A 58,929-nucleotide genomic window follows, 5' to 3' on the forward strand; every position below is an offset into this window, starting at 1 on the left:
CATACAACAACCTAGATAACCCATCCTAGTCACACCCCGACCTAACCAACATAGAGAATAAAAGGCTCTCTATGGTCAGGGCGTGACATACAGACAGATTATTTCCCTTATAATTCACTGTATCACAATTCCAATGGGTCAGAAGTTTACATACACTAAGTTGACAGTGCCTTTAAACAGCTTATACAATTCCAGAAAATGATCTCATAGCTTTAGAAGCTTCTGATAGGCTAATTAACATAATTTGAGTCAATTGGAGGTGTACCTGTGGATGTATTTCAAGGCCTACCTTCAAACTCAGTGCATCTTTTCTTGACATCATGGGAAAATCAAAAGAAATTAGCCAATATCCCAGAAAAAATATCGTAGACCTCCACAAGTCTGGTTCATCCTTGGGAGCAATTTTCAAATGCCTGAAGGTACCATCTGTACAAACAATAGTATGCAAGTCTAAACACCAAGGGACCACGCAGGTATCATACCACTCAGGAAGGAGACGCCTTCTGGTTCCTAGAGATGAAAGTACTTTCGTGCGAAAAGTGCAAATCAATCCCAGAACAACAGCAAAGGACCTTGTGATGATGCTGGAGGATTCCGGTACAAAAGTATCTATATCCACAGTAAAACAGTATATCAACATAACCTGAAAGGCCGCTCAGCAAGGAAGAAGCCACTGCTCCAAAACCGCCATAAAAAAGCCAGACTATGGTTTGCAACTGCACATGGGGACAAAGATCGTACTTTCTGGAGAAATGTCCTCTAGTCTGATAAAACAAGGGTGGAGGTTTGCAAGCCGAAGAACACCATCCCAACCGTGAAGCATGGGGGTGGCAGCATCATGTTGTGGGGGTGTTTTGCTGCAGGGGGGACAGGTGCACTTCACAAAATAGATGGCATATGTATATATTGAAGCAACATTTTAAGACATCAGTCAGGAAGTTAAAGCTTGGGCGCAAATGGGTCTTCCAAATGGACAATGACCCCAAGCATACTTCCAAAGTTGTGGCAAAATGGCTTAAGGACAACAAAGTCAAGATATTGGAATGGCCATCACAAAGCCCTGACCACAATCCTGTAGAAAATTGGTGGGCAGAACTGAAAAAGTGTGTTCGAGCAAGGAGGCCTACCAACCTGACTCAGTTACACCAGCTCTGTCAGGAGGAATGGGCCAAAATTCACCCAACTTATTGTGGGAAGCTTGTGGAAGGCCACCCAAAACGTCTGACCCACTGGGGATGTGGTGAAAGAAATAAAAGCTGAAATAAATAATTCTCTCAACTGTTATTCTGACATTACACATTCTTAAAATAAAGTGGTGATCCTAACTGACCTAGGACAGGGAATTCTTAGGATTAAATGTCAGGAATTTTAGGATTAAATGTCAGGAATTGTGAAAACTGAGTTCAAATGTATTTGGCTACGGTGTATGTAAACTTCCGACTTCAACTGTAGCTAAGTCTGACTGTCCTTTAGCCATGTCTTTATGTTTTTTTGTGAGTGTGCGATAGGTGGTGCAGTTATTTGTCTGATGGCAGTGTTTTCCAGACACGGGAAGCTCCCACAGTGTAAGCAGTCTGACTAAATGTGTTTTTCCTTAATTACGGGAATTATTCATTCACTTCTCATGCCAGTCTAGTCAATCAGTATTTTAAGTAAGGGTATCATAGCATTTAAGTACAGTTTTGCTGCCTCTGTAGTCAAACAATTTCATATGTATCGGAAATTAGCTTGGTTCAATTTGGATATTTTAGTTACCTTCTTCACCTGCTTTTGTTTCTGGGGGTACTTTTACCACCTTTTTCTCCCCAATTGGTAGTTACAGTCTTGTCCCATTGTCCCAGAGCCATGCGTCCACCCGAAACACGACCCCGCCAAGCCGCACTGCTTCTTGACACACTGCTCGCTTAACCCGGAAGCCAGCCGCACCAATGTGTCGAGGGAGACACCGTACTGTACAGCTGTTGACCAAAGTCAGCATGCATGCACCCGGCCACCACAAGGAGTTGCTAGAGTGGGACAAGGACATCCCTGTCAGCCAAGCTCTCCCCTAACCCGGATGACACTGGGTCAATTGTGCGTCGCCTCATGGGTCTCCCGGTTGGCTACGTCACAACTCAGGATCGAACCCGGATCTGTAGTGACGCCTCCAGCACCGCCACGCCAATCGGGAGGCCCTTTCACCTCCTTTTTGAAAGAGAGGTTGGAATCAAGTATGATGTCAAGGTACTTAAAAACGGATACCCCCTGGAGCTTCTCCCTTGACACAGACCTCTGGCTCAGTAGCATAATTTGGCCTCTTTGTGAATAACATGCTAACTGTTGTTTTATTTCTCACATTTAAATGCAAACTTGAGTCACTGAGCCACTTTGTAACATGGACCATTGAAGTGGTGAGTTCTTCTGCAGCCTGTTGTTTGCTCTTTGCATGCACATCATTTTATGATTGACAGGGGGGTCATTTCAAACTGTAACCCATTGAGCAACAGGTTATTACTTTGGGATATCAGGGGATATTGGACAAGAGAAGGCTACTCGTAGGTAAACATACATTCATTGTCCGAGATATGAAACAGAAACAAATCTTTGTATCTCAGCAAAAATCTTTCTCAAGTTTGTTGAATGCCACAACCATATGAACTACTGCATTGATGTCCATGTTTCAGTAGACACTCCAAAGAACAAACACACAGACATAAGATCAAATAATGTTTGCCACCTCATAAAAAGGAATGAGTTCTGACTGGTGGAACACTGACTATGTCCCAAATGGCACCCCATTCCATATATAGTGCACTACATTTGGGATGCAGCCTCTACCTTCTGGTTATTGGTGGGCAATTCAGTTGAGCAGAGACAAGGAATGAGTATAGAGAGGGTTATGGAGGTTCTTATGAGATGAGAAAACGAGAGGTCAACTAGGGGTTAGTGGTTAAGGCCTCGGTGTTTCAGAACAAACTGTATAAAGGTCAATGATATGACTGAAGAGGCTCATGCTGAAGATTTTCATTTGCAATCTCACCATCCCCAAATATAAATAATTTATTGTACATCTGGTGTTTTTGTATTATTTATTCTTGTAGGCCTGGAATAAATCCGTATAGTCAATGAAAGAAAAATAATATTGAGGTAGTTTAAAACATGGTTTGATATGTGATTTATCAGTTATCCTCCCTTCAACACATTACATTTGTGGAACAATTATGTTTTCACAGCTGAATGTCTTTGGAACGTTGCAGTTTCCTCTATTAAGATTAGAAGTAGTGTTGACATTGGGGGAAAAGAAAGATACAGAGAAAGAGATGATGATGGTTGAGTAGCTTGCAGTTGAAAGGTCAATCAATAGTCTAAATGAAAGCATATAGAGCTACAAATAATATTTGTCTTTAAAATTTAGATTTTTCTTGGCACTTAAAAATTGAAAGAGGGAAAGAAAGAGGGGCAGACGACATGTGAAGCATGAGCCTTCCTTCCTGACTTATTTCCTCCCTCATTTCCTTCCTTCCTTATTTATTTATTTATTTATTTATTTCCTTCCTTCCTTCCTTCCTTCCTTCCTTCCTTCCTAGATAGAAATAGACATACCGGTACTGTAGACACTGGTAGTTCAAGGGAGGACAGTCAATGTCTTAGAGTCAATAAAACCTGGGTCAGATGTGTCCGTTAATGGCATGGAGTTGGAAGAAGGAGAACACCCTTGACATGATTACATAACAGTCTGTGGAGTCTCTTTCAATCCTGGACCCCTAGGCGGTAATGCACTCCAGATGTGCTTGTGTAACACGTGTACACCAATCTGAAAGCAACTTCCGCTCTCACAGCAATGGCAATGACAGTTCATCCAAAAACTTGCGGAAGGTAAATAAAGATAAAAAATAAAAATAATAGGCCTATTCATTCTCACTGTGTAGTGCAGGTAGACCGTTGTGCCAACATGGTTATGCTGTATCTGCACCAACAGGGATGGTAAGAAAGTGTAAAAGACCCATTTCACATGCCTGTATAAATGTCTGTGTCTATTGTAATTGCCTTAAAAAATGACAATCATAAATGTGGTCTACGTTTCAGTGAGTCAGACATTCCAGTTAAAAACAGTAGTCCCAAGGGAACATGGAACAAAATCTGTCTGATTCAGCTAACAAAAACCATTGGGCCCCATAAATAGTCAAACATATATTGTCTCTGCTAAAAGTTAATGTCTGTGTGCGTGCGTGCGTGTGTGTGTGTGTGTACGTGCCTGCCTGCCTGCACATGGGCATGTGTGTGTTACTGTCCCCCCCCGAAGGTTTCTGCCACCAATTTCTCCCCAGCTCCATGTTCCTCCCTTCCAATCCTTTCCTTCCCTCAAGCTAGCCTACCTCTCCCCTCTGCCCCCCTCACCTCCCGTCTCCACCCCAACAATAACACTACCCCACCCTGTCTGTCCCTGACTCCATGTGTAAAACCCTGTGCCCCCTTTCTCCTCAGAGTGCTAGCTCCCCTCCAGGCCCTCCACATACTAACATCTGCCTCCTCCTCTCCTTTGTGGCTTGAGCTTTCACAGATGTGAAGCAGCAGAAAAAAGAGCAGGGGGAAGGAATTCACCACAGCAGAAATACAGGACTGGACTGGAAGGATGGCAGATAGTACTTACAAAGGCAATGGGGTTTGTTCTCTTGAGTCTCCCACAACTATTATACAGATGTAGTGCAATGTAGTGTGGGGTTTGGGTAGGGTAGTGTGTGTGTGCGAGTGTGTGTGCGTGTGTGTGTGTGTGTGTGTGCGTGCGTGTGCGTGCGTGTGCTTGTGTGTCCACTGTTTGATTGGTTTTTGGGTATCAATAAAAGGTTCCTATATCTGTTCTAATTCATTTCTTTAACAGAATGTAATAAATTAGTGTTCTTAACCAAACAAAGATGTTCGATAATGAATCCTGCAAATGAGGGTCTGGTATAAATAGTGGAACTTAACAAAGAGAAAGAAAAATGATCCGACAACACTTAGCCTATTTGTTTGAATTTAATGTGATGCTAATAAAACTATTATTACTGCTCTTGATTGAGAAATACAAAAATTGTGTTCTGTTTATATATATATATATATACACACAAAATTGAATGTCATCCTGAATGTCTAAAGATTTGTTAGGCTTTATCATATGTTCAAACAGAACCTCCAGACATAGACAATACATTCCATCCGCTCTACATTGTCAGAGCCCTTAAACATTCCCATCCTTTTTCATGAGTTATCGACTTCGAATGATCACGGTCATGTCATAGCCTTACTTCTCACAAGCTATACATGTCATTTTACATTGCATGGAAAGACATTCATGGAGAAACAGCAGCCATTCAGTCAGAGTAAACAACATGCATGTGGGCAAAGTAGCCTTCTTACTGGAACTGTTGAGAGTCAATGTTGCTATTGTGTCCAAAAGAGAGAGAGAGAGAGAGACCTTCCATAACAAAGGCATCCCCTACAGAGAGATGAACCTGGAGAAGAGTCCCCTAAGCAAGCTGGTCCTGGGGCTCTGTTCACAAACACAGACCCCACAGAGCCCCAGGACAGCAACACAATTAGACCCAATTGTAACAATAATTACTTGACACATTGGAAAGAATTAACAAAACAAACAGAGCAAACTAGTATGCTATTTGCCCCTAAACAGAGAGGACACAGTGGCAGAATACCTGACCACTGTGATTGACCAAAACTTAAGGAAAGCTTTGACTACTGTATGTACAGACTCAATGAGCATAGCCTTGCTATTAAGCCGTAGGCAGACCTGGCTCTCAAGAGAAGACAGGCACACTGCCCACAAAATGAGGTGGAAACTTGTTGCACTTCATAACCTCCTGCCAAATGTATGACCATATTAGAGACACATATTTCTCTCAGATTACACAGACCTACAAAGAATTTAAAAACAAACCCAATTTTGATAAACTCCCATATGTATTTGGTGAAATACCACAGTGTGCCATCACAGCAGCAAGATTTGTGACCTGTTGCTACAAGAAAAGGGCAACCAGTGAAGAACAAACACCAATGGAAATACAGCCCATATTTATGTTTATTAATTTTCCTTCTTGTACTTTAACTATTTGCACAACATGACATTTGAAATGTCTTTTTTCTTTTGGAGCTTTTGTGAGTGTAATGTTTAATGTTCATTTTTAAAAATGGTTTATTTCACTTTTGTTTATTATCTATTTCACTTGCTTTGGCAATGTAAAAATATGTTTCCCATGCCAATAAAGCCCCTTAAATTGAATTTAATTCAATTGAATTGAGAGAGTGAGAGAGAGAGAGAGAGTCATTCAATTTTCTTTGTGGAATTAGATTCTGGATATTTATTTGTTTTATTTGTTATACTGTACATCATAGGATCTTAGTTTGATTACTCTTTTGTTTCTGAGAATATGCAAACTTGAAGTGTATTTGAGTTTTAAAAAGGCTTCTAAAGTTTGTAATTTCCACTTTGAAATGTAAGACTTGATTTGCAACAACTAGAAATTCATCAGCCCCTACATAAATGTCCATTCATTACAATCCACATAATAATTCACATTTCCAGTTTCTGCATGATTATTTTCGTGCTGGCTCAAATTAAGATCGGTTTACCAGTTTTTGATTAGTACTTGTAGCTATTCTTATTGTTGTCGATGTTGTTTTCATTGTTTTATGTGTATCACTTTGCTGTGGCAACATTGCATTTGAATTTTAGAGAGAGAGAGGCTGACTCAGGATTCTCCCCCTCCCCTTTCCTCCCCTCTCTCTCTCCTTTCTCTCTCCTCTCTCTCCTCAGCTGATCAACACCACTTGAAGAGACTTCTACAAGAGGTAAGTTACTGCATGCTTTACTATCAATCACATTATCTGTCATTCTGCGGTAGCTTCTGCACAATGCCAAGAGTGCACGTCTCACGCAGTTCCGCATCTTTAATTTGGCTACATTAAATGTAATGTCTAACTGATGGGCGTCGTCAGAACTTGCAGAGAGGAGGATAGAGCAGCACCAGAGGGCTGGTGAAGTTGCATATCAGCAGCCGCAGCTAGTTTCAATAGTTGGCTGCCTCTCAACAGGACCGTACAGGCATGGCCGTAATTACACATGAGGACACGGAGTAGCTGACTGTTTTTTAGGAACTCAGTCAGGATCTCAAATTCTGGTGAGAGTTAGAATAGTGAATAGACAAGGTGCAATTTCGAAACTTGGTTGTGCATCAGCAGTTTTCCTCTTGCTATATGTCACTCACTGACAGTCACTCAATTAGCCCGTCATAAAACATTTTTGGATTAGTCTAGGGTATAATTACAATCTCAATTGCATACTCCTTGCGTCCTCTCTCCTTGCCTCCTTCTCAAAACCCATTGGAGGAGAAGGTCAGAGAGGAGGGATCTCTGCCTTTCTCAGTCAATCGGTTTCGGGAAGGAGAGAGGACGCGAGGAGTGCGCAATTGAGAATCTACCAAGTTAGTCTAGCTAGCTATCTAATTTTGTAGTGATCGGGCCGAATTACTGACAGGTAACGCTGGGCACGAGCCCAGCGGCCCTGACCTCCAATTGGCCCCCATTGATTTTGTGTGTCACTCTCACTCAGATATCATATTAACATGACATAAGTCATGGCAAAATAGGTAGAATTGCAAGGAATTAGCTTTAAAAAGGCAAAAATGTATTCCAACCCCATGGTAAAACATGTAGAATACCTCCGTCTGTATGTATTAAACTATAGTTTGTTATCCAGGTGCTGAGTTAATGTGTAGCGGCTAATTGTATAGCTAATAGGCTATGTGTTTGTTGGTCAACTGAGGTACATGAAGCTACAGCTACAGTCCTTTTTGCTTGTTTTTGCTGTTTTCTAAAGAGCATTTTAGACTTTTTAAATAGTATAGAAATGCAGTAAATGAGCTTCAACGGCTTAATATTTTCAAAATTTCACAGTATTTTTCCAACATCATTATATATATAAAAACCAAAAAAATGCACTATGCAGAAACCGCTCCGCCATTTCCTGGTTGCTAAAATTTGAATAGTTCGCCTAATTTCAGTTTATGTGACAAAACAAGCAAGTATAGAGTAGAGAATTATTGTACCATTTAAACCACTGTGAAATACACTATATACACACAAAAGTATGTGGACATCCCTTCAAATTAGTGGTTTCGGCTATTTCAGCCACACCCGTTAATGACAGGTGTATAAAATTGAGCACACAGCCATGCAATCTTCATAGACAAACATTTGCAGTAGGATGGCTTTACTGAAGAGCTCAGTGACTTTCAACATGGCACCGTCATAGGATGCCACCTTTCCAAACAAGTTCCAAACTGCATCTGGAAGCAATGTCAGCACAAGAACTGTTCGACGGGAGCTTCATGAAATGGGTTTCCATGTCCTAGCAGTATCACACAAGCCTAAGATCACCACGCGTAATGCCATGCATCAGCTGGAGTGATGTAAAGATCGCCGCCATTGGACTCTGGAGCAGCGGAAACGCGTTCTCTGGAGTGCCGAATCTTGCTTCACCATCTGGCAGTCCGACAGACGAATCTGGGTTTGGCGGATGCCAGGAAAAGTCTTCCTACCCCAATGCATGGTGCCAACTGTAAAGTTTGGTGGATGAGGAATAATGGTCTGGGGCTGTTGTTCATGGTTCAGGCTACGCTCTTTCGCTCCAATGAAGGGAACTATTAACGCTACAGCATACAATGACATTCTAGACGATTCTGTGCTTCCAACTTTGTGGCAACAGTTTGGAGAAGGCCCTTTCCTGTTTCAGCCTGACAATGCCCCCGTGCACTAAGCGAAGTCCATACAGAAATGGTTTGTCGAGATTGGTGTGGAAGAACTTGACAGGCCTGCAAAGAACCCTGAACTCAACCCCATTGACCACCTTTGGGATGAATTGGAACTCCAACTGCGAGCCAGGCCTAATCGCCCAACATCAGTGCCCGATCTCACTAATGCTCTTGTGGCTGAATGGAAGCAAGTCCCTGCAGCAATGTTCCAACATCTAGTGGAAAGCCTTCCCAGAAGAGTGGCTGTTATAGCAGCAAAGGGGATACCAACTCCATATTAATGCCAATGATTTTGGAATGAGATGTTCGACGAGCAGGTATCCAATTAATTTTGGTAATGTAAGGTAAGGCCATATATGGCCATATTACTTTTCCGTTTGGGGCATCTTGCTCCGAGATGCTAATGTACATGATTTATCTAATGCAGATTAGTCTACTGATGCATTCCACTGGCTTTATTAACATGTTCTCAAGTCTAGCACACCACCAGATAATATAGCTTTAAACTATCAAACTATCCTTACTATCAAATTAATGTAGTTATTTCTTACCCTTCGGTAGTAACAAAACATTTGGCACATAGCTAGCCTGTACAATCCAAAAATGATCAAGATACAGTGCCTTGCGAAAGTATTCGGCCCCCTTGAACTTTGCGACCTTTTGCCACATTTCAATGCTCTCCATCCAACCTCACTGAGCTCGAGCTGTTTTGCAAGGAGGAATGGGAAAAAATTTCAGTCTCTCGATGTGCAAAACTGATAGATACATACCCCAAGCGACTTACAGCTGTAATAGCAGCAAAAGGTGGCGCTACAAAGTATTAACTTAAGGGGGCTGTATAATTTTGCACGCCCAATTTTTCAGTTTTTGATTTGTTAAAAAAGTTTGAAATATCCAATAAATGTCGTTCCACTTCATGATTGTGTCCCACTTGTTGTTGATTCTTCACAAAAAAATACAGTTTTATATCTTTATGTTTGAAGCCTGAAATGTGGCAAAAGGTTGCAAAGTTCAAGGGGGCCGAATACTTTCGCAAGGCACTGTACTTGTAACGCTTGTCGTCTGGGGAAGGAGAGGAGGACCAAGGTGCAGCGTGGTAAGTGTTCATATTTTAAATATTTTAATGAACACTGAAAAGAAAACAATAAACAACCAACGAACAGTCCTGTAAGGTGCACCGCACCACAACACTAAACAGAAAATAACCACCCACAAAACACAATGGAAAACAGGCTACCTAAATATGGTTCTCAATCAGGGACAACGATTGACAGCTGCCTCTGATTGAGAACCATACCAGGCCAAACACAGAAATAGAAAATCATAGACAAACTAACATAGACAACCCACCCAACTCACGCCCTGACCATACTAAAACAAAAGACAAAACAAAGGAACTAAGGTCAGAACGTGACATTACTGTACCTCGGTACACTTCACAAGTTTACATGGTTCACATATTTTGCGGAGTTGAAGCATTCCTTTCTACAGACAACTATGCTGTATCCCGTGCATATGACACTCAACTTTGATTCGATTTTGAATTGACAATCCCAGAAAAAGACCTTCAAGATCACTCAGATGTCTGCAGATCATGGACATTTATTCCAGGGACATTATGGAAGAAGCTATAGCATTGCTATACTTTTGGTTTGTGGATGAGAGCCACACTAGTGTTTCTTCTGTGGATTTTCATTGGACCAATGTTTTGTCACTGCAATGAGCTATGGATCTAAAATGGCACCTTAGTATAACAGCTGTGTTGCACTGTCTGTCTGAGACTAAAGGGCTGGCATCATTGAAAATGACCAATAATGGTCATGGTTTGAATCGAAGCTCCTGACAACAACAGTGGTTGCTGTCTCATGGATAGTTCATAGCTGGCTCGTGTTCACCATTCCTAAACTTTCCCCGCTCCCCTGCTCCCCTGCTCCCCCCTGCTTTCCCTGCTTTCCCTGCTCCCCTATGCAAATATATGGTATGTTTTCTCTGGATCCAAAATCCTCTTTTTCCCACTCTCCTGGAACAGCAGTGGGACACGTAATAATTCAGTTACTAAGCAGACTGATATTTCAGGAATGTTTTTTTCCCATCTTATTTATGTGGATATTCATTAAACCACTATAGCAGGGTGTTTCCCAAACTTTTTTTGGCCCACGACCACATTTTGATAGCTGATAATGATTGCGACCCCAACCATGTGAAACAAAATGCATGTAATTAACAGCCGATGATTACTTTGTTTATTGGGGATATGGCAGTCCATTGTAAAACATTCTAACTGTATTTCTGATTGTGTTCTCAAATCACAATCACATACTTTTAATGTGGGGCTATGAAAGTCAATTGCAAATTAGTCTGACATAATTACTCTTATCTCACCACCCCTAATTAGATGGGTGTGCTTGATCCATGTCGTGTCGGAGCCTCTCAAAGTCAGGGGGTGTGGTGTACTGTGCGCACTTCATCTCTCCTGTCACATCCAACCTGGATCAAATGTATTTTCTTCTAATACAGAGGAGAGCACTGAATCAGCGTACCGTGAGTTTTAATATTCGGAGGGAGACGGCACAGTATTCCCTTTGAGTCATAAACCAAAACTCCTCCATAGTGACCCGTGAATGCCTTGTCTTCAGCTCGATCAGCTGCTCAATTCCACTTACCGGCATGTCAACTGAGCCAGGGTCACAGTCAAATCAGCTAAATCTGATTGGTCACTCATCTGTAGAAATGTTTTGTATTTCCCCTTCATGCTTGCGTTCAGTTCGTTCAGTTTCACAAATATGTCTGTTACATAGGCAAGGAGAGAAATGTTATTTTCATTACACAGAAAGATTTACTTCCATTGCGAATGACAACAGTTCCTCTCTCAATTCCAATAATCTTTCCAACACTCCCCCTCGATAACCAACAAGCCTCGGTGTGAAATAGAACATTGTCAGGCTCTGATCCCATATCTCCACAAAGTTTTGCAAACAGGCGTGTGCAACGTAGTTTGCACTTGAAGTTACCTGCTGCTTAAATCTCAGAGTTCTGCGCTCAGCTCTTTTGCCACAAGTTGCTCTTGGTGTACCCATTATGGCCCAGTGGGTGTATCATACAATGCATCCATATGGCAGAGGGAGAAACATGTATAACTAGAGTGCAGAGGCCTGCCCACCATCCCGTGATAGATGGAGCCCCATCTGTGCAAAAATCCCACTATTCAATCGCATGGAATCTCTTTTTCGTCAATATAGCCACGCAGCACACTCATCATCCCCTCTGCCGTTTCATGCTCGGGAATACTGAGACAGAACAATATGTCCTCATGAAAAGCATCCGAGGACATGTAGCGAACAAAAGTCAACGAATGGGCATCTCGGCCCTCACAGTTAACATCCATTTGGAGAGGATAAAGTTGTTCAGTCAGTTTGCTTTTGATTGCTAGCTATAGCGTCAATTCTTAGTTTCACTGTGTTATCTGACAAAGGTATTGTGTTCACCATATCAATTGAGGCCGGCAATATCAAAGTCTCTGCAATAGTGTGTGGTTTCACAGGTTAGCAGGCTTAGCCAATGATTCAAGTGCAATGGTCAAGTGCGGCCTTTTCCCAGGATCTAAGGGCGCTCTCTGGTTTTAAGGTTAACCCCATTACAATGATTTTGAGAGACAAAAACTATATAATATATTTACAGTACCAGTCAAAAGTTTGGACACACCTACTCATTCAAGGGTTTTTCTATATTTGACTATTTTCTCCATTGTAAAATAATAGTGAAGACATCAAAACTATTCAATAACACATATGGCATCATGTAGTAACCAAAAAAGTGTTAAATAAATTAAAATATTTTTAATATTTGAGATTCTTCAAAGTAGCCACCCTTTGCCTTGATGACAGCTTTGCACACTCTTGGCATTCAACCAGCTTCATGAGGTAGTCACCTGGAATGCATTTCAACTAAAAGGTGTGCGTTGTTAAAAGTTAATTTGTGGAATTTATTTTCTTCTTAATGTGTTTGAGCCAATCAGTGATGTTGTGACAAGGTAGGGGTGGTATACAGAATATAGCCCTATTTGGTAACAGACCAAGTCCATATTATGGCAAGAACAGCTCAAATAAGCAAAGCGAAATGACAGTCCATCATTACTTTAAGACATGAAGGTCAGTCAATGCGGAACATTTCAAGACCTTTGAAACTTTCTTCAAGTGCAGTCGCAAAAACCATCAAGCGCTATGATGAAACTAGCTCTCATGAGGACCGCCACAGGAACGGAAGACCCAGAGTTACCTCTGCTGCAGAGGATAAGTTCATTAGAGTTACCAGCCTCAGAAATTGCAGCCCAAAATAAACACTTCACAGAGTTCAAGTAGCAGACACATCTCAAAATCAACTGTTCAGAGGAGACTGCGTGAATCAGGCCTTCATGGTCAAATTGCTGCAAAGAAACCACTACTAAAGGACACCAATAAGAAGAAGAGACTTGTTTGAGCCAAGAAATACGAGCAACGGACATTAGACCTGTGGAAATCTGTCCTTTGGTCTGATGAGTCCATAGTTGAGATTTGGAGTTCCAACCGCCGTGTCTTTGTGAGACACAGTTTAGGTGAATGGATCATCTCTGCATGTGTGGTTCCCACCATGAAGCATGGAGGAAGAGGTGTGATGGTATGGGGGTGCTTTGCTGGTGACACTGTCAGTGATTTGTTGAGAATTCAAGGCACACTTACCCAGAATGGCTACAACAGCATTCTGCAGTGAAACGCCATTCCGTCAGTTATGCGCTTAGTGGGACAATCACTTGTTTTTCAACAGGACAATGATTCAACACACCTCCAGGCTATGTAAGGGCTATTCGACCAAGAAGGAGAGTGATGGAGTGCTGCATCAGATGACCTGGCCTCCACAATCCCCCGACCTCAACCCAGTTGAGATGGTTTGGGATGAGTCGGACAACAGAGTGAAGGAAAAGTAGCCAACAAGTGCTCAGCATATGTGGGAACTCCTTCAGGACTGTTGGAAAAGCATTCCAGGTGAAGCTGGTTGAGATAATGCCAAGGGTGTGCAAAGCTATCATCAAAGCAGCATGTGGCTACTTCGAAGAATCTCAATTCTAAGGTATATTTTGATTTGCATAACATTTTTTGGGGACTACATGATTCAACATGTGTTATTTCATAATTATGCTGTCTTCATTATACAATGTAGAAAATTTTAAAAATATATAAAAACCCTTGAATAAGTAGGTGTGTCCAAACTTTGACTGTTACTGTGTATATATTTACAGTGGAAGTCAGAAGTTTACACTTAGGTTGGAGTCAAGGTTGGAGTTAAAGAATAAGTTACAGGTCTGTGAGAGCCAGAAATCTTGCTTGTTTGTAGGTGACCAAATACTTATTTTCCACCATAATTTGCAAATAAATTCATTAAACATTTTCTGGATTTTTTTTCTCATTTTGTCTGTCATAGTTGAAGTGTACCAATGATGAAAATGACAGGCCTCTCTCATCTTTTTAAGTGGGAGAACCTGCACAATTGGTGGCTGACTAAATACTTTTTTGCCCCACTGTATATCTACATAACCAGAAAGTCCGCTCAGCAAGGAAGAAGCCACTGCTCCAAAACCGCCATAAAAAAGCCAGACAATGGTTTGCAACTGCACATGAGGACAAATATCGTACTTTTTGGAGAAATGTCTTCTGGTCTGATGAAACAAAAATAGAACTGTTTGGCCATAATGACCATTGTCATGTTTGGAGGAAAAAGGGGGAGGCTTGCAAGCCGAAGAACACCATCCCAACCGTGAAGCACGGAGGTGGCAGCATCATGTTGTGGGGGTGCCTTGCTGCAGGAGGGACTGGTGCACTTCACAAAACAGATGGCATCATGAGGAAATAAAATTATGTGTATATATTGAAGCAAAATCTCACGACATCAGTCAGGAAGTTGTAAATGGGTCTTCCAAATGACAATGACCCCAAGCATACTTCCAAAGTTGTGGCAAAATGGCTCGAGGACAACCAAGTCAAGGTAATGGAGTGGCTGTCATAAAGCCCTGACCACAATCCTATAGAAAATTTGTGAGCAGAACTGAAAAAGAGTGTGCGTGTAAGAAGGCCTACAAACCTGATTCAGTTACACCAGCTCTATCAAGATGAATAGGACAAAATTCACCCAACTTACCGTAGGAAGCTTGTGGAAGCCCCCCCGAAACGTTTGACCTAAGTTAAACAATTTAAAGGCAACGCTACCAAATACTAATTGAGTGTATGTATACTTCTGACCCACTTGGAATGTGATGAAAGTAAATGCTGAAATAAATCATTCTCTCTGCTATTATTCTGACATTTCACATTCTTAAACTGAAGTGGTGATCCTATCTGACCTAAAACAGGGATTATTTTACTAGGATTAAATGTCAGGAATTGTGAAAAACTTAGTTTAAATGTATTTGGCTAAGGTGTATGTAAACGTCCGACTTCAACCATATATATATATATATATATATATATATAAAATATATATTTTTTACCTGATTTTGGAGATTCTCCCTTGACCGCATGTTCATATTAGGCGACCACACAATATGTCGTTACCCCTAGTTTGGGAACAGCTGCATATATAGTATAATTTACCCTACTCATAGGATAACATAAATACCTCTTTGTCTTACTTGTTTTTTCTTCATGCTCGAGTCAATCTGTATCGCCAAAGTTCAGCACTATAGCCTGAATTACATTTAAAAGTCATTTCCGATTGAGCCTACATATGCAGAGTTTACGTGCTGCAGTCTCCACTCATGTGGGAACATTGCTTTTAAGTTTCTATTGCGTTACGCATTGAATCGAGCCTTTACTATTTGAGTTACGTAATAGACAACGATGTAGAATCTCATATGATACTGGAATTAAATGGTATTTCTCTCCACTACGAGTGCTTTATTTATTCTGTCAGCAGGACCAATTTACAACTGTACCTTCATGTTTATAATAGCAAACACCACTGTCAATTGGACTTCGGTATAAGCCCATCTTGGATATAATACCCTCAAATAACTCTCCTTGTTCAAAGATGTACAGCATTTACAGCACAAAGGTTGTGTCTAAATCTGCCTGTTGTCCTTCCTTGTCCTCTCAGGTGCAGCAACCATGTTTGACCACCTCCTCCTCCTGAGCCCCATCCTCCTGTTCCTCCCTCTGGTCATCACTGTCCCGTCCCCCGGAGGTGCCCCTCCTACCCCCTGCCGCCGCTGCTGTGACGACCTGGAGCTACAGAAGGGCCCCCCAGCCCCTCAGACGGGGGACCAAAAGAGTGGCCTGAACCAGATGCCTGAAGTCCGCACCTACATCAACATGACTATCCTCAAAGGTGCGCCTGGATTGTGCCTTTACACCTGCAATACACATAGCTTGATCCCAGGTCTCTTTGTGTTGTTTTGCCAACTCCTACGGTGGTTGTCATTCCAAAGATTAAACAGTTTGCCAAACATCACAAAAAGATCCGGGACCAGGCTATACTGTACCCACTGACTGAATTTGATTTGATTTGATTGGATTATGATTATGTGTATTCCAATCCAAGGCTTCCTTTCATTGCTGTAAGAAATGTTCTCCAGTCAGTGGACTAGAGGCTAAAATGTCTGCTGCTATTTCAGAACATTAACCTGGCACTGAACTTGCTTATGTGGCTGAAAACATGTCCAAAAACGTAACAGTTTGTGCGTGTGTGTGTGTGTGTGTGTGTGTGTGTGTGTGCTCACCAGAGAGTATGACCTGGCTTGGAAAAACATGCTGTGGCCTTCCAAAAAGTAGCAGAAAAAAAGTAGCAGAAAAGTAGCAGAAAAAAATATCCTGTGAAAGATAAGCATAACTCCGGAACCCTAAATTCTCATATACTGAATGGGCTACAATTATGAGAAGTCTGGAGTGACTCTAAGTTTACGTAACATTCCTATCTGGAGAAAATCATAAACCATATATCTACACATAGTCTTCTATGATCCATGTTGTACTGACTTTAATCTCAACATTACCCCATTTGGACCTTTAGTCTACATTACTGTGTCATAGCTCTCTAAGGACTCATGTGCTGTATATTCTCCATCTTGCCTCACAGGGGACAAGGGAAACCGCGGGGACAGGGGTACGCCTGGGAAATCTGGTGAGGAAGGCGCTACTGGATCCCGAGGGCCAATTGGCCCCAAAGGAACCAAGGGCCAGGTGGGCCCCCCAGGGGACCCCTGCAAGACCCAGGAAGCAGCCTTCTCAGTGGGGCGTCGCAAGTCCCTCCACAGCGTGGACTACTACCAGGCCCTGGTGTTCGACACAGAGTTCGTCAACCTCCATGGCCACTTCGACATGTTCAAAGGAAAGTTCAACTGCTATGTCCCTGGGATCTACTTCTTCAATGTCAACATCCACACCTGGAACTTTAAGGAGACCTACCTGCACATAATGAGGAATGACAAGGAGCAGGCCATCGTGTACGCCCAGCCCAGCGAGAGGTCCATCATGCAGAGCCAGAGCCTTATGTTGCCCCTTGAGCTCAATGACGAGGTGTGGGTCCGGCTGTACAAGAGGGAGAGGGAGAACGCTGTGTATAGTGACGATGTGGATGTCTACATCACCTTCAACGGATACCTCATTAAGCCCACCCTGGAGTGAGATGACCTGCTGGGACGTGTTCAGTAGGCACTAAAACAGGAAGAAAACGCTCTAAGCAGTGCCAAACGGGAAGGTATTATATGGACTTGTCCAGGAAGAAATGCTTGTTTTCTTTTTCCGTTGCAAAATGTTTAAAATGTTTTGATACGGTGTGCCCTAATGAACACCATCCCCAACTGACATGAAGGGAGGGGGCTAGAGGTCAGAGTTCAGGAGGTTCCGATTGGAAGAGGGGCCTCTTTATGCAGGGTTACTCATTGATGCACACACCTACTTTTAAGTGCCTTTATACGCTGCAAAGGGATACTGGGGGCTTGTAAGGTAATGACTCCATGTACATATCCATAGACTCCTTGTCCCCTGTATTGAAAAATATATATTATTAGATGTATATGCTCACAAGGATGCTGGGAGGGAAAGACCTATGACACACGGAAAGAGATGTCCCCTTAAAGACACAAACCCCTTTATAAACATCTGGCTGTAATGGATTTCAATGTTGGTTGTTAGCTTTATTCGGAGTTGTCACAGTGAACTGACACACATTGAAGTGCTTTGAAACCATGAGTGATGCAAGAAAGCCTGGTTGTCTTCCCAAACTCCCAGATTGGTGCTATGCCTTAATACTGTCATTTGTCTCAGATGTTTTGTCTGGACACTAGTCTAGTTTGTATGCTGTTTTTTTTGTCTGGTAAATCTGTTCATAAGGTCCTGATATTTTCCAGCTGGATATCAGTTGCACAGTGGGTATAAATGAAAAAGACTACAGTAGTCATTACAGTAGGCACATTTGATCTCACAAGTCCAAATAAGAATAATATGATAATAGTTCAACAGGGATCCCTTGGTAACAGGATACAGAAATGTTATTTACAGTTTGGTGCTGTTTTTGTTTGGTCTTATCTAATCAGAACCTAATGTGGCAAACTAACAGTGCCAGCTGGAATAGGGTACCATTGCACCATTCAATTAGGGTTGACATGGATCAAGTATTCAATTGCACAAAGAAGTCCTCTGAAGTAGAAAGATGAATTGATTGATTCCAACAGTTCTCTTGGCAGTATTTCCTTCAATGACAGCAGCTGGGATAAGTCTTGTGAGATTTGGCGCCTTGCCAAATTCGCCTTGCTGAATTTGAATTTTTATGGAAATATCAGAGTTTCCTTGTGTGATACTATTTTGCCAGGTACTCTGAAAAGTGATGGCGGGAAACACAGTAAGACTCCAACAGTAACATTACTTCAGGAAATAGAGCATTTCTGAGGCTAAAGTCAACACAAGTCCTGTTGCCAGGAGTAGCCTTCAGCCTTTTGCTGAAATGACCTACATAATAGATGGTGCTAAAACATCCTTCAATCGTTTTAAAATCACACTGTAATGTGTGGTTTTACTGCAGGTTTATCAATGTCTGTGTGAGAGTTAGAGATGGGCTTTACAGGTATGTAAAAAGGAGGGGGGCTGTTTTTGTAAAGATTCAAAACAGGATGTCAGAGGGTGCAGGTGAGTTTCCTCTAGTCAGTCATCCAGACACAGCTCAACCCTCATATCACATGCAGAAGGGAGTCCAGAGATCAAACAAAGATAAACTGTTGATCAAAGGGCTGATTAAGTGCAAAGACACAGAGAGTGAATGAAGGACTAAGCAAGACTTTTATATTTGGAACTGAATTGCAAATATAATTCTATATGTGTTTAATGGTGTGACAGACGGTTGCTTTTCAATGGAATGGAAAAAAAGTGCAAGCTTTCCAAAACCCTTCCAAGTTCTTACAGTACTGTGGCCCTCATAAACCAATTCCTAACCATGCAGGTCAATGCTTTTAACAACAGTTGCATCCTTCAGCCAAGTTCAAACCTCTTCTCACAGCACTTCCTTGAATGTTGTTTTTGTGTCAGAATGGGGAATGGTTTGATAGGAAGTTAGCTTTGAGAAGCTGGCCATTCAGGGGTGAACTTTTAATTTAGAAAGTTAGCTAGTAGACACAGGTGTAGAGATGTCACAATTCGAGAACTATTCTTCCTTTACTCATGACAAAATGCTCCAATGAATTCAAAGCTGTTTTGCTGTTCAAGTTACTTGATTGTTTGTCTCCTTATGGTGCTAAATAATGTACAAAAAGGTGCTACATTATATTTAGTTTTATAATTCAAATAAATGTACATATTCTGCTTGAACATGGATGACATATGACCAATACATATTTTACATGAACTTTGCAAACCTTTGTTAATAAAGATATTGACACATCTTTGTCTCAACCTCAAGCTTGATTGTTCCACACATCTGTCAAACAGTTGCAGTCGAGCAAGGAAAGGTACACAAGAGAAGAGGTCAACGCCCACTGTACATGTCTTCATAATTCAACAACCTCCATTGTTATATGACCTATCATCTGTTCTTATGAGTGTTGAGGGATTATTGTATCCTTCTGCCAAAGGCAATAAAAATATAATGGTTGGATGGTCCGGTTAGTACGCTAGAGTGGAGTTCATGTGGGCAACCTCCCAAATCTCTATGTCACAAGAACGCCCTTGAAATAACTAGGGCCTCCTTTGGACATAGACAACACAGCAATGACAACATATTTCATGATTGTTTTGATGACGCATTATGGAGCATTCATATCCTTCTCTATAGTTTAGTTGACTGAGACATTAGTGGTTTAAATGACACCCGACAGACCACACTGGGCAGGCGTTCCCTCTTTGGTCTGGTTTTCTATGTGTTGTCCCAAGGAGCACATACTTTCCTCTTGCCTTAATACAAGTCTTCCACCACACCACAACACTCACTCAGCCAAGACACACACAATAAGCATTTTAGGGGGTTTTCTTGGTTCAATCTGCAGTGTTGGCCAGCTACACCCTGTCCTCAAACCACAGCCCATTCCACTGCTGTTGTAATGGGGGCTATAAATTTGCCTAATATGTACAAACTCACTGCTTGGCAATGGCATGCTATGGTGTCCATCTGCCACACAGACTCCTCTCAAGCAGGACTCCACCTGACTTGATCTTCTGTAGTATAGTTGGTAGAGCATGGTGTTTGCAATGCCAGGATAGCGGGTTTGATTCCCGGGACCACATACGTGAAAGGTCTTGGCCATAGTACTGTAATCTAAGTGCATGTGATAGTCAAATGTATGCTGTAAATCCCATGTCTACGGTAACCACAAGTAGAGCTCATAAACAGGTGCCAGACCGCAATTGTAGTAAGGCGACATCCCAAATGGCAGTGGTGTAATGTACTTAAGTAAAAATAGGGTGTATCTGTACTGTACTTAACTATTTACATATTTTTAAATAATAATAATAATTCGAGTTTACACCACCTGGTATTCCCAGGCGGTCTCGCATCCAAGTACTAACTAGGCCCGACGGTACAGCCACAAGCGTATTATTTTTTCCACCATTTTCTCCACCTTTATTTAACCAGGTGGGCCAGTTGAGAACAAGTTGTCACTTACAACTGCGACCTGGCCAAGATAAAGCATAGCAGTTCGACACATACAACAACACAGAGTTACACATGGTATAAACAAAACATACAGTCAATAATACAGTAGAAAAAAAGGAAACAAAATGTCTATATACAGTGAGTGCAAATGAGGTTAGACAAGGGAGGTAAGGCAATAAATAGGCCATGGTGGCGAAGTAAATTACAATATAGCAAGTAAACACTGGAATGGTAGATGTGCAGAAGATGAATGTGCAAGTAGAGATACTGGGGTGCAAAGGAGCAAGATAAATCAATATATACAGTATGGGGATGAGGTAGTTGGATGGGCTGTTTACAGATGAGCTATGTACAGGTGCAGTGATCAGTGAGCTGCTATGACAGCTGGTGCTTAAAGCTAGTGAGAGAGATATGAATCTCCAGCTTCAGTGATTTTTGAAGTTCGTTCCAGTCATTGGCAGCAGAGAACTGGAAGGAAAGGCGGCCAAAGGAGTAATTGGCTTTGGGGGTGACCATTGAGATATACCTGCTGGAGCACGTGCTACGAGTGGGTGCTGTTATGGTGACCAGTGAGCTGAGATAAGGTGGGGCTTTACCTAGCAGAGACTTGTAGATGACCTGGAGCCAATGGGTCGGCGACGAGTATGAAGCGAGGGCCAGCCAACAAAAGTGTACAGGTCACAGTGGTGGGTACTATATGGGGCTTTGGTGACAAAACGGATGGCACTGTGATAGACTGCATCCAATTTGTTGAGTAGAGTGTTGGAGGCTATTTTATTAATGACATCGCCGAAGTCGAGGATCGGTAGGATGGTCAGTTTTACGAGGGTATGTTTGGCAGCATTCTTTGTGGTGAAATAGGAAGCCGATTATAGATTTAATTTTGGATTGGAGATGCTTAATGTGAGTCTGGAAGGAGAGTTTACAATCTAACCAGACACCTAGGTATTTGTAGCTGTACACATACTCTAAGTCAGAACCCTCCAGAGTAGTGATGCTGGATGGGTGGGCAGGTGCGGGCAGTGATCGGTTGAAGAGCAGGCATTTAGTTTTACTTGCATTTAAGAGCAGTTGGAGGCCACGGAAGGAGAGTTGTATGGCATTGAAATTCATCTGGAGGTTTGTTAACACAGTGTCCAAAGAAGGGCCAGAGGTATACAGAATGGTGTCGTCTGCGTAGAGGTGGATCGGAGAATCACCAGCAGCAAGAGCGACATCATTGATGTATACAGAGAAGAGAGTCGGCCCGAGAATTTAACCCTGTGGCACCCCCATAGAGACTGCCACAGGTCCGGACAACAGTTTGACACACTAAACACTATCTGAGAAGTAGTTGGTGAACCAGGCGAGTCAATCAAGTCTGTTGAGTCTGCCAATACGAATGTGGTGATTGACGCAGTCGGAAGCCTATGCCAGGTCGATGAATATGGCTGCACAGTAATGTCTCTTATCGATGGCGGTTATGATATCGTTTAGAACCTTGAGCGTGGCTGAGGTGCACCCAGTACCTTGCACTTCCCATAGTCTGTTCTTGACTTGGAGATTGTGAAGAGATCTTTGGTGGCATGTCTTGTGAGGTATGTATGGGTGTCCAAGCTGTGTGCTCGTAGTTTAAACAGATACTTCGGTGCATGTAGCATGTCAACACTTCTTACAAAATGATGACGTCAATCTCTCCTCCACTTTGAGCCGTGAGAGAGTTACATGCATATTATTAATGCTAGCTCTCCGTGCACATTTTAAGGAAAGCCGTGCTGCACTGTTCTGAACCAATTGTAAGGTTGGGGTCCCCCGCAACAAAACTAGAGCCTGTAGGACCTACCTTGTTGATAATTTTGTTAAAAAGGCAGAGTAGTGCTTTAGTATGGACAGACTTCTCCCAATCTTAGCTACCATTGTATCCACATATTTTGACCATGACACTCTACAATTCAGGGTTACTTCAAGCAGTTTAGTCACCTCAACTTGCTCAATATCCACATGATTTATTACAAGATTTTGTTGAGGTTTATGGTTTAGTGAATGAATTGTCCCAAATACAATGCTTTTAGCTTTTGAAATATTTAGGACTAACTTATTCCTTGCTACCCATTAAGAAACTAACTTCAGCTCTTTGTTAAGTCTTACAGTGATTTCATTCACTGTAGTAGCTGATGTGTATAGTGTTGAGTCAAGGCTATACACGTCAAGGCCAGTGGCACGTCATTAGTAAAGATTGAAAAAAGTAAGGAGCCTAAACAGCTGCCCTGGGGAAATCCTGAATCTACCTGGATTATGTTGGAGATGGTTCCATTAAAGAACACCCTTTGTGTTCTGTTAGACAGGTAACTCTTTATCCACAATATAGCAGGGGATGCAAATCATAACACATACGTTTTTCCATCAGCAGACTATGATCAATAATGTCAAAAGCAGCACTGAAGTCTAACAAAACAACCCCCACAATCTTTTTTATCATGAATTTCTCTCAGCCAATCATAAGTCATTTGTGCAAGTGCTGAGCTTGTTGAATGTCCTTCCTTATAAGTGTGCTGAAAGTCTGTTGTCAATTTCTTTACAGTAAAACAGCATTGTATCTGGTCAAACACAATTTTTCTCTAAAAAGTTTACTACGGGTTGGTAACATTCTGATTGGTCAGCTATTTGAGCCAGTAAAGGGGGCTTTACTAGTCTTAGGTAGCGGAATTACTTTTGCTTCCTTCGAAGCCTTAGGGCACACACTTTCTAGTAGGCTTAGATTGAAGATATGGCAAATTGGAGTGGCAATATCGTCTGCTATTATGCTCAGTAATTTTCCATCCAAGTTGTCAGAACCCGGTGGCTTATCATTTTTGATAGACAACAATCATTTTTTCACTTCTTCCATACTAACTTTACGGAATTCAAAATGACAATACTTGTATTTCATAATTTGATCAGTTATTCTTGGATGTGTAGTGTCAGCGTTTGTTGCTGGCATGTCATGCCTAAGTTTGCTAATTTTGCCAATGGTAAAAACATTGAAGTAGTTGGCAATATCAGTGGGTTTTGTGATGAATGTTTTGAATTTTGAATCTGATTCAATGAATGATGGAGCTGAGTTTGCCTTTTTGGCCGAAATTTCATTTAAGGTGCTCCAAAGCTTTTTACTATCATTCTTTATGTGTTTTACCTTTGTTTCATAGTATAGTTTCTTCTTCTTGTTATTCTGTATAAATGTTTAAATACCCCATCAATCCACGGGGATAACAGTTTGTCAATGGGTGCATGTTTATTACAAACTGTGATAACTAATTTCATAAATGTGTCAAGTGCAGCGTCTGGTGCTCCTCAGTACACAGCACGGACCAACAAATAGTCTTTACAATACATCAACAACATAGGAATCACTACAAAACGTATTGTATGACCACTTATACACTATGTTAGGCCCAGCCTTTGGAACTTTGGTTTTCGTAGATATGGCTACTATATTGTGATCACTACATCCGATGGATTTGGTTACTGCTTTAAAGAAAATGTATGCAGCATTAGTAAAGATGTGACCAATACATGTTGATGATTTCATTCCTGTGCTGTTTGTAACTACCCTGGTAGGTTGACTGCAGGCACTAGTTACAGTTTTAACTTTTTCTTTGAGTGGGCATCCTGATGAAAGCAAGTCAATATTTAAATCAGCCAGAAAATATAAAACTCTGTTGATATCACATACATGATCAAGTATTTCACACATGTTATCCAGATACATACTGTTAGCACTTGGTTGTCTATAGCAGCTTCTCATCAGAATGGGCTTTAGGTGAGGCAGATGAAACTATAGCCATATTACTTCAACAGTATTTAACATGAGATCCCCTCTAAGCTTTACACGAATGTGGTTCTCAACATAAATGGCAACACCTCCACCTTTGGCATTTCTGTATTTTATGTAGATGTTATAACCATCTATTGCTACCACTGTATCATCAAAGCTATTATCTAAGTGAGTTTCAGAAAGTGTCAGAATATAAATGTCATATGTTACTAGCAAATTATTGATTTCATGATCCTTTTTCCTAAGTTACAATTGTTAACGTGGGCAATTTTTTTTTTAGCACTTTTCTGTGATGCTTGATTGTTTTCATTGCTTTACTGGGAAGCTTAGCAGAAGTAGACATGCTCATGTTAGTTATGTAAGTGCAGGGTGAGCTACACACAGTGGACTTTTTACTAGGGCACACCGGCTCAGTGCTAACAGTATAACTCTGGTTCATAGGCACTTGATTACTGCATACAATAGCTGTGGGGTCAGCAGAGGCATTCAGGACAGTAAGAGGGACATACATTAGGTTACATACATTGTGTCTTCCAGCGCCCCTGGGATAATGTACATGTGCTTTGGCATTATGACAACTCAGCAACACAATGGTAGGGATTAACTGAGCTGGGATTGGGTCATTGATAAATCATTGTCTTAACGCAGCCTTATATTGCTGTGAAATGATCCAGGAACCAAAATGATTTGGTTGCATCCCATCCTCCTTAAAAAACAAGCTTTGTTTCCAGGAGGTATCAAAATTGTCAATAAATGTTACACCCACAGAGCTGCAATAGTCTCGTAGGCAGTTATGGAGGGATAAATGTTTGCTGAAACATTCAATACCACGATTTAGGGAGTGTTTGAAGGGAGTGTTTGTGCTACAGAATAAACACCTCCTCGCCATAAATCAACAATGACACACATAATTGAAAAGTTTCACCGAAGACCTATAAGACCTATATAGACATTATCAAATGTTTTGTTCAAACAGAAAATACTGTACAGTAAATGGGATAAGGCTATAAGTAACTTGTTTTTTTCATTATTTTATTGTTCATCCTTTGTTAGGAATAATGGAGTTTCAATTGCATAAGACCCAATATCCAAAGCACCCTGAGAGAAATGTCATTTTAAGAATTAACATTTGTCTTTCTTCCTCAAATAATCCACCAGAAGTATTTCTTCAAATTCAGATTTTGCTTCTAGACTGCCATCTAGAGTTCAGGCATGGTATCCAGTCTTGCTCTACAATATTTTATTAAAGAAAGACCTAACCTAACCAGAGTCACTGGCAGTGTGGTATTTCTGTCTAGACTCTAAATGTAACGTAATAATGCCTTTCCTGATAATCACTTATTGACGTGAAACTAGTTGATGAAACAAAAAGTGTCTTTAATGAATACCTGTGTCTTTACATGGTCGTTAGGCAGGCACAGTTATAGTGTAGTGAAAAAAAGTGCATTGAAATGTGTTGTTTTACAGGGTCAGCCATAACAGTACGGCACCCCCGAAGAAAATTGGTGTTAAGTGCCTTGCTCAAGTGCACATCGACAGATTCTTCACTTGTTAGCTCTGGTATTCAAACCAGCAACCTGTAAAGACTGACGCTGGAGATGAGAAGCAGGTACTAGGAGTCAACATTTATTCAGGAACAGACAGGTAACAAAACAGGAACAGCGTCAGCACACGGGTAAACAACAACAAACGACAATGCTGAAGCGGGGAACAGAGCGGGGGAACAGACAAATATAGGGGAGGTAATGACAGAGGTGACTGAGTCCAGGTGATTCCAATAATCGATGGTGCGTGCGACGGGGGGAAGGCAGGTGTGCGTAATGATGGTTGCAGGAGTGTGTAATGCTGGGGAGCCTGGTGCCCTCGAGTGCCAGGGGGGAAGAGCGAGAGCAGACGCGACACAACCTTTCTGTTACTGGCCCAACAATCTAACTTCCAGGCTATCTGCCACTCTAGTAGGTAGGTAATCCTAGGTAATAAACACATTCACTTTCATTGTGGCTGTTAATCAACTCGTTTTTGTCAGTCAACTGAACAGCTATTTCTTACAATAACATATGTAGCGGAATGATTGATAAAGGAAGAGGAAAGATTCAAAATGAAGTCACCTTAGTTCTTGATTTATTTAAACAATATGTTAATGAAGTTAGAACACAGGAGCTATACTTCATAGTTGCACAAAAATTATTGGACACCATCCAGAAATTATAAATGACAAAAGACCATGCAGATGTCTAAATCCCCCTAAAAACATAAAGTCAACAACATCCAAGGCTTTTTTTGTTAATGTGAACATGCTGCCTCATTAAACAACAGTTCGGATGCCATTCTTTAAGGTTCCTGAGATTCTGGTCTTTAAATGTAGACACGGTGGCTGAGAATGTGTGCAAACTGCAAGTCAGAGCATCAATTCACAAGTATCAGATTCCCAAGAGAAACATTGTTTATTACACTAATCAATTATTATTATCTCCTTATTCCCAAAGTCATTCTCCCAAGACAAGGAAGTGCTAAAGCTAAAGCTACATTGACATGACATGATTTAACAACAGTAAACAGCAGTCTTAACCTTCCTAACATTGTACGTTTATTTGGAAATAAAGATGCATGATTAATAAAGTAATACATGTAATAAATGACTCAAAATGTAAGTTAAAGTATACTAATAAATGACTCCTTTTTATGCACCTTTGTCTGTCTTCATGTCGTCCAGTAGGTTTGGGTTCATATAGCTACTCAACAAAACGTGGTCTGCAGTGCGAAACAAGAACAAACTAAGATATTCACAACATAAACATTTTGCTTTTGTTTTGTTGACAGACTGGTTTCTGTTGAATAGGCCTCTCAGTGTACTCTATTGTAATTCAGGTAGGAACAAATGACTTGCAGCGTATCGAAGGCTGAACCAATTGATGGCAGACAGTCTGTTGTTTCTTAACTAAGCATGAATACATTCATAATTGTCATTGCTATACATCCTATTCACAGGGGATATGTCCCTATGAGCTGTAGGAATAGTATTCTCATGGTGAATGGTTTTAAATTGGGAAGAATTCAAATGCATTTTTAAGGACAAAACCAAGGAAACCATAATGTTTGCTATTATAAATGTAAAGCTGACTGTCTAGAACAGATTGAAATACCAGACGTGATGTGAATCACGAGACCATAGCAGAAGAAGAACGATTTTGTTTCTCAAGAAATGTCTCTCTCGATGAACAATGCATACAGATGACAAAAATGCCTAAAAGCATTGTGACAACTGTTTGGCAGGATCACATGGTTCTAATTGCATATGCTTTTTGGCCTCAAATTCATTCACCTGAACACCATAAATGATCTGTTTACAAGAAGGCTATGAGATAGTTATGTAGTCATGCAAGCGACAGCTAAGATAAACCCATAGTGCATTGGTGAGGGATACCTGAGTTTGTATTTAACAATATAAAACTGACTTTCCCTTCCCCTCTATATTTCCCTGTGTTGTTCGAACAACCATTTCAGCACAGTAACACAGTTTTACCACCACCACAGAAAAGTGCACGGATAATTTTTCAGGTCTCTTTCTTCACAAAGGTCTCTGGAAACTCAAAACTGGTGGCACTAGAAGCACATTGTTGATCTGACTAAGGGAAAACTACAGTATCACTGGTCATTGGCCATCATCAGATAGATATTCTATACATATATACCTGTCTGCCATCAGGTCTACAGTTAGGAACTGCACAAAAGTCAACAGTCATCATGTCCCAACTGGAATCCAGTCTTTGAATGATCTGGAGCAGAAGAGGCCTTTGTCTTTGAGCAATGTTTAACTAGTAATATTGTGATCGAAAAGGGACAGAGTTGAATAGAACGAGTCTAATAAAAACCGTGCAAAACCCTCACAAGATCAACAGCAGTTAAATTACCCTCAGATGTCCTTCATCATCCGTCCTCTCACCTGCTAGTTACTTCATCTTTAGACAGGAAGTGGACAGCCTGAACCTTCAATCAGAAGGGAAGGTGGAGGTTTCATAGATCCAAATTCAGAGAGATGTTGTGTTCAGGAAACATCCCTTGAAATTAATAATCCTTCCATTGAAATCAACAATGAGAATATAAATCCTCACCAGTTTTCTACAAGATTCAGGCATATGGGTTATCAAGTATGTAACGATACAGCTGAAAGTACTTTAATAGATATTTGGGTGCGTACATAGGCTCTTTAGGGTCTGTGGGTGGGTACTCCCCCACCGAGCCATCAAACCATCCCCCAGTCCGGATCAAGCCCTTGATGTAATTCAGGTCTCGTTTTTCCACGTAGTCGCCCCAGCGGGGGAAGTCTCCATTCTGGGCAGAGATTAGCTTTTGGGAGATTCCCTCTGGTCTGAAGCACCAGGAACAGTGCCAGCCTGCGTAGTGGACGGGGCTCCCAATGGACCACTGCACCAGGATGTGTCCACTCTCCCTCTGATAGTTCCGGAAACCCGGCATGGAGAAGTATTCCCTGCGCCTCAGTAATATCCCGTCTCCATTGTAGACAGTGAAGAGCATGGCGACGGTGCAGACGGAGAGGACTTCCAGTGTCCCAGGCTGCCTCCAGAAGAAACCATAAAGGGACTTCCTCATGTGGATGGACACAGGTTCCGTCCAGCCGTCGTAGAGTTTGAGGAAGAGGATGCCCTCGCGGGCAGGGATCTCGTCTGCATCGTTGATGAGGAAGACATCATCTGGCCTGGCGCCTTGCACCCTGGACATACCGTCACGGCTTAGAAATGTTCGCAGGTAGTCGTCAGCAATCCACCCGTTCTGCTGGCCACCTTTAGGGAAGTGATCGAGGAATACATAGAGGATCTTGTGGTGCACATAGTTGTAGGTTCCGTTAAGCAGAAGGCGCAGGAAGTGCAGTGGCTTGGAATTTCCGTAGGCTGTGAAGTTTGACTCACACACCAGGAAGAGGTCCACGGCATCGGCCAACTCGTGAAAGCGGGCGTGGAGGAGGTCAAACTCGTGGTTGATATTAATGGCATTGATGACCCTTCGAGGAACCTTTCTCAGTGTCAGACGAGCCTTAGTGGGCAGGTTGGAGTGTTGCACCGTGGTGGGGATGCCACAGTGAGGGCCGTGCCAGCCTGGGCGACACATACACTTCACCAGCCTTTTCCCCCATGCTGTTTTCTCCTGGGCTGACTTGGGTTCCTCTTGGTGTGCATGCAGGATCTTATCCTGGCCCTCTCCGGGTTCCTGGACCTTTTGTCCTAAATGGTCTTTGAGATAAGTAATTTCCGTCCCCTCTATGAAGCAGTATGCTCCAGACTTGGTGCGCACAAAGAACTGGGTGTGGTCATCGCTAAGATGGAAGCTCCGTTTGTGAAGTTCCTCCAATGATCCTTTGGGGTCTGGGAGAGTGACCGTCATTCTGTTTACATTCCCTGAGTCAGGCTGCTCCTTCCGCCACGGGTCCTGAGTGGGAGAACAATAGGAGTCAAATTAAACATATCAATGACAATGTCATATAGACCCAAAACAATGTATGGGGAAAGTCATGTCATCTGCCCCCTCACCTCACTGCCACGTTCAATCTTTCTCCCCACCTCTGCGTTTCCCTGGTCCTCCCGGTATGCCTCTGGTTCCCACAGGCCAGTGTCGGAGGGTACAGGCCCAGGCAGAGGCCTCCTCTCTGGGTGAGCATTGTTTGAAGGGTTCCCCTTCCCTCTCCAGAGGAAACTCAGGGCATTGACAGAGGAGGCATACAGCTCACTCAGTATAGGCATGTGGTGGAGGGCCTTGTAGTTGTGAAGCTGGGAGAAGACACACAGAGCCAATGCGCAGAAGAAAAAAAACGTGTGCCTTTGCATCTTCATCCTGAAAAACAAACACACACATATACAACTCTTTACCTAAACCGAAGTTTACAAACTCCTTAATTAACTGTAACTCAGGCATGTGCACATAACTGGTTCTACCTGTACAGAGCACATGCCCCTTACAGTCTCCAAAGTTCCCTTTTAGGTGGTGGTATAACTTCCCACCAAAATATATTTTTTTGTATACATTTTTTGTCATTGTTATTCGCCACCCCTCAACCCGTCCATTGGTTCCCCGTCCTTTGTAGCTATCTACCTTGCCAGAAGATTCTACCGTTACGCTTGTTTAAACTGAGCTGCACTGGGGTCAGAACGCAATAATTTTTACATTAAAACCCATTCTAACCCATAGCGGCCATCAACGGCCTTTCCTTAAATTACTATAGCTGACGCGAATGGCCTTGTTTTTCTAACAATAATATCTGTGTCAATTTCGGAAAATTAACCTGTTGTTGTATCCACATGGTTGTTGTCAACAACCAGGAACCAGAAATATGAATATGCTGTCATTTTACTTTTCAAAGTTTTTTTTAAACTTCATTACTCAAAATGACAGTGTCGAAGCATGCATTACTTTTGAAAGAAACTGTGAAAGAGGCTTTATCTATTTTGGTTGCAGATACGGATGTGATATGGATTTGCACATGTCCTTGCACTTGATGCGATGATGTCGAGGTGAGTGAAATAAGTAAACAGCAGATATATGTTTGATGTTGTCGATGTTTGATGCTGTGAAATTTGGGGAATAGCTCACAGATTAGCAAGTCATGTCATGATACTTGGTTGGTTCAGGCAAGCACATCAGAGGTGGAGCTCGAGTGATTGGCTAGAGTAATTTGTGTTTATGTTTGGGCTTAGATTATGGTTTCTCGTGTTTACTAGGTTTGACAGCTTTGACAGCTTAGTTGTCCTGTTTGGGTAGTAGATTCCCGCGCAGTGGAGTGAGGGCGAGGGCGAGGCTTCAAACATAAAGATATAAAACTGTATTTTTTTGTGAAGAATCAATAACAAGTGGGACACAATCATGAAGTGGAACGACATTTATTGGATATTTCAAACTTTTTTAACAAATCAAAAACTGAAAAATTGGGCGTGCAAAATTATTCAGCCCCTTCCAGTGCAGCAAACTCTCTCCAGAAGTTCAGTGAGGATCTCTGAATGATCCAATGTTGACCTAAATGACTAATGATGATAAATACAATCCACCTGTGTGTAATCAAGTCTCCGTATAAATGCACCTGCACTGTGATAGTCTCAGAGGTCCGTTAAAAGCGCAGAGAGCATCATGAAGAACAAGGAACACACCAGGCAGGTCCGAGATACTGTTGTGAAGAAGCTTAAAGCCGGATTTGGATACAAAAAGATTTCCCAAGCTTTAAACATCCCAAGGAGCACTGTGCAAGCGATAATATTGAAGTGGAAGGAGTATCAGACCACTGCAAATCTACCAAGACCTGGCCGTCCCTCTAAACTTTCAGCTCATACAAGGAGAAGACTGATCAGAGATGCAGCCAAGAGGCCCATGATCACTCTGGATGAACTGCAGAGATCTACAGCTGAGGTGGGAGACTCTGTCCATAGGACAACAATCAGTCGTATATTGCACAAATCTGGCCTTTATGGAAGAGTGGCAAGAAGAAAGCCATTTCTTAAAGATATCCATGAAAAGTGTTGTTTAAAGTTTGCCACAAGCCACCTGGGAGACACACCAAACATGGAAGGTGCTCTGGTCAGATGAAACCAAAATTGAACTTTTTGGCAACAATGCAAAACGTTATGTTTGGCGTAAAAGCAACACAGCTGAACACAACATCCCCACTGTCAAACATGGTGGTGGCAGCATCATGGTTTGGGCCTGCTTTTCTTCAGCAGGGACAGGGAAGATGGTTAAAATTGATGGGAAGATGGATGGAGCCAAATACAGGACCATTCTGGAAGAAAACCTGATGGAGTCTGCAAAAGACCTGAGACTTGGACGGAGATTTGACTTCCAACAAGACAATGATCCAAAACATAAAGCAAAATCTACAATGGAATGGTTCAAAAATAAACATATCCAGGTGTTAGAATGGCCAAGTCAAAGTCCAGACCTGAATCCAATCGAGAATCTGTGGAAAGAACTGAAAACTGCTGTTCACAAATGCTCTTCATCCAACCTCACTGAGCTCGAGCTGTTTTGCAAGGAGGAATGGGAAAAAATGTCAGTCTCTCGATGTGCAAAACTGATAGAGACATACCCCAAGCGACTTACAGCTGTAATCGCAGCAAAAGGTGGCGCTACAAAGTATTAACTTAAAGGGGCTGAATAATTTTGCACGCCCAATTTTTCAGTTTTTGATTTGTTAAAAAAGTTTGAAATATCCAATAAATGTCGTTCCACTTCATGATTGTGTCCCACTTATTGTTGATTCTTCACAAAAAAATACAGTTTTATATCTTTATGTTTGAAGCCTGAAATGTGGCAAAAGGTCGCAAAGTTCAAGGGGGCCGAATACTTTCGCAAGGCACTGTAATTAAAGATACACTGGTTCTTAATGCAACCGCTGTGTCAGATTTAAAAAAAAAACGTTACGAAAAAAGCATACCATGCAATAATCTGAGACGGCGCTCAGACGTAAATATATTTATCCGCCATGTTGGAGTCAACAGAAATACGAAATTACATCATAAATATTCCAGTGCAAGGAATCCTAGTTCTGCAATAAATTGTTGTTTTGTTCCATAATGTCCATTACTAGTGTTCAAAAGCTGGCGCTGGTCCAGGCGAACTCGGATGAAAACTTCATAAAGTTATAGTCCAGGTTAAATAAACTGGTCAAACTAAGTAGAGAATCAATCTTCAGGATGTTATTATCATATATATCCAATAACGTTCCAACCGGGCCATTCGTTTTGTCTACAGAGTAATGGAACGCAAGGCGATATAATGACTACTGCATAACCAGGAACTGGCATTCTGCCAGACCAGTGACTCAAATAGCTTCCATCCAGTCCCACATCACACTAGAGGCTTCCATGTTCTACTGACTGTTGACATCTAGTGGAAGGCGTAGGAAGTGCGACCAGATCCATATCTTATTTGGATGTGAATAGGCGATGCGTTGAAAATCAACCAGCTCCAGAATTTCCACTTCCTGTTTGGAGGTTTGCCTGCCCTATGAGTTCTGTTATACTCACAGGCATAATTCAAACAGTTTTAGAAACTTCAGAGTGTTTTCTATCAAATAGTAATAATAATATGCATATATTAGCATCTGGGACAGAGTAGGAGGCAGTTCACTAGGGGCACGCAATTCATCCAAAGTGAAAATGCTGCCCCCTATCCCTAAAAGGTTAAAAGTACATTGTGGAATTTCTTTCCTTAATGCATTTGAGCCAATCACCTGTGTTGTGACAAGGTTGGTTTGGTATACAGAAGATAGTCCTATTTGGTAAGACTAAGTCCATATTATGACAAGAACAGCTGAAATAAGCAAAGAGAAATAACAGTCCATCACTTTAAGACATGAAGGTTAGTCAATGCGGGAAATTTCAAAAACCATCTATGTCGCAAAAACAATCTATGATGAAACTGGCTCTCGTGAGGACCACCACAGGAAAGAAAGACCCAGAGTTACCTCTGCTGCAGAGGATAAGTTCATTAGTTACCAGCCTCAGAAATTGAAGCCCAAATAAATGCTTCACAGGGTTTAAGTAACAGACACATCTCAACATCAACTGTTCAGAGGAGAATGCGTGAATCAGGCCTTCATGGTTGAATTGCTGCAAAGAAACCACTACTAAAGGACACCAATAAGAAGAAGACTTGCTTGGGCCATGAATAATGGTCAATGGACAGTAGACTGGTGGAAATCTGTCATTTTCGGTTTCATCCGCCTTGTCTTTTGTGAGATGCAGAGAAGGTGAACGGATGATCTCCGCGTGTGTGTTTCCTACCGTGAAGCATGGAGGAGGAGGTGTGATGGTGTGGGGGTGCTTTGCTGGTGACACTGCCAGTGATTTATTTAAAGTTCATGGCACACTTAACCAGCATGGTCATCTGGTTTGCGCTTAGTGGGACTGTAATTTGTTTTTCAACAGGACAATAACCCAACCCACCTCCAGGCTGTGTTTGGGCTATTTGACCAAGAAGGAGAGTGATGGAGTGCTGCATCAGATGACCTGGCCTCCACAATCACCCGACCTCAACCTAATTGAGATGGTTTGGAATGAGTTGGAACGCAGAGTGAAGGAAAAGCAGCCAACAAGTGCTCAATGTGGGAACTCTGTCAAGACTGTTGGAAAATCATTCCAGGTGAAGCTGGTTGAGAGACTGCCAAGAGTGTGCAAAGCTGTCAAAGCAAAGGGTGGCTATACTTTGAAGAATCTCAAATATAAAATATTTTAACACTTTTCTGTTAACTACATGATTTTATGTCTATTATTTCATCGTTACTCTACAATGTAGAATATAGTAAAAATAAAGAAAAACCCTTGAATGAGTAGGTGTGTCCAAACGTTTTACTTTTACTGTATACTCATAACGAACCAAATTCATAAACTCAGAATGAACTCAATAATTAAGCATCAGAAGAAAAACAAATCAATAGAAGTAAAACCGGTTCCAACCTTTAAAAACCTACCTAGATTTGAATTTAGTTCAACTACCATCAAGCTACTGAAAAATGTTGTAGTTCATATAGTTCACAACTTCCCAACACTGGTACTCTTCCTGCATCGTTAATACATTTTGAAGTTCATAACTGTGCACTCTCCTCAAACAATAGCATCCCATTCTTTCACTGTATTAAGAGTGGTCCACTCAGTGTATACTGTGCACAGCATGTAAACGGTCATGGATATCAGTGCAATGTATCACTCTCACAAACCCTGCGTGGGGTAGCATGCGTATACTGTCACATACATTTGTTGACCCATTCCACCATTATTGGCCTGGTTCCATTTCTGCCTTCCATGGAAACTTCTGTTGTTGACAGTTGCTGTTAGACAAATACCTAAGAACATGTCAGAGCAAATTAACTTATTTCCATTGCTCAACACTGCAACCTCTAATCTTTTGTGTGTATGTGGGTGGAGATGTTATCAATGTTTTTCTCAGACACAATACGAGCACTGTGGGACTGCGGAGATAGCCTATCCCTACACCTATCCCTACATAAGAATTTGTTCTTAACTGACTTGCCTAATTAAATAAAGGTAAAATAAAAAAAATAAAAAATAAAAACTTTATAATGAAGCAGGGTGGCAGGTAGCCTAGCGGTTAGAGCCAATGCTCTAGTAACTGAAAGGCAGATTGTTCAAATCCCCAAGCCAACAAAGTAAACAACATGTGTCAGTCAGCAAGGCACTTAACCCAAATTGCTTCAGGGTTGCTGTTGATAATGGCTGATCATGGCCATGATCCCACTCTCCTAGGGTGTCTTTGGGATATGCATCAACAAAAAAACATTTCCAATTAATACACACTTGTACATGTGTGAAATAGGACAAATAAATATAGACACCCACTTAATCCATTGTGCACACTTTGCAACTTCCTACCTTTTATTTATAGCTTATAAGAAATCATGCTATGCCTTCCAACGAACCATCAACCAAGCAGAGCGTCAATACAGGACTAAGACGCTCATTGGATGTGTCAGGGCCTGCAAACCATTACAGACTACAAAGGGAAGCACAGCCGAGTGCTACCCAGTGGCACAAGCCTACCGGACAAGCTAAACTACTTCTATGCACTCTTCGAGGCAAATAACAATGAAACAGGCATGAGAGCACCAGTTGTACCGTAAGACTGTGTGATCACGCTCTCCGTAGCCGACGTGAGTAAGACCTTTAGAAAGGTCAACATTCACAAGGTTGTAGGGCCAGACAGTATTACCAGGATGTGTACTGCGAGCATGCACTGACCAACTAGCAAGTGTCATCATGGACATTTTCAATTTCTCTCTGTCCGAGTCTGTAATACCAACATGTTTTAAGCAGACCACCACCGTGCCCAAGAACACTAAGTGCCTTCCTAAATAACTACCGACCCGTAGCACTCACGTCTGTAGCCATGAAGTCCTTCGAAAGGCTGGTATTGGCTCACATCAACACCATCATCCCAGAAACCCTAGACACACTCCAATTTGCATTCTGCCCCAACAAATCCACTGATGATACAGTCTCTATTGCACTCCACACTACCCTTTCCCACCTGGACAAAAGGAACACCAATGTGAGAATGCTATTCATTGATTACAGCTCAGCGTTCAACACCATAGTGCCATCAAAGCTCGTCAATAAGCTAAGGACCCTGGGACTAAACACCTCCCTCTGCAACTGGATCCTGGACTTCCTGATGGGCCGCCCCCAGGTGGTAAGGGTAGGTAACAACAACACGCTGATCCTCAACAGAGGGGCCCCTCAGTGGTGCGTGCTCAGCCCCCTCCTGTACTCCCTGTTCACTCATGACTGCACGGCAGACTGGTCCATGCGATTACAGAATGGAAGAACAGCGTGATAAGTTGGGTTGCCCTCCCCCCTTGGGTTGTGCCGTGGCGGAGATCTTTGTGGGCTATACTCTGCCTTTTCTCAGGATGGTAAGTTGGTGGTTGAAGATATCCCTCTAGTGGTGTGGGGGCTGTGCTTTGGCAAAGTGGGTGGGGTTACATCCTTCCTGTTTGGCCCTGTCCGGGGGATGTCATCGGATGGGGCCACAGTGTCTTCTGACCCCTCCTGTCTCAGCCTCCAGTATTTATGCTGCAGTAGTTTGTGTCGGGGGCTAGGGTCAGTTTGTTATATCTGGAGTACTTCTCCTGTCCTATCCGGTGTCCTGTGTGAATTTAAGTATGCTCTCTCAAATTCTCTCTCTTTCTTTCTCTCTCTCGGAGGACCTGAGCCCTAGGACCATGCCTCAGGACTACCTGACATGATGACTCCTTGCTGTCCCCAGTCCACCTGGCCGTGCTGCTGCTCCAGTTTCAACTGTTCTGCCTGTGATTATTATTATTTGACCATGCTGGTAATTTATGAACATTTGAACATCTTGGCCATGTTCTGTTATAATCTCCACCCGGCACAGCCAGAAGAGGACTGGCCACCTCACATAGCCTGGTTCCTCTCTAGGTTTCTTCCTAGGTTTTGGCCTTTCTAGGGAGTTTTTCCTAGCCACCACACTTCTACACCTGCATTGCTTGCTGTTTGGGGTTTTAGGCTGGGTTTCTGTACAGCACTTTGAGATATCAGCTGATGTACAAAGGGCTATATAAATAAATGTGATTTGATTTGATGATAAGTTGACCTGAATAAACCTTTAGCCCTGCTGCATAGGAGCCCTTACTAGAGAAGGGCAGGCAGAACTGCATACACACAATTGATCCTCCGGTGAGCTGCTTTGTTAAAACGGGTGGGGACAGGCTACTTCTGCAGTCTCACAGTGCTCGTATTGTGTCTGAGAAAAACTATCATCATTGATGACATCCACAACCACACACACACGCAGAGGCTGCAGTGTGTTGAGCAATGGAAATAAGTCAGTTTGCTCTGACACGTTCTTAGGTTTTTAGGAACACAAGGTTCGGTGGAAATCAGAAATGCAGCCATGCCAATTATGGTGGAACGTTACCAAAGGGAACAGACTTCATATGGGCCCTGGTCAAAAGTAGAGCACCATAAAGGGAATAAGGTGCCATTTGGGATGCAACCTTAAAGGAAGGTCACAGCTACATAGTTCACATAAAAACAGATAATTAACCCCACCTCCTGGTCCACAATATACTGTGAGACTGAATGACCCGCAGTATCAGTTCACGGACTATATTCATTTCCTGACCAATGGCTCTTTGCTCTCGTCAATACACCTGCCGTAAGCAACATGATCCTAAATATCCCCATGACAAATCCAAATCAGAAATCATGGTCTCACAGTATAATGGGAATTTTCATGTGAACCAAAAGGAGAGCAGTTGTTGATAATATCCAAGTATATTACAAGAATTCAGCAAGAACACCTCCAGAGCAGAAGCAAAGAACATTTGTAACGAGGCCGCCCTTGTACATTAATCACACAGCATATTCAATGTTCTGTAAACATCAACCCGAGAAGCTTGTAGGAAGTCACAACATCAGCTGCTACATAATCACACAGTGTCATAGATAAACTATCAGTGTGTCCTCGAATCCCGTCTGGCGTCAAGCCTCAATCACACTTTGATACTGACAATTAAACAGGTAAGAAAATCAGTACTCAGTTACAACAGATAATCATAAACCAACAAGTGACAACTACTGAATTAAATATGGTACTTAAGCATATATGGTTAACCCCTGTTTCCCTTCCCCCAAGGAAATATGTATCTGTCTGTGTCTATCAATTCATAAACACAGTAAATAAAATACAGGAAAAATACGAATCAAATAATGTCCTATTGCACACAGCCTTTGAGTAATTGCGACAGATGAAATGTGGAAATGTGACAATGCCTATCAGGGGTTGACATTAAGGGTTGCCCTAATACCCAGAGCAAGGGAACGGAAGTTGAACTCAGCAGTCAGGCAAGTTGAGTTCTCTGTGGGTGACATTTTTGTCTGAAAACAACTGCAGAAAATAACAGAAGCCTAACACTGAAAAATAAATTATAGTATTTTTGCGTGTAAATAGATAATTTATAATTTCGAGGAAAGTGATTATAATATTCCAGCAACCATAAAATACTCCTGACTTTCCTGATTGGCAAGTGCATTTCTATCCCTGCCTATGAACATGAAATATAGATGTTATAACAGAGGAATTGACTGAAAAGTTGACTCACTTATACCTTAAGTATACTATGTCCCAATATCAACTTCCCCACAACACTTCCCCATGATACTATAATAGCTGTCATCATTGACTCTATATAATGAGTGCCAGTCTGTTTGTGCCACCATGCCAACTCATTGTCACACATTGTCATGACAAATGTAAGTGAACTATGTAGCTTGCGGAAGGCCCAAGTTAAACAATTTAAAGGCAATGCTACCAAATACTAATTGAGTGTATATAAACTTCTGACCCATTGGGAATGTGATGACAGAAATAAAAGCTGAAATAAATCATTCTGTCTACTATTATTATTATGACATTTCACATTCTTAAAATAAAGTGGTGATCTTAACTGACCTAAGACAAGGAATTTTTACTTGAATTAAATGTCAGGAAATGTGAAAAACTGAGTTTAAATGTATTTGGCAAAGGTGTATGTAAACGTCCGACTTCAACTGTAAGTACATGAAAGTGAAAATTAATTGCAACAAATCTAGAGAGGTATCTTATTAATAATTAACTCCAAACAGAACAAAATCCATTGAAACGTTCACAAATACTGTAAAAAGAGAGAGGGAGAAAAAACAGAGAGAGAGTGAGAGAAAAAAAAACACTAAAGGTGATTAAACATACCTCCCATGCAGGAAAAGTCTAGCCATGCTGGTTTGTTGGCAAGTGGAGCCCAACTGTTATTTCAGATTTATTTTACATTGTACGGTAGGTCTCCAAAACTTCCTTAGTTACTCTATTTGAACTAGTCGGTAGAGCTTCCATGCAGCAACATGTGGTAGGTGGCATCATTCATTCAGGCCATCAAACTGGATTTACAACAGCGCAGAGAGATAAAGAAAGAAAGCGTGAAATAGAAAAGCAGGGTGGAGCCCTTGGTGGAACAGTTACACATCTTTCCTGTACTCTGCCTCTGGGGTCTTCATGTCCGTCACAAGTAAGTGCACGCACATGCACAGTACTCACACAAACAAGGGCACACACACTTACACACCCACCCACCCACACTCACACAAAAACACACAGGTACGTGTGCACACACACACAGATGCAGGCACGCAAGCATAGAAACACAAGCATGCACACAAAAAAAACACACGCATGCACACACGCACACACACAGGTGGCCATTCCAAAACAAATAAGGAACAGCTTTACATATCACTACACATTCACTCTTACCAATCTGCAGCACAATGAATGAAGACTGTCTGTTCACTGTGTTGCATAAGATTTGTGAGAATGGGGAAATATGACAACAAGAAAGCAATGGGCTGACAAAGTATCCAGGCTTCATTCCACCATACATGCATGTGGTAATGTTGTGCAACACTAAATAAGGAACAATTAACTTATTCATAACCTACTCTACACTTCCTCTCCACCCTCCTCTTACCTTCGACTAGATGTTCTCATGAGTGCTTGGCAGTTACCAGGGCAGAACCAGAGGACCATGTAAGCATAGGACCATCAGACTGAAGGGGCATCTGTAATCTCCTCAATGCCCACTGAGCAAATATGTTAGCTGGGATTTGTTGGGAATGAACTAGGTTGGAACCTCCCTCCCGCCCCACACACACACACACATACAGTACAGGCACGCGTGCACACACAAAGATGCACGATTACAAGTACACACACACACAGATGCATGCAAGCACAGACACACAAGCTTCCACATAAACACGCACGTACACACACACATAAACAAAAAAAAAAAAAAGCACACATTTTGTACCTACACATGTAACACGCATGGACATCAGTGGAAGCTGGTGGGAGGAGCTATGGGAGGACGGGCTCATTGGAATGGTTGAAAAGGAATTAATGGAACGGTGTCAAACACATCAATCATATGGAAACCACATATGTTTGACTCATTCTCCTTTTATTCCATTCCAGACATTACAATGAGCCCATCCTCCTATAGTTCCACCCACCAGCCCCCACTGATGAACATGCATCAAGCCAAACTCTGGATTAAAGAATATATCCCAAGTGTTTTAATTATTTGATAATCCTATGAAAAACACCAACAATAAAGCTTATAATACTAGTGTACTACTACTACTACATTATAAACCAATTATTTAACAATGGGAGAGAAATGTATGTTTGACACCCTTGCTTGACACTGCTGAGTTGCCTGAGTGACTTAATTGACAAGTAACAATTGCCAAAATGTAGACATTCTCTTCAGAGCACAAGCACTCAGGGCATGTGTTGCCACTTCCCAGGGCTGGTGTTAGCCAACAGGCGGCCCAGGGCAAATTACAATTAAAACAGAAAATATGCACAAAAAAACATGCCTTACTATCGACCTCCAGTGACTGCTCCTTGTTCTTGTAAGGAGATGTGATACAGTATTTAAAAAATAAAGTGATAACCATGTTAGTCTGTAACAGGAATTTCCAGCAGAACAAAAGGAGAGCAGTCGTTGATCATATGAATCAAAGATCAATACACTTTAATACAAGAATTCAAGGAGACACCTCCAGAACAGAGACATAGAAAATGTCTAACATGCGTCACAGGACCTTTAGTCAGATAGTACCATATATTCTCTAAACATCAGCCAGAGAGGGTTGCATGAAGTCAAAACAAAATACAGTGAATTTGCCAGCTGCTACAGAACCACACAGTGTTTATAAATGTCATCGACAGGTACAATGTCCTTTGGTAAAAATCATGTAAGCATATACTTACACATAATCTTAAAACAAATACCAACACAACAGCATGTGTAAAATAAGGAATATTAAGTAAAGAATGCACATAATAAAACAGCACATTAAAGTCTTGGACAACAGCAGTGCGTGGGTAAAATCACTTGGGAAGCCAAGCCAGAAATAAAAGCCATATTACAACCTGTGTTGTGATAATTGCATTGTTTGCTCTATAACCTGTTAGTTAATATGCCTTCACAACCATGATAAAAAGGCCTAAGGCTGAGACACAGTGGCAGAATAAATTCAACCACACCTTTGTTTCATCACAAAACCGGAGAGTCCACAAAATATATTGCATGTAACAAACAGTTAGATAAACCTACAGCCTGGTCAAGCAAGTTAATGTTTCCGACATTTTCAGACTTATAAACAACTATTGATTTAGGACCACGGAGAGTTAAAGTAAGTCGCAAAGAAAGCAGACCCTGCTTAGTCAGACAGTGCCAAATGTTCTCTAAACATCAGCCAGAGGGGGTTGTACGAAGTCAAAACAAAACACAGTGAATTTGACAGCTGCTACAGAATCACACAATGTTCATCATTTTTTTTATTTGGCCTTTGTTTAACTAGGCAAGTCAGTTATAAACAAATTATTCTTTACAATGACAGCCTAGGAACAATGGGTTCAGGGGCAGAACGGCAGATTTTTACCTTGTCAGCACAGAGATTTGATCTAGCACTCTAACCACTAGGCTACAATAATAATTAGTGTGTCCTTTGGTGAAAATCATGTAAGCATGAACTTACAACAAATACCAATACAACAACATATGTAAATCAAGGAATATTAAGTTAAAAAAATGCACATAATAAAACTGCACACTCAAGTCTATTCCGGAGCGGGGAAGCCAAGCCAGGAAAAAAACAAACATATAACAATCGATGTCTTGTCTCAGCCTCCAGTATTCATGCTGCAGTAGTTTATGTGTCGGGGGGCTAGGGTCAGTTTGTTATATCTGGAGTACTTCTCCTGTCCTATTTGGTGTCCTGTGTGAATTTAAGTGTGCTCTCTCTAATTCTCTCTTTCTCTCTCTCGGAGGACCTGAGCCCTAGGACCATGCCTCAGGACTACCTGTCATGATGACTCCTTGATGTCCCCATTCCACCTGGCCGTGCTGCTGCTCCAGTTTCAACTGTTCTGCCTTCTTATTATTCGACCATGCTGGTCATTTATGAACATTTGAACATCTTGGCCATGTTCTGTTATAATCTCCACCCGGCACAGCCAGAAGAGGACTGGCCACCCCACATAGCCTGGTTCCTCTCTAGGTTTCTTCCTAGGTTTTGGCCTTTCTAAGGAGTTTTTCCTAGCCACCGTGCTTCTACACCTGCATTGCTTGCTGTTTGGGGTTTTAGGCTGGGTTTCTGTACAGCACTTTGAGATATCAGCTGATGTACAAAGGGCTATATAAATAAATTTGATTTGATTTGATTTGTGGTAATTGCATTGTTTGCTCTATAACCTGTTAGTTCGGAGAAAGGCAGCGAAAGAGAGGCCGGAGGGAGGGCTGCCTTTTGAGGAGTCGGAGGCGATCGAATAAATCCCCACTCCTTAAATTCTGCTAGCAAACATGCAATCTTTGGACAATAAAATGGACACGGTATTGGGAAGTTTAAACTACCAATGTGACATTAAAAACTGTAACATGTTATGCTTCACTGAGTCGTGGCTGAACGACGACAATATCAACATACTGCTGGCTGGTTATACGATGTACTGGCAGGATAGAACTGCGACACCTGGTAAGACAAGTGGCGGCGGTCTATGTATTTTTGTAAACAACAGGTGGTGCACGATATCTAAGGAAGTCTCGAGCTATTGCTTGCCTGAGGTAGAGTTTCTCATGGTAAGCTGCAGACCACATTACCTACCGAGAGAGTTTTCATATATATTCTTTGTAGCTGTTTACATAGACACCACAGTCAGAGGCTGGCACTAAGATACCACTGAATGAGCTGTAGTCCGCCATAAGTAAACAAGAAAATGCTCTCCCAGAGGTGGCGCTCCTAGTAGCCGGGGACTTTAATGCAGGGAAACTTAATCAGTTTTGCCAAATTTCTATCAGCATGTTAAATGTGCAACCAGAGGGAAAAGAACTCTGGACCACCTACACTCCACACACAGAGATGCATACAAAGCTCTACCTCGCCCTCCATTTGGCAAATCATTCCATCCTCCTGATTTCTGCAAAAATTAAAGCAGGAAGCACCAGTGACTAGATCAATAAAAAAATTATCAGATGAAGTAGATGCTAAGCTACAGAAATGTTTTGCTAGCACAGACTGGAATATGTTCTGGGATTCCTCCGATGGCATTGAGGAGTACACCACATCTGTCCTTGGCTTCATCAATAAGTGCATCGATGACGTCGTCCCCACAGTGACCGTACGTACATACCCCAACCAGAAGCCATGGATTACAGGCAGCATCCGCACAGAGCTAAAGGCTAGAGTTGCCGCTTTCAAGGAGCGGGACTCTAACCCGGAAGTTTATAAGAAATCCCGCTATGCCCTCCGACGAACCATCAAACAGGCAAAGTGTCAATACAGGACTAAGATCGAGTCATACTTCACTGGCTCTGACGCTTGTCGGATGTGGCAGAGCCTGCAAACCATTACAGACTACAAAGGGAAGCACAGCTGAAAGCTGCCCAGTGACATGAGCCTACCGGATGAGCTAAACTACTTCTACAGTGGTTCCTCCTTTAAAAATTGTGTCATATTGCGGCAAACCCTGAGTGCTGCTGCAGCATTCTGTGGCACGTCATTTAATTAGCAAGTTATTGCTAGTTTGACCACCAGAGGCATCTTTGAGAATTATTTGATAGTATTCCGTATTGGCATTGCCAGAGAATTTAAAACATTTTCTGTAATAACATAGTACATGGGATAGATTTGAGAAAATTTGTGTTCATTAATTTGATTAATATTATGGTGTTATTATTCAGAGAAAAATTGTTAGTTTGTAAATTCAGACCGTTTCGCTCTCGGAGTGCACACTGGACTTTCGGACAACAAATATAATATTGGAACTCTGCGGTCTTCCCATTGTTTCCAATGGGGGAAATATAGGCATTTCTGTCTATTTCGCCAAATATCTCGCAATGTGTAACCGGTGTCAAATGGCTAGCTAGTTAGCAATGTGAGCGGTAATAGCGTTTCAATCAGTGACGTCACTCACTCTGAGATATTGCAGTAGTTGTTCCCCTTGCTCTGCGATGGGTAACGATGCTTCGAGGGTGGCTGTTGTCTATGTGTTCAGAGGGTCCCTGGTTCGAGCAAAACTGTTACACGTGCACCATTTTAATCAGGAGAATCTTCTATTTGTAATTCTGAAAGTCTGGGCAGCGAGCTCGTTTGTCATCAATCGCTAGACCAGAAATAGTCTAAGTTAAAAAAATTCCCCACTTTTCTATTACGCAGACATAAGCACAGTTGACACCATCGATGTGCGGATATTTACTTTCTACACAAGTTGTTTTTTTCCAATGTCGTCCGACGAACAGATTGTAGTGGTAAAATAAAAAGAGATACATTTTTAATGTAATTCTAAGCATCACTCCAGTCAAAACAGGCTCTGCGAACGTTCGATTCCATTAATTTGCTATGAGCACTTGCTAGTGTTCCAGTTTAGCCAACGTTCTTAAGCTGTTTTTCAGCCTTGGGTGAATTTTGACTTGTTCTATTGTCCAGCCTGTAGATAGCCAGAGTGAATTTACGAAAGCACCCGAATGTCCATTGAGAAATTGCAACGACTATACCATTTAGCTAAGCTAAGAATGACCAGAATAATAAATAATGGGTAGTTAGCCTATAGTTAATATACTGGCAAGTTTGATGTATAACTACTAACGTTAGGTAGCTAGCTAACATACCAGTACATACTGTTGTAATGATATGCTATGTGGGTCATAAGGACAGCGTAGCTAGCAAATTGTCAGCCAACATAACGTGTAAGGTAACTTATTTGAAAAGTTATTACATTGAGTAACAAGCTACCACTTGGTCATTAGGGCAAATCTGGTCTGTGTTAGGAGGGGAGGTTTTCACATCTAGCTTGGCTATTAGTGCCGCATTTTGGTCCTCTGATCCTTCTCGCCTCTCCTCTTCATCTGAAGAGGAGAGGCGAGAAGGATCAGAGGACCAAAATGCGGCGTGGTATGTGTTCATGGTGAATATTTAATTAAAGAAAGTACTGAACACTGAATACAAAAACAATAAACCAATAACGACCGTGAAGCTATAAATGAGACCTGTGCTGACACAAGCAACTAGCATAGACAATCACCCACAAACAAACAGTGCAACCCAGGCTACCCCCCCCCCCCCAAAGGTGTGGACTCTGGCCGCAAAACCTTAACCTATAGGGGAGGGTCTGGGTGGGCGTCTGTCCGCGGTGGCGGCTCTGGTGCGGGATGCGGACCCCACTTCACCATCATCTTAGTCCGCCTCATTGTCTGCCTCCGTGGCTTCCTAACCATGGCAACCCTTCTAAATTACCCCACTGGACAGAGGGGCAGCTCGGGACAGAGGGGCAGCTCGGGACAGAGGGGTAGCTCGGGACAGAGTGGCAGCTCGGGACAGAGGGGCAGCTCTGGGCTGAGGGGCTCTGGCGCCTCTGGGTTGGGAGACTCCGGCAGCACCGGACAGGCGGGAGTCTCCGGCAGCACCGGACAGGCGGGAGTCTCCGGCAGCGCCGGACAGGTGGGAGAGACAGGAAGGAACACCTGTAGGGAGGAGACAGAGAGACAGCCTGGTGCGTGGGGCTGCCACAGGACCCACCAGGCTGGGGAGACCTCCAGGAGGCCTGGTGTTAGGAGGAGGCACCTGAAGGACCGGGCTGTGGGGGAGCACTGGAGCTCTGGTGCGCAGCCTTGGCACCACTCCCCCAGGCTTGATCACTACTCTAGCCCGGACCCTCCAGAGTGCAGGCACAGGTTGAACCGGGCTGTGGGTAAGCACGGGAGATCTAGTGCCTACTACTCGCACCTCTCCCTTAGGCTCCACTCCCAGATTTGCCCTGCACGAGCGGAGCACAGGCATAGGACGCACTGCACCCTCCCAGCGCCCCAGAGACACAGCACGCAGAGCCGGCGCAGGATACCCTGGCCCAAAACGGCGTACGAAATGGCCGACCAGACACGCTGAGCAGACACCATACGCCCTGGCTGGATGCCCATACTCGCATGACACTCTCGGGGGGCTGCCCTATAGCGCACCGGGCTATGATCACGTACTGGCGACACCGTGAGCTTAACCGCATAACACGATGCCTGACCAGTAACGCGCTGCTTAAAATAAGCACGAGGAGTGAGCTCAGGTCTGCTAACTTGTATTTATAATATTACAATTATTGTAACAATGTGCTGGATTAGTTGTCTGAGTCAGGCGCAGGACACAGGTTTGAGGAAAAACACAAAAGTCTTTACTCAAAATATTAATACAAAAAAACGGAATATCTCCAACAAGGAAACATCACGTAATGAGAAAACCCTCCAACACACACGGTAACCCCAAAAAATCACGGACAAAACAGAAAGGTAGACGAGAGGTGAAATAACGAACATAATAAGGGAATAGAAATCAGGTGTGCGTAATCAAGACAAAACAAAAGGAAAAAGGAAACATGGATCGGTGATGACTAGAAAGCCGGTGACGCCGACCGCCGAACGAGTGGCGGAGGGAGTTTTGGGCCATCTCCGCCCAGGGGATGAACACCGCCCACTCTCCCGGACGGTCCTGGCAATAGCACAGCAGAAACCTACCCACATTCTGGTTGACTCTGTCCACCTGCCCGTTACTCTCAGGTGGAAACCTGAGGTAAGACTGACCGAGATCCCCAGGCATTCCATAAACGCCCTCCAGACTCTTGACATAAATTGGGGACCCCGATCAGAAACTATATCCTCAGGCACCCCGTAGTGCCAGTATACATGGGTGAACAGGGCCTCCGCAGTCTGTAGAGCCGTAGGGAGACCGGGCAATGGATGAAGACGGCAGGACTTAGAAAACCGATCCACAACGACCAGGATCGTGGTGTTACCCCGCGACGGGGGAAGATCCGTCACGAAATCCACCGATAGGTGTGACCACGGTCGTTGCGGAACTGGAAGGGGTTGTAATTTCCCTCTGGGCAGATGTCTAGGTGCCTTGCACTGTGCGCATACCGAACAGGAGGAAACATAAACCCTTACGTCCTTAGCTAACGTGGGCCACCAGTACTTCCCAGCAAGAAAGCGCACTGTCCGACCGATGCCAGGATGACCAGAGGAGGGTGAAGTGTGGGCCCAACAGATCAAACGTTCGCGAACATCAAACGGAACGTACAAACGCCCAACTGGACACTGTGGGGGGGGGGGGGGGGGGGGGTGGTAGGCTCTGCACGTGACACCCGCTCGATGTCCGCGTCCACCTCCCATACCACCGGTGCCACCAGGCAAGAAGCTGGAATTATGGGAGTGGGATCCGTGGACCGCTCCTCTGTATCATACAGTCGGGACAGTGCGTCCGCCTTAACGTTCTGGTAACCTGGTTTGTAGGACAGGGTGAAAACAAAGCGGGTAAAAAACATGGCCCACCTTGCCTGGCGAGGGTTCATTCTCCTCGCTGCCTGGATGTACTCCAGATTTCGGTGGTCAGTCTAAATTAGGAAAGGGTGTCTAGCCCCCTCAAGCCAATGCCTCCACGTCTTCAGGGCTCCGACAACAGCCAACAACTCCCTATCCCCCACGTCATAGTTTCGCTCTTGCCAGGCTAAGTTTTAGTGGCCTACCCGAGCGCTGAGATAGCACAGCTCCGATTCCAGCCTCGGACGCTTCCACCTCAACTATGAACGCTAAGGAGGGATCCAGATGCACCAGCACGGGAGCCATAGTAAACAGAGCCTTCAGGTGACCAAAAGCCCTGTCCGCCTCAGCTGACCACTGCAGTCGCGCCGGTCCCCCATTCAGCAAGGAGGTAATGGGAGCCGCTACCTGCCCAAAACCCCGGATAAACCTCTGGTAGTAGTTGGCAAACCCTAAAAACCGCTGCAACTCCGTTGGAGTCGGCCAATTACACACGGCTGAAATGCGGTCATTCTCCATCTCCACCCCTGATGCGGAAAAGCTGTAACCTAGGAAGGAGACGGACTGTTGGAAGAACAGACATTTCTCCGCCTTGAAGTATAGGTCATGCTCCAACAGTCAACCAAGCACCCAGCGCACAAGGGACACATGCTCGGCGCGGGTAGCGGAGTATATTAGAATGTCAACTATATACACCACTACCCCCTGCCCGTGCACGTCCCTGAAAATCTCATCAACAAAGGATTGGAAGACTGATGGAGCATTCATTAACCCATACGGCATGACGAGGTACTCATAGTGCCCAGAAGTGGTGCTAAATGCCGTCTTCCACTCATCCCCTCCCCGGATACGCACCAGGTTGTAAGCGCTCCTGAGGTCCACTTTTGTGAAGAAGCGCGCCCCGTGTACTGACTCTGTCATACTGGCGATAAGAGGCAGCTGGTAACTATATTTTACCGTAATCTGGTTCAAACCTTGATAGTCTATACACGGGCGTAAACCTCCCTCCTTCTTCTTCACAAAAAAGAAACTCGAGGAGACAGGTGAAATGGAATGCCGAATGTATCCCTGTCCCAGAGATTTGGTGACATATGTCTCCATAGCCGCCACAGAGGATACAGGTGACTCCTGGGGAGTGCAGCGCCTAACAGGACATTTATCGCACAATCCACCGGTCGATGGGGTGATAATTGAGTCGCCTTCTTTTTACAGAAGGTGAGTACCAAATCGAAATTTCGGGAGGAATGTGCATGGTGGAAACCTGGTTTGGACTTTCCACCATAGTGGCACCTAAGGAAACGCCTACACACCTCCCTGAACACTGACTGGACCATCCCTTGAAAGCCCTCTTTTGCCACGAAATAGTAGGATCATGAGAGGCCAACCAGGGAAGACCCAATACAACGGGAAACGCAGGCGAGTCGATAAGAAAGAGATTAATTCTCTCCTCATGACCCCCCTGGTTTGTTATAGCAATGGGAGCTGTGACCTCCCTAATTAGACCCAACCCCAAAGGACGACTCTCTAGGGCATGTACAGGGAAGGGAACATCAACAGGAACCATAGGAATCCCTAATCTAAGTGCCAAGGACCTGTCAATAAAGTGCGCCTGAATCTACAAGCGCCTTATGCTGGGAATGAGGGGAAAATCCAGGAAATTCAATAGGTAACCACAGGTGAGCAACAGGGGGCTCTGGGTGAGTTGTGTGCCTACTAACCTGGGATGAACCACCAGTGTTCCGCCTGCTACCTCAACCTCCCTGAGGACCCCCCCAGCACCGACCTGCAGTGTACCCTCTGCGGCCACAGCTAGTACATGGAATGGTCCCCCCTCCCAACTCCATAGGTGTTGGGTCAACGGAGCTGGGAGATGGATCGAACGGACCCCGATCTGGACGTCCGCGGGAGGCCAACAGGTTATCCAGACGGATAGATAAGTCCACGAGCTGGTCCAGGTTGAGAGTGGTGTCCCTGCAGGCTAGCTCCCTACGAACATCCTCTCGCAAACTACACCTGTAGTGATCGATCAGGGCCCGCTCATTCCATCCAGCGCCCGCCGCCAGAGTTCTAAAGTCCAGCGCAAACTCCAGTGCGCTCCTCATCCCCTGCCTTAAATGGAACAGACGCTCCCCCGCCTCTCTCCCTTCTGATGGATGGTCAAAAACAATTGTCCAGGCTCGGGCCCTCCCTTCCCCAGATGGCGTTTGCCCACTCCAGGGCTTTACCCGTTAGGCAGGAGATGAGGGCGCTCACTCACTCGCGTCCCGAAGGGGCCGGCTGAACAGCTGCCAGGTAGAGCTCAAGCTGGAGTAAGAACCCCTGGCACCCGGCAGCTGTTCCGTCATACGCACACGGGAGCGAGAGCCGAATCCCACTGGACCCTGATGACTGATGGGTGGGCATCGGTGCAGGCGGAAGTGCGTTAGGAGATTATTGGTGTGAAGCCAAATCCAAACAGGCTTCCCTTGACACTTTTTTTGGTGCTCCAGGACCATTCACAGCTGAGCTCACTTAGTTTAGGTCAATGCTGATTGGCTATTATTTTATAACAATCAATGCTATGGGTGGCAACAAAGTCATACTCTTTTTGACCAGACATCTATACTGAGAAGCAATGTTCCCTCTAAACTCAGAGAAGCATGAGATTGTACTTCAACCAACTTTCTAGAGTTTTACCCGTTAGTTAACATTATCAACGTTTCCCTTTACTGTGGGAATTGTGATCGAATCAATGCAATAGTAGCCACTTTCAATGCAACATACTGAAACAAAGCTAACCATACATGAGGTTTTGTTGAAGACAGAACGCATTGGAGTAGGATTCTACTGCATCGACAGGCACATGCTCTACACAGACCAGTGCGTCATAACAAATCAGAGCTGCTATATGCAAGTAGACCATTGCTATATACGGATCTGTGCCATTCACTTTGAACTGGACTGTTTTTACAGCATCAGCGGTTGTGGGTAAATGTGCTTGTTTTGAGATCAAGAGAACTACATGTAGCGACGTGTGCACATTTGTACATTTGTTCATATCCTTTGCTAGTTAGTGGGTTATTAGCCCAGTTACATATAATTTGTAGTCAGCAATGATGATTGTGATTGCTTCCTACAAGAGCACAAAACGTGTACATTTCTAGACATCTTTGAAAAGCGAGTCAGGTAAAGAGTTTTTTTTTGTCTTACAAGGGCAGTGTTGTATTTTGAGACAGGCTTGAATAAGCTGTTTGCACTCAGCAGACCTGAAATTTGCTCAGTGATGAAAAACATTACAGGGAACATTGCTGAGAAGGCATCATCGAATGCGCAATCACGCTTGTTCCCCACCATGAATGGAACTTATTAAGGATTTTGGGCACCGGCTAGTCGGGCTAGTCGACCACCATTTTTTACTAGCCCAGCTGCCCTGGTGTAAAATCTGTGCCCTGAGATATTAGAAAATACGAAATGCCACTAGCAAGCGGGCTAGTTGGGCCCATTTTCAACTAGCCCGGCCTGAACAGGACTAGCCGCTAGCTTAATTTCAATCTCTGTTCCCCACGATTCGTTCATTTTTGTAGAGAACGTCACCTGTTTTCAAACAAACGTGGTTTTGAACAAATGTTTCTCTTCTTCAATAGTTTGCAAGGAATTCTGCTAGAAATTAGTATGACATTCGGGCATTAAAAGTCTTGATTTTCCTAATGTCACATACTATATAACTACATTTTTTTTGCCTACTTAAAAGGCCTCCTATTTAGGACACAAGTATGGGTATTCGAACATGGCTTGTATGTTGGGTCAACTATATGCCCAAATGTTAAGCCAATTTACAATCCTATTGCGCTGATTGCCTTACAATTGTATGTTGATTCAACAAACTTTCCTCGAAGGGAGCTGAATTTGAACAAACTTGTTGAGTAAAATTACAAATGTATGTTTGTTGAAAAGCACTCCCATCATCGTAATATTTCCCAGCATGCTCTATTTCAGAATATTTATTTTTGCAATATGTTTGTACATGTACATTGATTGGTTGATTAATCCTATTCCACACAAACATAAATAACATACATTTTTCTAAACTATTCCAACCTGTTAGGAGTTGAACTTTTTGAGATGGCTGTTCCAGTTTATATGATTTAGGAAGTCTCAAAATTAATTATTACTACCATGGCAGTCATTATCAAAGTTTAAATTGTTGGTTTCCCCACTCTTGGTGGATTCCAATAGGAAACGTACACTTCCCTTTGTAAGCAGTGAGGTTGATTCAATGTACAATTTTAAGGCAACCAGCTGCAATAGGATTGTGAGTTTGCTCAATAAAATGGCATTGAGGTTGATTCAAAGTACAAATAAAAGGCAGCCAGCTGCAATAGCATTCTTCCAAAGGCTTTGAGGAGTATGCCACATAAGTCAGGGGCTTCATCAATAATTGCATCAATAACATATCCCAACCTGCCACTTTCAAAGAGCGGGACTCTAAGTTTAGCTTATAAAAAATCCTGCTATGGCCTCCGACTAACCATCAAACAGGCAAAGCGTCAATATAGGATTAAGATTGAATCATAGTACACCGTGCTCTAATGCTCATCGGATGTGGCAGGGCTTGCAAACTATTACAGACTACCCCCCAAGCCATAAAACTCCTGAATGGCTAATCAAATGTCTACCCAGACTATTTGCATTGTCCTGTTGCTCCCCACCCCCCTAAACAAAAATATTTGTTTAACAAAAGTTGAGCAAACGTACAGCCCACTGCAATAGGATTGTGAGTTTGCTAAAAATTTGATTAACAAAAGTTGAGCAAACTCACAATCCTATTGCAGTTGGTTGCCTTACAATTGTACGTTGAAATCATATCTTTTCAAAAAGAAATTACAGCGCAGGTAATTCAAATGAAGTCAAATACATTCAAATTGTTATTCAAAACAGTCAGCAGAAGTAGGCCTACCACTGTGCAATTTTGTGTGTGTGTGTTTGCTCGCAAACTGTAAAACAGAAAATATTTATCTATTTTTTACGCTGAATTATGTAATTATTCAGATTGACAGAACTTGTGATTTCAGTGTAGTCTGCACGCCACTGGAACATTCACCTCAAAGCTCTGCTACCATCTAGTAGAGATAAGGGAATATTTCTGTTGTGAATCATTAGAAACTAAACTGAGAAACCGTGAAGATTTTGTGACTTTAAGGCAGGGCTGCCCAACCCTCTTCCTGGAGATCTACCCTCCTGTGGGTTTTCAGTCCAATCCTAATTTAACACACCTGATTCTACTAATTAGCTGCTCAACAAGACCTTAGCTAGCTGAATCAGAAACGCTAAATTAGGGTTGGATTGAAAACCTACAGGACAGTAGATCTCCAGGAAGAGGGTTGGGCTGCCTGCTTTAAGGTGATTGATTTCCCTAATGGGTTCACACCTTCTTATTATAGCTCATTGTCTGTGTTATGGTGAGCAGTCTAATCACAACATCAATGTGAACGCACAGGACCAACACTTAGGTTTTGAATATTGAAGTCACAAAGGCAATATCGCCATATAAATAGAATTCTAGATTGAGTGGCATGAACTGCATTCTTATAGGTTTATCAATCCATTTTCTCACACCCGCAGATTTTGTTATCTGTAGACTACACGTTTTCTGTTGTGGTTTCATATATTTTAAGTACCTTTTTTAAAGGTGGATTTCACCCTGGGGGAATCTGGGCTTGTTTTCATCATGTCCAAGGCATTTCTAGGACAGTGAGGTGTTTCACGCATAATTGCCCAGGAGCCAGGAAGAACTATTGGATATCAGAGCGACGTCAACTTACCAGCACTACAACCAGGAATACAACTTTCCCGAAGCACATCCTTTGTTCAAACCACCCAAGCCATTCGAACTGATTCCAGAGGCTAACCCAAAACAACTTCTCCACAGAAGAGGTAGACGGAGCAGCCTTCTGGTCAGACTTTGGAGGCGCGCACACCACCCACCGCTTCCGAGTATATTACTTGCTAATGTCCAGTCTCTAGATAACAAGGTAGATGAAATTAGGGCAAGGGTTGCTTTCTAGAGAGACATTCGGGATTGTAAGATACTCTGTTTCACGGAAACATGGATCTCTGGGGACATTCTGTCGGAGTCGGTACAGTCACCGGGATTCTTTGTGCGTCGCGCCGACAGGAATAAACATCTCTCCGGGAAGAAGGGTGTATGTTTCATGATTAACGACTCATGGTGTAATTGTAACAACATACAGGAATTCAAGTCCTTCTGTTCACCTGACCTAGAATTCCTCACAATCAAATGCCAACTGTATCATCTCCCAAGAGAATTCTCGTTGGTTATTGTCACAGCCATGTATATCCCCCCTCAAGCCACAACGGTCCTCAAGGATATTCAACTGGACTCTATGCAAACTGGAAACCATTTATCCTGAGGCTACATTTATTGTAGCTGGGAATTTTAACAAAGCAAATTTGAGAACAAGGCTACCTAAATTCTATCAGCATGTTGATTGTAGTACCCGGGCTGGCAAAACACGGGATCACTGCTACTCTAACTTCCGCGATGCATACAAGGCCCTCCTCCACCCTCTGTTCTGCAAATCTGATCACGACTCCATTTTGCTTCCAATAGGAATCCATGCTTTAAGATTGTTTTGATCACGCGGACTGGGATATGTTCCGGGTAGCCTCAGAGAATAATATAGTTTTATACACTGATTCGTTGAGTGAGTTTATAAGGAAGTGCATAGGAGATGTTGTACCCACTGTGACTATTAAAACCTACCCTACCCAGAAACCGTGGATAGATGGCGGCATTCGCGCAAAACTGACTGCGCGAACCATCGCATTTAACAATGGAAAGATGGCCGGGAATATGGCAGAATACAAACAGTGTAGTTATTCCCTCCACAAGGCAACAAAACAAGCTAAATGTCAGTATAGGGACAAAGTCAAATCAAATCAAAGTTTATTTGTCACATGCGCCAAATACAACAGGTGTAGACCTTACAGTGAAATGCTTACTTACAGGCTCTAACCAATAGTGCAAAACATGTGTTAGGTGAACTACAGGTAAGTAAAGAAATAAAACAACAGTAAAAAGACTAGGCTATATACAGTAGCGAGGCTATAAAAGTAGCAAGGCTACATACAGAGACCGGTTAGTCAGGCTGATTGAGGTAGCATGTACATGTAGATATGGTTAAGTGGAGTCACAATTCAATGGCTCAACACAAAACGTATGTGGCAGGGTCTACAGACAATCATGGACTACAAAAACAAAATCAGCCACATCACGGACACCGACGTCTTGTTTCTAGACAAACTTAACACCTTCTTTTCCCGCTTTAAGGATATCACAGTGCCACCGACGAGGTCCGCTAACAAGGACTGTAGGCTTTCTTTCTCCGTGACCGACGTGAGTAAAACATTTAAACCTGTTAACCCTCGCAAGGCTGTCAGCCCAGACAGCATCCCTAGCCGCTTCCTCAGAGCATGCGCAGACTAGCTGGCTGGTGTGTTTAGGGACATACTCAATCTCTCCCTATCCCAGTCTGCTGTCCCCACATGATTCAAGATCGCCAACATCGTTCCTGTACCCAAGAAGGCAAAGGTAACTGAAAGGAATAACTATTGCCCAGTAGCACTCACTGCTGACAATCATGAAGTGCTTTGAGAGATTAGTCAATTATCATGCCACCTCCACCTTACCTGTCACCCTAGACCTACTGCAATTTGCATACGGCCCCAATAGGTCCACAGATGATGCAATCGCCATCACCCTGCACATTGCCATATCCCATCTGGACAAGAGGAATACCTACACTACTGTTCAAAAGTTTGGGGTCACTTAGAAATGTCTTTGTTTTTGAAAAAAAAAGCAATTTTTTTGTATATTAAAATAACATCAAATTGATCAGAAATACAATGTAGACATTGTTAATGTTGTAAATTACTACTGTAGCTGGAAATGGCAGATATTTTATGGAATATCTACATAGGTGTATAGAGGCCCATTGTCAGCAAACATCACTCCTGTGTTCCAATGGCATGTTGTGTTAGCGAATCCAAGTTTATCATTTTAAAAGGCTAATTTATCATTAGAAAACTCTTTTGCATCATTACGCTTGAGGACCTGGGTCTCAACCCCGCCCTGTGCGATTGGGTCCTGGACTGTATGACGGGCTGCCCCCAGTAGGTGAAGGTTGGAAACAACATCTCCACTTCACTGATCCTCAACACTCGGGCCCCACAAGGGTGCATGCTCAGCCCCCTCCTGTACTCCCTGTTCACCCATGACTGCGTGGCCATGCACAATAGCGCCTTCTTGTCTATGCCGCTCAGTCACTGCTCATCCATATATTTATATTACATCCCTTTACTTAGATTTGTGTGTATTAGGTAGTTGTTGTGGAATTGTTAGATCAGTTGTTGATATTGCTGCACTGTCAGAACTAGATGCTAGATGCTAACCATGTGTATGTGACCAATAACATTTGATTTGCTTTGATTTGAAGAGTAAATGGTTATATGTCCCTTATATAGTGGGAGGTGATATTACAATCATATTGTTTACGCAACAGTTATTATATACAAGCAAAAGTTCCAGAACAGAATGGCCTTGTGTTAGGGTGCAGACATAACATGAGTCTACGAAATGCATAGCATCACAGTTCAATACAGAACAGAGCATAAACCTTGAGCAGCTACAACAGCTCACCCCAATTTTGCCACCATAATTCCAAAGGCCTGGGAGGACGGGACACTACCACTCAATACAACCTTTCATTCTTCCAAAGTCAAATCTCATACACCCAAATATTTCTCTGCAGCTGCCACCACAACATTTATTGTCAGTGATTTATTTCCCATTTCTGAGGTACAGTTGATGACCATTGCTATGAACGCTAAGAAGCCAAACTTACTGAAGCATATATCACTCTTTGGCCTATGCCTCTGTGCTGAAACAGAATTACTACTCACAGGGATCCTCACCCTTGACCCATCCTCCTCTACTTCCTTTACTGCCTCAGCATACGACACCTTCTGCACTACTCTGACTCTAGCCACCTCAACCTGTCTTTCTTACACCTGACACTTCCGATCCCCAGATAAATGGTCACCCCTACAGTTTACACACATCTTTATTCGCCGAAACTACACAAATCCCATCCTGCACATTTACCACATATTGGAATCTCCCTCCTACAAACTGCTGCAACATGACCATAAACGTTGCACCTGAAACAGGGGAGTTTATTCGGCACAAAAGCTCTAACAGGATAACTGATATATCCTAACATGACTTCATCTGGAAAAGACTCAAAACTCAAAATGACTGACAGTTGCTCCTCTGTTTCGCCACGCTCAACCACCGGGTCTGCGTCTCACCAAACGGCAGGCATCGCAAACACCAAGAATCTTCTACTTCAATTTCTCCACACTTAACGCTACACCCAAAAATCCCTACTTTCAATAGTGCCCTGTTCCTAAGAGTAAAGCAAGAAACAGATCTTGACCCCAGTTGCATGACACGGAGCACTCGCTCCCTCTGGTCAGAAGAAACACAAACAAATATCAGCAAGTCCACTACAGGTTACCTTCACTGATTCAATTGCACCCAACTCCTGAATTACTTCATGGAGCAAAAAAAGTGTTTATTTTAACAAAGGACAAAAAGTCTGCTAAAATCTTTGGGTAAATCACATTATCTGGTGAAATAATCTGTAGTTACAGTTCTCTGTACTTGTGTGTCTCTACACTTGAGACACAATTGGACACACTGAACTGTACTACACTGTTCATACAATTTTTTTGTATGTTACTTTTACCATATAACATTATTGTTGAATACCCAGTTCTCTATTTTGAGTTAGCATGAAATAGTGTACACTCCTCTGTATTTTAGATTTTGACAAATAAACATTCTTTGTACATATCTGAATGTCTAGCATCGGTATGAAGCTAGAGATCCCTGTACACGTTATATAAATATCTTCTGTGAATCCATAAAGGCAGACAATTTTAGAAGATTGATAGAAAATATCAGTATTTATTTTATGGTGGTTCTACATGGTCTTATTCAGATATTTTTTTCTAGTAATTGGTTTAAATCACATCAGATATTTTCATATCAGATATTTTGCAGAACCAATTTGTGAAAAAAAGACTCGAATTGGACTGCCTGTGTAAACGCAGCCATAGTCCTTTATCCGGCTTCGGTACACTGGTAATGGTGTTCGGCATGGTGGGCTGGGGAAGCTGAAACTCTTTGTGCCTATGGCGAATGGTCTTGTCTTCTCTGCGGTGAATGGCCAGCTAAATTAGACTCT

General features: G+C 42.8%; 2 protein-coding genes across 4 annotated transcripts; one reads left to right on the top strand and one right to left on the bottom strand.

Moving 5' to 3' along the window:
• Nucleotides 1–6,696: 6,696 nt before the first annotated feature.
• c1qtnf6a (C1q and TNF related 6a) lies at nucleotides 6,697–19,679 on the top strand. 2 transcript variants are annotated; one of them, XM_021624561.3, is made up of 3 exons: nucleotides 6,697–6,822; nucleotides 15,906–16,136; nucleotides 16,884–19,679. In XM_021624561.3, the coding sequence occupies exons 2-3, from the start codon at nucleotides 15,917–15,919 to the stop codon at nucleotides 17,429–17,431; spliced, it is 768 nt and encodes a 255-aa protein (XP_021480236.2). In that variant the 5' UTR covers nucleotides 6,697–6,822; nucleotides 15,906–15,916; the 3' UTR covers nucleotides 17,432–19,679. The 2 variants fall into 2 exon arrangements, with proteins under 2 accessions (XP_021480236.2, XP_021480237.2); XM_021624562.3 differs by having other exon boundaries at nucleotides 6,700–6,822; nucleotides 15,912–16,136.
• Nucleotides 19,680–26,780: 7,101 nt separating this feature from the next.
• On the bottom strand, nucleotides 26,781–41,034 carry LOC110538027 (beta-1,4-mannosyl-glycoprotein 4-beta-N-acetylglucosaminyltransferase). 2 transcript variants are annotated; one of them, XM_021624563.3, is made up of 3 exons: nucleotides 39,949–41,034; nucleotides 30,228–30,528; nucleotides 26,781–30,126 (listed from the first exon to the last, which is right to left on the bottom strand). In XM_021624563.3, the coding sequence occupies exons 1-3, from the start codon at nucleotides 39,972–39,974 to the stop codon at nucleotides 28,810–28,812; spliced, it is 1,644 nt and encodes a 547-aa protein (XP_021480238.3). In that variant the 5' UTR covers nucleotides 39,975–41,034; the 3' UTR covers nucleotides 26,781–28,809. The 2 variants fall into 2 exon arrangements, with proteins under 2 accessions (XP_021480238.3, XP_090049212.1); XM_090193086.1 differs by having other exon boundaries at nucleotides 40,721–40,875.
• Between the last annotated feature and the right edge of the window lie 17,895 nt (nucleotides 41,035–58,929).

This window comes from Oncorhynchus mykiss, chromosome 12 (genome assembly GCF_057628025.1).
Source record: "Oncorhynchus mykiss isolate SJ-2025 chromosome 12, ASM5762802v1, whole genome shotgun sequence".
Classification (NCBI taxonomy): Eukaryota; Metazoa; Chordata; class Actinopteri; order Salmoniformes; family Salmonidae; genus Oncorhynchus; species Oncorhynchus mykiss.

What these genes read in the sequence shown, in the direction of transcription:
- c1qtnf6a (XM_021624561.3), top strand. Translation starts at nt 15,917, where the DNA reads ATGTTTGACCACCTCCTCCTCCTGAGCCCCATCCTCCTGTTCCTCCCT. An exon ending in CAACATGACTATCCTCAAAG is followed by an intron (nt 16,137 to 16,883) that starts GTGCGCCTGGAT and finishes CTTGCCTCACAG; the next exon opens with GGGACAAGGGAAACCGCGGG.
- LOC110538027 (XM_090193086.1), bottom strand. Translation starts at nt 40,779, where the DNA reads ATGGTCCTCTGGTTCTGCCCTGGTAACTGCCAAGCACTCATGAGAACA. An exon ending in ATGAGAACATCTAGTCGAAG is followed by an intron (nt 30,529 to 40,720) that starts GTAAGAGGAGGG and finishes TTTGTTTTTCAG; the next exon opens with GATGAAGATGCAAAGGCACA. An exon ending in AGATTGAACGTGGCAGTGAG is followed by an intron (nt 30,127 to 30,227) that starts GTGAGGGGGCAG and finishes TCTCCCACTCAG; the next exon opens with GACCCGTGGCGGAAGGAGCA.